This window comes from Durio zibethinus, chromosome 15 (genome assembly GCF_047325235.1).
Source record: "Durio zibethinus cultivar Kanyao isolate XHJ-2024 chromosome 15, ASM4732523v1, whole genome shotgun sequence".
Taxonomy (NCBI): domain Eukaryota; kingdom Viridiplantae; phylum Streptophyta; class Magnoliopsida; order Malvales; family Malvaceae; genus Durio; species Durio zibethinus.
Window position 1 is genome coordinate 22,682,464 of NC_143176.1, and position 68,265 is coordinate 22,750,728.

The 68,265-nt window shown below is 34.0% G+C and overlaps 10 protein-coding genes across 25 annotated transcripts in view; 1 reads left to right on the forward strand and 9 right to left on the reverse strand.

The window, feature by feature from the left end:
• LOC111301463 (protein ENHANCED DISEASE RESISTANCE 2-like) overlaps positions 1–2,052 on the reverse strand; it is a 7,865-nt gene extending 5,813 nt beyond the window's left edge. The window contains exons 1-3 of the mRNA XM_022897131.2: positions 1,686–2,052; positions 258–332; positions 89–142 (exon numbers count right to left, since the gene is read on the reverse strand). Coding sequence (XP_022752866.2) covers positions 89–142; positions 258–332; positions 1,686–1,841 — 285 coding nt within the window. The 5' untranslated portion in view covers positions 1,842–2,052. The remainder of the gene's footprint in view (positions 1–88; positions 143–257; positions 333–1,685) is intronic.
• Positions 2,053–5,973: 3,921 nt separating this feature from the next.
• LOC111302198 (UDP-xylose transporter 1-like) lies at positions 5,974–8,653 on the reverse strand. The gene is made up of 8 exons (XM_022898136.2): positions 8,356–8,653; positions 7,671–7,796; positions 7,367–7,551; positions 7,211–7,278; positions 6,985–7,117; positions 6,566–6,727; positions 6,211–6,477; positions 5,974–6,124 (listed from the first exon to the last, which is right to left on the reverse strand). Exons 2-8 carry the CDS (start codon positions 7,789–7,791, stop codon positions 6,038–6,040), a joined length of 1,023 nt encoding a protein of 340 aa, XP_022753871.1. The 5' UTR covers positions 7,792–7,796; positions 8,356–8,653; the 3' UTR covers positions 5,974–6,037.
• A 1,997-nt stretch (positions 8,654–10,650) lies between these two features.
• LOC111302200 (cytokinin riboside 5'-monophosphate phosphoribohydrolase LOG1-like) lies at positions 10,651–13,670 on the reverse strand. Its single transcript, XM_022898138.2, has 7 exons — positions 13,460–13,670; positions 13,138–13,235; positions 12,983–13,013; positions 12,284–12,383; positions 11,472–11,542; positions 11,165–11,308; positions 10,651–10,942 (listed from the first exon to the last, which is right to left on the reverse strand). The coding sequence occupies exons 1-7, from the start codon at positions 13,577–13,579 to the stop codon at positions 10,850–10,852; spliced, it is 657 nt and encodes a 218-aa protein (XP_022753873.1). The 5' UTR covers positions 13,580–13,670; the 3' UTR covers positions 10,651–10,849.
• An 11,619-nt stretch (positions 13,671–25,289) lies between these two features.
• On the reverse strand, positions 25,290–29,488 carry LOC111301464 (putative cyclic nucleotide-gated ion channel 15). 4 transcript variants are annotated; one of them, XM_089744907.1, is made up of 9 exons: positions 29,217–29,372; positions 28,690–28,822; positions 28,504–28,571; positions 27,793–28,351; positions 27,485–27,697; positions 27,076–27,368; positions 26,781–26,892; positions 26,238–26,474; positions 25,290–26,090 (listed from the first exon to the last, which is right to left on the reverse strand). In XM_089744907.1, the coding sequence occupies exons 3-9, from the start codon at positions 28,530–28,532 to the stop codon at positions 25,416–25,418; spliced, it is 2,118 nt and encodes a 705-aa protein (XP_089601033.1). In that variant the 5' UTR covers positions 28,533–28,571; positions 28,690–28,822; positions 29,217–29,372; the 3' UTR covers positions 25,290–25,415. The 4 variants fall into 4 exon arrangements, with proteins under 4 accessions (XP_089601033.1, XP_089601034.1, XP_089601032.1 ...); XM_089744908.1 differs by having other exon boundaries at positions 28,728–28,822; positions 29,217–29,357; XM_089744906.1 differs by having other exon boundaries at positions 28,504–28,822; positions 29,217–29,488.
• Positions 29,489–31,359: 1,871 nt separating this feature from the next.
• On the reverse strand, positions 31,360–33,513 carry LOC149514783 (uncharacterized). The gene is made up of 6 exons (XM_089744255.1): positions 33,390–33,513; positions 33,138–33,264; positions 32,892–33,037; positions 32,193–32,270; positions 31,900–32,036; positions 31,360–31,792 (listed from the first exon to the last, which is right to left on the reverse strand). Exons 1-5 carry the CDS (start codon positions 33,511–33,513, stop codon positions 32,017–32,019), a joined length of 495 nt encoding a protein of 164 aa, XP_089600381.1. The 3' UTR covers positions 31,360–31,792; positions 31,900–32,016.
• A 796-nt stretch (positions 33,514–34,309) lies between these two features.
• On the reverse strand, positions 34,310–40,656 carry LOC111301465 (receptor-like serine/threonine-protein kinase NCRK). 8 transcript variants are annotated; one of them, XM_089744911.1, is made up of 12 exons: positions 39,922–40,010; positions 39,671–39,774; positions 39,205–39,279; positions 38,635–38,726; positions 38,186–38,305; positions 37,582–37,692; positions 37,004–37,285; positions 36,561–36,802; positions 36,163–36,459; positions 35,691–35,924; positions 35,346–35,573; positions 34,310–35,120 (listed from the first exon to the last, which is right to left on the reverse strand). In XM_089744911.1, exons 4-12 carry the CDS (start codon positions 38,702–38,704, stop codon positions 34,809–34,811), a joined length of 1,896 nt encoding a protein of 631 aa, XP_089601037.1. In that variant the 5' UTR covers positions 38,705–38,726; positions 39,205–39,279; positions 39,671–39,774; positions 39,922–40,010; the 3' UTR covers positions 34,310–34,808. The 8 variants fall into 8 exon arrangements, with proteins under 8 accessions (XP_089601037.1, XP_089601035.1, XP_089601040.1 ...); XM_089744909.1 differs by lacking the exon at positions 39,671–39,774 and having other exon boundaries at positions 39,922–40,656; XM_089744914.1 differs by lacking the exon at positions 39,671–39,774 and having other exon boundaries at positions 37,004–37,153; positions 39,222–39,279; positions 39,922–40,572.
• A 1,234-nt stretch (positions 40,657–41,890) lies between these two features.
• Positions 41,891–46,916, reverse strand: LOC111301467 (E3 ubiquitin-protein ligase WAV3-like). Its single transcript, XM_022897144.2, has 2 exons — positions 46,011–46,916; positions 41,891–44,288 (listed from the first exon to the last, which is right to left on the reverse strand). The coding sequence occupies exons 1-2, from the start codon at positions 46,290–46,292 to the stop codon at positions 42,351–42,353; spliced, it is 2,220 nt and encodes a 739-aa protein (XP_022752879.2). The 5' UTR covers positions 46,293–46,916; the 3' UTR covers positions 41,891–42,350.
• A 1,268-nt stretch (positions 46,917–48,184) lies between these two features.
• Positions 48,185–55,430, reverse strand: LOC111301468 (uncharacterized). Of its 5 annotated transcripts, none has more exons than XM_089744918.1 (6): positions 55,193–55,343; positions 52,452–54,228; positions 49,494–49,885; positions 49,345–49,405; positions 48,851–48,989; positions 48,185–48,745 (listed from the first exon to the last, which is right to left on the reverse strand). In XM_089744918.1, exons 2-6 carry the CDS (start codon positions 54,015–54,017, stop codon positions 48,477–48,479), a joined length of 2,427 nt encoding a protein of 808 aa, XP_089601044.1. In that variant the 5' UTR covers positions 54,018–54,228; positions 55,193–55,343; the 3' UTR covers positions 48,185–48,476. The 5 variants fall into 5 exon arrangements, with proteins under 5 accessions (XP_089601044.1, XP_022752883.2, XP_022752881.2 ...); XM_022897148.2 differs by lacking the exon at positions 55,193–55,343 and adding an exon at positions 54,515–54,926 and having other exon boundaries at positions 48,243–48,745; XM_022897146.2 differs by having other exon boundaries at positions 48,243–48,989; positions 55,193–55,430.
• A 4,966-nt stretch (positions 55,431–60,396) lies between these two features.
• On the reverse strand, positions 60,397–64,824 carry LOC111302201 (uncharacterized). 2 transcript variants are annotated; one of them, XM_022898139.2, is made up of 10 exons: positions 64,489–64,824; positions 64,219–64,269; positions 63,164–63,280; positions 62,417–62,863; positions 61,855–62,294; positions 61,617–61,716; positions 61,355–61,414; positions 61,157–61,246; positions 60,942–61,061; positions 60,397–60,862 (listed from the first exon to the last, which is right to left on the reverse strand). In XM_022898139.2, exons 1-10 carry the CDS (start codon positions 64,810–64,812, stop codon positions 60,554–60,556), a joined length of 2,058 nt encoding a protein of 685 aa, XP_022753874.2. In that variant the 5' UTR covers positions 64,813–64,824; the 3' UTR covers positions 60,397–60,553. The 2 variants fall into 2 exon arrangements, with proteins under 2 accessions (XP_022753874.2, XP_089601045.1); XM_089744919.1 differs by lacking the exons at positions 64,219–64,269; positions 64,489–64,824 and adding an exon at positions 63,843–64,089 and having other exon boundaries at positions 60,398–60,862.
• A 1,926-nt stretch (positions 64,825–66,750) lies between these two features.
• The window catches only part of LOC111302202 (OVARIAN TUMOR DOMAIN-containing deubiquitinating enzyme 12-like), a 4,771-nt gene continuing 3,256 nt past the window's right edge, over positions 66,751–68,265 (forward strand). The window contains exons 1-4 of the mRNA XM_022898140.2: positions 66,751–67,025; positions 67,380–67,758; positions 67,862–68,034; positions 68,121–68,194. Coding sequence (XP_022753875.2) covers positions 67,425–67,758; positions 67,862–68,034; positions 68,121–68,194 — 581 coding nt within the window. The 5' untranslated portion in view covers positions 66,751–67,025; positions 67,380–67,424. The remainder of the gene's footprint in view (positions 67,026–67,379; positions 67,759–67,861; positions 68,035–68,120; positions 68,195–68,265) is intronic.

Sequence of the window (68,265 nt, forward strand, 5' to 3'; positions counted from 1 at the left end):
TATAAAATTTAGATTCCATATCTCATACATGAAGATTTGAGTGTCATACGTATTTACTAACAATCATTTTGCGTAATATTTGCCTCACCTTAAGTTGATCATTGTGATTAGAAGTATTATAAAGGGTGAATATGAAGAATACCTAGAAGTCAAACAAAGAACTGTCATCACAAAGGGTCCAAAGATATGAATCAATCAGTAAACATAAACCAGAAAATTTACCACAGTCCAAGAAAAACATAATATAATTCATGTACTTTTCTGTGAATGCTCTCCCTCCCGTTGTCTGTAACTCGAATGCAGGAATCGATGACTGCACTTTTACCAGGTTCCTGAAAGGCAAATCGGGGTTTAGCTCTTATGCCCAATAAACTTCTCAAACCCATCAAATAAACAGTTTGCAACTGTGAAACTATAAGCAAAAGAACATTAACTCAAAATGAATATGAGCCAAAATACAATCTTAGCATCCCCATTTATGCATTCATCAAATTATAAACGCTATACTTTCACAAAACTGAAAATGAACAGAAACAGCAAGAAACAGAGGTACCAGATAGCCTGATCATTGGGCAATCTTCCCAGGCAGCTAAGCCACTTCCCACTAAAGGGAAGACGCGGCCACATCACCTTTTATAATATAATTATGCTTAAAAAGGAGCTAACGATTTGCTTGGCTTATGATTATAGTCAAATCAACTCAAATTTCAATAAACTAAAGATTAAAGATTGCAAAAACTTTGACAGAAAGTTGACGGTAGAAATCTCCATATTTACCTATAAACAGTTATATCTCTAACCAAAAAAATCAAAGCATCAGCAAAATCTGAACGACTTTTCCATTGAAAGAAACAATTCAAAAAAAAAAGAAAAACAAAAAGGTAAAAAGAGCAAAAACGTCAATCATGTTCTCTCTCTCTCCCTATCAAAGTACTCATACAGTCATACTCTACCTAAAATGATAAAATTTATATGAAATTTTTTAACTGACGTTTTGTAAAAAAAATTTTAAAAAAATAATTTAATAAAAACTTCCATAAAAAATTGAAATCGATATATTAATAAATTTAATGTAAAAATTAATAATATATAAAAATATTATTAAAATTATTATTTATAATTTAAATTTGATCAATAATTATTCAATGATAAAAATTTTACTACTATTTTTACTAAAAATATTTATCTAAAAATATATATAAAATTTTATTAAATTTTTTTCAAATTTTATATATTTATTTATGCACCGAAATCTTTTCATATATCGATTCTGATTTTTAATCTTAAATTTTATTTAATCTTTTCTAATAAGTAATTTCACGAACTCGTCTAAGTCTTTTCCCTACCTGAAAATGCGTTTGGCATGAAATTGTTAAGCATATTCAAATAATCATGATTAAGCAACTAAAATCATTATTAAATAAAAAATAAAAATTATAATAAAAAAATAAAAAATCATTACTGTTAAAAATTAGTTATTCACTTATACAGCAGCGAAACCGATTGATCAAAAACTTAAACAGAAAAAAAAAAAAAAAAAACCAAAAAGACAATGATATTAAATTTTAATGCTATTATTTCTTTAGAATATTCGTTAAATGAGTAACGAAACTTACAAGATAAGCTTCTGAACAAACAAAAAAGAAAAAACGAAATATCACTTAAAAAGAATGTAAGGAAGAGACCTGTGGATTGGAAATGGGCATGGATTTGAAGCTCTTAAGAAGATGATCTTCAAGAACAAAGTAACGTTTCCTTGAGTACTGTAATCCAATCCGATTCGAACGAATTATATGTAACCATCCTTCCATTTTCAGTTCTCCGCTCTGCGAACCAGCCATTTTTCCTTACCTTTTGAAAGGAAAGAGAACAGTTCTTTGCCAAACAGAGACTCAAAAAAACGCTATGGAGATGAGAATCAATATATATATATATATATATATTATTGCTTTTGGAGCGGTGAAATTAGCGAAACTCTTATTCTTTGGAGTTTCAGTTACCAAAAAAAAAAAAAAAACTCTCTCGATTTCTCTCTCTCTTTGGCTCTGCTTTGTTAAAGAAAACTGAAACGGTGGAAGGCTTATAGAGACAAAGATTGCCAGGCGAATATTGAATGGTTAAAATTACTTTATCACCCTTTTGTCCTTTTATTTAAGTTAAAAAAGTACGCAAAACTTATGCAACCAATCATGGACTTCCCCTTTATGTTTTTGTTTATTTAATTATTAAATAAACAATTTTATATTTTATTGAGGAAAATTATCTAATTGTAAGTAAAAAATGAAAAGTTGATTTTTTTTCCTTGTAAAATAAGCAACAACAAAATTCAGAGATCGTTGAGATGCTTGCAACGAACTTTGACTTGAAAATAATCGTATAAGTATGTTTTAAGTATCCCTCCGTAATGTATTGGTATAAGCTTTATATTCCATTCGTCTTAAAATATTTAAATTGTATTAATTTTTATGAAATTAAAAGAAATTTTAATTTTAATATATTTAATATTAAAATTAATTTTTATAATTTTTAATATTAAAAAATTAAAAGAAATCATGAAATATAATTTTAAAATATTCCAAAAAAACATTGATAAAAAAGGAGATAAAAAGAGTATCTAATTATGTAAGCAAATTAACAAGGGCATTAAATTTTACAATGTTTTTTTTTATTGATATAATATATTTAAAATTTTATTTTTGAAATATTCGTAGTAAATATTAAACTTTATAGATAAGAAAAAATTGTCTAAATTATAAAAAAAAAATCTTCCATTTTGCATTTTTTATACATATTTTCAATGAATTAAAAATTAGACTAAATTATTAGATTGATTGAACCGAAAATTTAAAATTTATTTATTTAATTTTCTATCTGATTATTAAAATATTATGTATTTTTTCAATCTGCAAGGTAAATTAAAAAAATATTACTAGTACTTGTAGTACTAGTACTTAAAACATTCTTGATTATTTTTTGAGTTAGGCAAGAGGGAGAGTGAGGAAAAATGGAAGTGTAATACTCAATTTTATATCACGATAATACAAAAATTTATTAGAATATCTATATAGATATAAATTTAAAATTAGTAAATATTTTTTATGAGATAAAATTATAAAATTTTTGAGTTAAAATAAATAATATTTTATAAATTGAGTATGGATCTCGATCAATAATATCAAAGCGATCATCAGTCAAATAAAAGTTAAGTACTATATCGTATGAATTATTTTTAAAATTTTGCTAGAATTAAGTATTATACAATAAGAGTTATTTCTAAAATTTTAATATCTGATATGATTTTATGATTTTTATATGTATTGTGTTAGATTTATTTTACGTTTAGTGTGATTTAATGAATCTATGTATTTTATATTAAGCTTAACGAAAATATTAAATTTTAATAAATGAGTTTATAATATTTTAATCTCATATCAAAATAATTTAAAATATTATTATTATATATATAAAATTAAACTTAAATTTATAAAATATTTTTTGTAAAATAAAATTATAAAATTTTTGAGTTAAAGGAAATAATGGGTGAAGATCTCCACGAGGTGCTTGCAAATGGCAATGGTATGGTAAAGTTAACGGGAGTAGCCTAAAATATAATGTGAATGATAACATAATTAATTACAATTATTTTTGTTAAATATAATTGAAAAAAATTAAAACTAATATCCAAATTTTAAAAAGGGTTCCAAAAATTGAAAATTTAAAACCTTTTATCCTTTTATTATTTTAATTAATCTTCTTCTTGTTTATATGCTTTTAGAAGTACATATGCATTATTTATAAGATGCCCATTTTTTTTATTTTTAATTCAAAAAATGAAATTCAAGAAAAAAGAAAATAAAAGAAAATGTATTAAGCAATATTGACAGGTAACTTGGTGTTGTTCAGGGGAAAGCAACAGAAGGAATTTTTAAATTTGCTTATTTGTTTGACATTTTGTTTTGAATTAAATAGGTTTAAATGGAGAGCTTTTTCAGGTCAATATCTTATAGGGAAACTTTTTTCCTAGCCCCGTTGAATTATTGAATTAGTCCCGGTTGAATTTATTGTTTCGAATGGATTTATTTTATGAGTTTAAATTTGATGTCGTGATATTATTAATAAATCAAATGATATTATTTGATTAATTATTAAATATAAAATTTTAAAATTAATATATAAAATTAAATTTTTAAAATTTTTTTTCATAAGATAATATCATTTTTATTTATTAATAATGTATAAAATTTATGTATTAATAGCATACCAAATATAAATTTTTATTTTTCAACCAATAACACGTTATCTTGTGCACCATCAAAAGAAGAAAAAAATGTTGCTCACCAACAATCTGCCTTGTTGTCAAATTTTAATTTATAGATGTTAATTGAAATTTTATTTTAATTAATAAAATTTAAATGAGATTATTTTTTATTTTAATAAAAATTTAATTATTTATAAATAAATATTAAAAAATTATGATTTATTATAATAAAAAAAATATTTGAATGATTTTTAATTATAATTCAAGTAGTTTATTTTTTATATTTAAGTCAAAAAAATATTATTTATTAATGAAAAATTGAATGCTTTGTGTTACCCACTGGCTGCTGTGTCATACCTAATTATTATTAGGTACTATTAAAACTTTATAAAATTTTAGACGGCTCATGATATTTTATAATACAAATATATTGTATTAGTGTTAATTGCATTTAGTGTAGCATAGAACGTGTTGACGATTCCAACTGGGACTGAGTTATCCTACATCTGGTGAAGGCTCACTAGGGTTATACACTAATTTATTCTCGTCTCATGCCTTTGTCCTGCTAATTCGAACAACAAAGCCTCACTAGTCAATAAAACTAACATCATTATCATTATTGGTATCATCATAATCATCGACGCGCCGATAATTTAGTAGTATTGAATCAATTTTAAAATTATAAATTTCGAGTTTGAATTTAATTATTATTTAAAAAAATATATAAAAACTAATTTTATTAGTCTTTCAAAACACACTCAAGCAGTTAGAATTTTAAGATTTTAGAATTCAAATTTTAGAATAAATGAAATGAAATATGGTAGAAGTCAAGTTTGGCTCCAAAAGCTATTGGATCCTCAACTGCACAAATTTATAGTCCAATATCAATTGTAAATTAAAAAAAAAATAAGTCAATAAAAGTTAGGGTAAGTGGTTAAAATTTAAAATTTAGATGTAAAATATTTAAATTTGAATATTTATGATATTTTATTGATAAATGATTTATAAATTTAAAAAATTATAAAGATATATAAATCTTACTTATGGATTGGTGATAGAAATTTTTAGATTTCACAAAATTAAAAAACACATATAATTATATTTTATTAAAAATTAAAAAAATAAAAAAAATTAATTGAAAAACAGAGAGAAGTATCAGTTTATTAATCATGTTTATTAAGTTAAAATATAAAAAAATCGAGAAATATGAGCAGAAATATTATTTGATACAAGAAAAGCACAGAAATTGATGGTTGCATCACAGTGAGTGAAAAACGACTCCGTATCGTATTTTAGCAAAAAAACCACCACTACCGCTAGTAGTTCCTAACGTGTACGGTAAGTGCTTGTCCTGAACTTCAGAAAGCTACCGTTGACATTGATCTTAGTATAGTATTTGTTTCGTGAAAGTTTCAAATCTTCGTGTAGTCTTTTAAATTGTTATTATAATATATAATTAAAAACTTTAATTTAAATTTATAAAGTATTTTTTTAAAAATAAAATTATGAAAATTTCAAATTAAAGCGAATCTCCACATAATATTTTTTATTTTTTTTTATAATTACATTGAAACTATAATCGCAAAAACTATAATTTCTTAATTTCAATATATATTTCTTCAATTTTTCTACTTTACCTTTTTTTTTTTTTTTAAATAATACGCTTAGAAATATGTCAAGTTTTACTATGAAATGTGAAGAGGGAGATAGATGAATTGGAAATGAATGATACAAAATGTTTTTGAAACGACACCTTGAAATACAAAATCCTGTTTTGCTTTAGACAAGGGAATCCTTATCTGAATTTTTAACTTCATGGCCTTGTTTCTCTAGAGCCGGAAATGGTGTTGCATCTTTTTCTTTCATCTGAAAAACAAGACATAAAAGATTTGTTAAAACAAACCTTTTATTGGGAGATATGGAGAAGGGAAGAGAGGAAAATATAGATATACCTGAGGCCCCAGTGGATCAGCTTGTTTCTTTTTGTTCTCTTGGGTGCAAAAATATGAATACAACCCCATCCCAAAAATGGCTATCAAGATTCCAATGATGTTCCTGCTTGTAAAAGGGTCATGCAGCAATGTATAGCCAAAGGTAAGAATCAGGCAAGTCTTGAGGTGGCCAAGAACTTGATATGTGACTGGGGATGTTTTGCCAATCACCAGAAATGTGCTAAAGTTGACAGATACAGAAATAATGCACGAGAGGATGATAAATGCCTGCAAATGTTCAACAGAAATAAGTTATCAGAAATCTCATTGATAATCTGTGTGATATGCTGAGGAAAGAGAGGTTTTGATTCTGTACCAAGACTATAGGGGAATATTTGAAAGCAAACACATTTTGCTTGGTGAGGAACTGATCAACCAAAGGGCCTGAGACAAAAAGAATAGCTGCTTGAAATGGGGCTGACTGGTACAGCAGCTGGGTTGAAGAGACATTGAGCCTCTTCTGTATGGTGTTTGTCAGCTATATTCATCAAGTCAAGGAAAAAAGAAGTGCTGCTATGCCACCATTTTCAACAATACTGGCATATATAGTCATGCCCTGATCATAAATCTTCAAAACTGAATTTTCAAGATAATTTCAGAAGCACTTGCCAATGCTAAATTTCATTTCCTTGCAGTATTGGCTCTGAAATGTAAATGCTTGATCCGTTGATGCATCCTCAGTTAATTTGTTAACAAACCAATAATAAAAAGAAAGCAATGAGAGTAAAAGGATACAATTTGCCCAACACAGGTTGTTGCGATGGCAAGGAGAGAAAGGATTGTCCCAACAAAATTGAGTTGGAGATCAGTTACAGAGGCAATGCCAACTCCAACAAGTAAAAGGAAGAGGGACAGCTTTATCTTCTGGCTGCACAGAGTAGAACACAAAGTTCTGGTAAGCTTTGAATCTCAAAATGCTAACTATCAGAAGTGTAATGGCTATATAAAAAGAAAAAAAAACCTGAATTGCTTTTTTAGGAAGATAGTTTCCAGCAATACAGTGAATGGTATGATTGCAAGTTTGGTCATCTGTCAAATGAGGCACCAGAAAGAATCAGGACACAAATCTATGGGCTAAAATGGTGATATAGTTATGTTTGTGAAAAATGTAGTCCACCTGGTAGAATCCAATGGAGTTAAATCCAAGACTCAAGTTGAGAAATCCAATAGAAACACCATTGAGGATGCCAAAGAGCATCACAGTCTTCATGTCAATGGATTTATTCTCAAACAGATTGAAGCGTTGCGCCGCATGAAGGGTGCAAAATGTTACCATGAGATGCCAGCTAGTGAGTGTTGTAGCTGCACCAAGGAGCAACAGAAGAAAAAGAGGAGAAAGAAATAAAAAATAGTTTACTTCTCTTTTGATATACTAATGGACAATGCTGTTTCAAATAAGGAAGAAAGAATAGAAAAATTACCAAAAGGGAAGCCAAGATTGCTCATCAAAGCTTTGTTGCAAATGACAATAGAGACAGATGATGCAACTGAAAGAAACAGGGCGCCAATAACACCCAATTGGAAGCTTGACATCTCTCCCATCTTTGCTGAAACAAACAAAAATAGAAATAAATATCAGAAAGACAGCTAGTGGATCTGTTCTCCTGTACTTAATAAATGCAATTTGATTGATACTAATCACTATAGAATGTCAAGCCAATTTGAAAATTATATTGTGAATGCTGGCTGGTTAACTGCCGATTGTTGTACGCCGGTGCATTAATTTCTTTGGCACAAAGCTTAAAAATATGCTGTTTATCATATTAGAAGGCAGACTAATCTCAGAAATGACTTGATTTTACACTACTTTCTAACAGATAAAACTTAGCAAATACCCATCTGAATGAATTTGGTAAACAGTTCAATCTTACAAGTAAAAGTATATAATTTTCACAGGGCATGTGTGTTCATAGAGTAAAAATATAGTAATATACATATTGATGAACTGTATAAATATTCTTCAAGCTTTGCTGCCTTGCATGTTTAAGAACCAACATGTAGTAACAAAACAAAAGATAAGGAACAAAAGAGTCTTATCTTTTGTTTTGGACAAAACAGATATCTATGAAGCAAAGAAAATGCCAATGGAACACATATAAATGTTACCTTGCAAAGAAGTAGATAACTTTGGAATTTTAGGAGCCCTAAAAAGATTCAGAGAAAGAAAACTAAGTTAATAAAAGGAAGGTGACAAGATTATTGACAGAGGGCTCCTACAACTTCATAAAATCACTAGAAAAGCACATCAAGTTATAACAAGCAGCGACCAGACTGTAGGAACAGAGTTGGGAGAGATTTTTGAGCTGCAGATGCTTGGGGAGAGAGAGAGAGAGAGAGAGAGTTGATTGTGGCTTGTATGAGAATGTAGGTTTTCAAGCAGGCCTTTTATGTTAGATTGGTAAGAGGGTTGGTGCCTAACGCTGTTTCAATTTTAAGTACTACTTGTACTGTTTTTGTTCTTCCAGAATGAAGCTAACGATCAATTTAAGCAATGAGACAGTAAAAATTTAAAAGACTGTGGATATGATATATAATAATTAACTTCCTTCTCTATATGTTTTGTCTTTTCCATTTTTTGCTACATGGCCATGGGTTGCTGAGGTCATTTATTTGTTTCACTGCCATTGCTATAACTGATATTGAACTCAATTTCATCAAATTATGGCTGTGATTCTTTGGTTAAATACATTTCACAGTCCAATGGGGTCTTCCAACCCTAAACCAGCTTACCTATTTTCTTAAGCCTTTAGGGAGAAATATTAAATGAGCCTTAGCCCACAAGGTAGGAAGGTGAGATGAACATTTTCTTATATGCAAGTGAGGTACCTGCCAATGCAAGCAAAAAGGCTTGCCATCCTGAAACTCAATTGGAGTTTGGTGAGAAACAAAAAACTTGATTTTCACTCCTGAAGGAGGCCTTTCGTTGGCTTCCTTCAAGCATCACCATAACCAACCTAGGCAAATTAAGAAAAACCTTTCTCACATTAAAAATCCCTTTTAATGTCTCTGGGGTTGGACCAAAATCAACAATGACAAAATTCTGCTGACATTTAGGCACTTATTTAATGAATGAATGTCATTTTCATGATATGGCTCAACTTCCTTCAAAGATGCTTAGGGAAAGCTTCATTTGTTAGCAGCCTGTTACCTTTTATTCTTCTTAGTAATAGTATCAGTACTTTTAACAGTTTGATCAAATTAGAGTCCCTTTTCTTGCACGGTGGGGGAAGTAACTTTCACCGTGCACAGGTGCCTGATTTGGCACTGGACCTTAGTCCTTAAAGCAGAGATCATGTGGATCGATCACGAGGAATTTGCTCAGTTTCAGTATCAGTTTCACTGCTTGCTTATGGGCGTGACATGTAATGGAGTGTTGCTACTCTTTTCCTTCATAAAAAAGAAAATCTTTAGGGTATAAAGGGCAAATGAGGTTCAAATGTCAATGCAGCAGTGGAGGTAAAATCAATAGTTCATCCGTTACATGACAAACATTTTCTTTTCTTTTCTTGTCAAGGGTCAAGAAAATTAAAAAACAAAAACAGTTGCTTCCACTTACCGTTACTTTATCATTTGAATATGATGCAGAAATTAAGTATTGATGAAATCAGCTGAAAGCTCCTCCCCGCCTTAATAAGACCCTACTATAATGTAAGATGATATATATACAATTTACAGCAAAGCCATTTTGGCTTCATTGAAAAACTTTCACCAATCTTTTCCTCATTAATCCTTCTTCCCCTTCCCTTGAATGGAATATCAAATCATGGAAGAAAAAATATTACATTGGTGATTTTTCTGTTTGAAAGAAATAAAGAATAATTAACCAATAACAAACGATTCAATCATAGGACTTTCGAGCATTGTTGTGGCAGGCCTGTCACATGATCAACCATCACAATCTCTGTGGCATTATCGCATCTTAATACATCTTGACCCAACTTGGCTCCGGCTGTCTTGAGCATCTCCTGTGAAACAGATTGGTTTAAAAGGTTTAGTGATGGCAGTTTTCAGGATGGAGGCAGGGCAACTTCCCATTAGGCAACAGGGGCATGTGACTTCAAAGTCTGCCTTGTCATGCCTAAAAACATTTTCCTTTGCACTGATGTGAGCCTCAGGCTCCATATGGTTTGTTGAAAAGCTAGCTTGGTTTGGGGAAGTTGGGGAAAAGGCTCACATAGCCTCTGAGGTACATCATGTCAATGAGAAACTTCTTCCATGAAGCTTGTCAACCATTTGTTGTCAGTTGTTGCTTAAATTAATCCATAATTTCATAATTAAGAAGTTATAGGATCAATAATTCTAGATTGATTTTTGGTGTTATCTAAGTTACTCGGTGAAAATTGAATGAAAAACCCCTGAATTTAACAATAACAAGTTAGTTATACAACACAAGTCCATTCATGGGACAAATTTCTTTTCATTTCATCACCAACTTTGCCACAAAGTTGAGCATTACAGAATCAAATTTCAACTTCAAATGAAAAAAAAAGTCAGTTTCCTGAAATTTCATTTCAATAAAAAATTCTCATTTCAGCAAATCTTGGTCTCCTAAAATTAGTTTCCTGAAACCTGCATTGTTGCCTTGCCATGCCTCAATCTCTCACCTCGAGATTTCGCATTTTGCAGGGTAGGCTAACTGTTCTGTCTCCCAACTTAGCTTCGAAGCAACTCTTTCGTGCTGCGGTTCATACTCCTATTACAGAGAAATGGTCGTTTAATCATTAAAATTGACAATAAAATCCTAGTTTAGATTATCCTTTGAACTATGATAAGAAATAACACAAGCCTTAAACCAAATCTTAGTTTTTTAATTGATAATTTTATTAGGATGTTGAGATTTAAACTTTAAATTTACGGGATGTATATGAACTAAGAATTATGTTTCGAATTAAATAATTGAGAGAAAAATTTAAACCTCCATCTTTTTGACCAACTCTTTTGCAGTGGGAGCAGACACTATTATATGGCGTGCATTTGGACAAATGAAACCTTCCTCCACTGCTTTGTCAATAAATGACAACAAGGAATTGTAGTAACCATCCACATTCAACAATCCCACCTGCAATTCTCAACAGACAAAGATTTTAGTTTTGAAGACAGTTTACTGAAGTGTCTTGATTTTTTGTGTTCATTGTTATTGAATGTTAAAGAAAAAAACAAAATCCCATCATTTATTTTGTTCAAGAAATTGGAAAATTGGAGGGAAGAAAATGGAATATTACCGGTTTATCATGAATTCCAAGTTGGGCCCAGGTTATAACTTCAAGAAGTTCTTCAAGAGTTCCATAGCCACCTTCATGAAAATCATATAGAATTTCCTTTAATTAAATATACAAAATTAATGGGTTTCCATGTTAACCCAATATGAGTTTGATAATAAAGCCCAAGATTGAGCCCATTGATTTTGCCTTGCCCTTCACTCTTGGTCTCTGCTTAGCCCATATTCTGATGTTCTTGGCCAGTTAACCCTGTATTTGCAAGTTTGGGCAGGTCCCTTTGGGTGAATGATAGGGCTTTTCTTTTTTTTATTGAGAACCAAAAGTACAAGCATAGTTACCCTTAGCAGATGTGGTCCAGGAGAAGGCCCCCAGCCACAGGTCCCCCATTGAGAAATTGATCAAAACAGATGCTATCAAACAAAGATTGGTTATGGTACAGAAGCCTCTTATTATTTGATCTGGCAAAGGAGAAAGGACCATGTATGTTCCACAATCCTTTTTTTTTTTTTTTCATAATATCTGGTGAAGGAATGGTACAGTAAGACCGTAGGCTGGGGACTACTGGCGCAGAGGGATAATGCATTCTCACAACGGAAAGTTTTTTAGGCTATCAGTCACCAGTGACCAGGGGAGCCTAATTTTCAGTGTCAGAAGGTGATGATGGTGAAGGGTAGAAATCTAATCATGGGCTTTTTCTTGGGGCTAGTGAGACTAAACTCTGGTAGTTCAACAAGCTGGAAAAAAGTTGCTGTCACTGAGCTACTTATGCCATACATTGCAATGCAACAGTTACAATTTCTAAGGTTGAGACTAACCAGGTAATGCAATGAAGGCATCAGACTGTCTAGCCATCTCTGCCTTTCTTTGGTGCATGTCTGCTACTGCCTTAACTTCCCCCACTGTCTCTCCAGTTATCTGCAAATGTCATTAGCCACCAAGTCAATACAAAGCAATGCCCACATAATAGAAACTTTTAGTGAGAGAAAAAGCTTCTTCACTGAAAAGCAATGATGAGAATAGATGAGGTGGTAGGCTCAGTCCACAAAAAGAAATCAGAATAAAAATACATGCACCATATAAACCTGATACAATACAAAGAATGAGAATCTTTGTGGTGGGCAAATAAAAACCATTGGAGAGGGACACAAATGGTGAAGACCCATATGCCCTCAGGTGGAATTCATTGGCAAAGTTTCATTAAAAAAAGGACCAAAAAATGTGAAAAACAAGGGGGGAAAAGAAAATTTTAGGACCAACCAAAAGTCTAAATTGGAACCTGCTGAGTCCCAAAAGAGACAAGTGTGAAACCCATTTTTAAAAGATAACAAAAGTGAGGTAGAAATTCAAGACGTGGGAGCTACCACTAGAAAAATAAATAATACCTATTTAATATCAACAAAAATAAAGAGAAGCAGATAATGTTCTTCTTCCTTTATTTTTCTTTTTCTTTAGATTATTTGTTGTTTTAATGCATAAAATGCTTGGAAAACACATCATGCAAATAGAAGACATACCTCTCTAGGCATGAGTGTCTTGGGAATTACTCTGCAGACAGTGAACATGAAGAACAAACCAAGACAAGACAATGTTAGAACCAAGTTTTGTTGTCAATCATTTTAAGTTTTGAATCAATTTTAATGAGAAAAAAAAAAGGAAGGAATATGCCTACCCAATGACGTGGCGGCCACCATCAAAAACTACTTGAGAAATCAAGCCCATTAATCCAATACTACCTCCTCCATAAACCAGATCAATATTTCTTGAAACCTTCGTTTGAAAGAGGAAAATTAAATTAACATTTCAATATGTTTGGAATGAACTAGCAAGAAAAAATACGTAAGGAAACAACTTGACTTGGAGGAAGTGAACTAAAAAGCAAGAATAAGGTAGGGAAAGGCTTGGAAAATCAGTTCAAGGAAAATACATAAAACCAAAAGCAAAAACTGAGCAGAAAGAGAGAGAAGCAGAATTAAAGAGGGTAGGCTATGTACCAATTCCATGCCAAGCTCAATAGTAGCTTCTCTGTAACTGCTCTTCTTTCCAGGGCTACTCCCACAAAACACACAAATTCTCTTGAATTTGGATTGATTCATTTCCATCTTCATCTCCATTTCTCACTCTTATTTTTTTTTCTTTTCTTTTGAAAGAAACTAAGTAAATGTTCTATGCTTCAACGAACACAACAAATGAAAAACGCTTGACAATTTAGGAATGGTTTGGTGTGCATATATAATGGTAGCAGAGGCCACAAGGTTGTAGGCTTAGCATGCGTAAATTCATGCTCTAATAGTCCAATGACCCTCTACGAACAAAGAGAGATGATTGCCTCACCCTTTGTTTACCCGGCTGACTCACCCTCCAATCAAATTGCTCTCTTTCTTTTTTTCTTTTCCAAATTTTCACCCTTAGGTAAAAAACCAAAGGTGGTCAAATTTATAATATAATGATATAAGAAGATTTCGAGTTGGAATATCCCTTTCACGAACTATTAAAAAAATGTCATCCTAAATGTTCATATGAGCTTTTTATTTATCTTCTGTTCTCAAGTTGTCTCCTCTCTCTTTTTTCCCTTAGCTTTTTTCTTCATGGAATGAGCTTTTTTTTGTCAAATTTTCAAAGGTATGAACATGTTTCTTCTCTAACAGGATCGATGCTTTGATCCTGTATGTGACAAACATGCTTTGATCGATGCTTATTCTCAGGGGATCTTTAGCAACATTTGGGATGCATCAACTAGTTTTGATAATCTGATATGTTCCTTAACATTTAATCTTATACTTCCATCATCTTCTAAGATTCTAAACTTAGACACATTTGAGATCTTATATTCTGATCACAGTGGCTGGCGGTGCCGGCCATTTCCCTTTCTTTCCCCATCTTTCATTTAACAAAGTCCAAAAGATGCATTTGACCCACCAATTCACTTGCCAATTTCCATGCAAAATTCAGTGTACTATACGACCGTTATTCTTGGTTTGTAAAATTTTTTTTAATATTTAATAAAAATTTTAGTAAAAATCTAAATAAATAAATTGATAGAATTTAATGTGAAAATAATAATATGTAAAAAAATTATTAAAAATATTATTTATAATTTAAATTTGATCAATATTTATTCAACAGTAAAAATTTTATCAATATTTTTATTAAAAATATCTTGTTTAAAAATTATATCAAAATTTATTAAATTTTGTACAATTAATCTATATAATGAAACATTTTAATTTATTGATTTTAATTTAATTATTTTTAATAAAAAATTTTATAAATTTCACTTAAAAAACCTTATCTAAATCGTTTCGTCTAATTTTACCCTCGACCGTCCCCTCCTTGGACATGTAAGATGTATGCATAGGAAATATGTATATTTTTATTACAAGAGAAAACAAATTCTCTCCATTCCTCCCACGTTCTCTGCTGGAACAAACCATGTTGTCCCCCAGCCCCACTCCTTAAGCCTCTTCTCCAAACACACCCCCTTGCATTTTTATTTTTATTATTTTTTATGGTTCTGATTTTTCCATACTTTTTAAAACTTGTTTGACGGTTTTCTTTGTTCATTCACTTCCATAGCATATTTTTAATATGCCAAACAATTGGTAAATCTAAACATGATTTAATTAACTATCATGCCATTTTTCCATTTTCATTCATCTATTGGTAATCATTAAAAGCTTGACTAAGTATAGTTATATATGTAGTGAGACATATGTCATATTAGGCATATATAATTTTTTTTTATAATATGGTTTTAGATTGTAACATTCTTAATCCCATATTGAAAAGATGTGTGAATAAGAAATGATATATATGTGAGCCATAAATCTCATGTCAACTGTGTACTAAGTTGATCTTGGGTTATAAGGATTCACACCCCTTCAATTATGAGGTGCTTTTTGTGGGACGAAACCTTAAAACCTTCAGGTCAAAGCGAATAATACAACTTAGGTTGAGTACGGATCTCCACAAATGGTATCAGAGCGATTATCAGTTAGCGGCTAGTAGGAGTCCCTAAGTGCTACATGGTCCTGTGGATGGTGGATGGACTCGGCTTGACAGGGACATCAAGTATTAAAGGTGGGGAGATTATAACGTCTTTAATCTCACATCGAAAGAATGTGCGGATAAGGAATAATATATATATATATAGCCATGAATCCTACATCGACTGTGTACTAGAGTTGATCTTAGGTTATAAGGGTTCACACCCCTTTAACTTATGAGGTATCTTTTGTGAGACAAAATCGTGAAACCTTCAGGTCAAAGCAGACAATATTTCGCAAGTTTGATGCGTGTCTCTACAAAAATAACTTCAAGATTAATTTATTTTGGATTAATCCTATTTTTGAAACTATTTTAGGGGTATAATCCACTATATTAATATAATACGTTTAAGATTTTACTTCTAAAATATTCTTTAAATCATTTAAATTGATAATTGTTAGGGGTAATAACAGATCGGGTTAGATTTAATTTAATCTTTTCAGATAATACATAATATTATAAATTTTTAAAATCTGATATGAATATGAACTGACTTTCTCTTGGAACAAATTCGATTAAAACTGAATTTTACATGTTCGATTTGGTTTTGTTCATTGGTTTTAAATTTAATTTTTATATTATTTTAATATAATTTTTAACATATTTAACTAGATTTATATATAAAATAATTATTTTTATGTTATACAAATTTAAAATATGTATAAAAACTAATAAAAATATATAATTCGATTCGATTCAATTTTGTTTTGGTTTTTCACATTTTGATTTGAAATTTGAACCAAATTTAATATAAATATTTAATATTATATAAAATAAAAAAAATTGATCTAAACTGAATCAAATATTACGATTTTGAATAATTTTTTATTTCTCAAATTTTTTTCTTACCCCTAACGATTATGGGTTTCAAGCATCATTTTAACCAAGAGGGATTGTCATTTTTTTTGAATAAGTTATTGTTTAATTGTTAAGAGTCAGCATCTCATTACCTTAAAACAACAAGCACAGCCTTTGCTTAATAATTTTTCACAACAAAACTGGTGGCTGCCCTCTTGCTTGTTTATTTGATAGTAACATAACAAGGCAGTGTTTTATTGTAACGAAATATGGCAGTAGGCAATCGGCAATACAAGCTGGGTTATTTGACACTCCCATTATCCAAATTTGTGAAAGAAGCAGATCATAGCATTTTTCTCGTGTGCTGCTACAATGACTTGAGACTCAATTAATTCAACAATCATTGGCATTCATTTCAACAATTCTCTACTGTTCAAATTCTTACCAATAATTAGCAATTTTTTTTTTTTACTAAGAAACTCTTTATCTCTAATCAGTTAAAACGAAATTCAAGTGACTTTTTTTTTGAGCTGTCCTATCTCATTGTTGCAGGTATGTCTCTGAGAGTCTAGATCAAAGGGGTGAGACAGGATTTTAGCTCTACCAACGCCCGACGCCCTTCTTTATTACCTTTTTATTCGCAATGTACCTTCGGCTCTATCACCCCGTAACTCTCTCATTTGAACCGAAACATAACTCAGTTCATGCAATTATATTTAAAAATGGCATTTAGTATATTTGAAATTCAAATTTTAACACATACAATCTTTCTTATTATTACCGATCTTCTTATACCGACACCTAACCTCCTTTATTACCTTTTTCATCGCAATGTAACTTTGGCTCTATTATTCTATAACTCTCTCATTTGAGTCAAAACGTACTTAATTTTGTTCATCCAACCATCTTTAAAAATAACATTTAATATGTTTGATATTTAAATCTCAATACCTGCACTTGGTCTCTTTCACTATCATCATACTATGATCTCCTTGTATCAAAACAATAATTCTCATTTTTCTATGAAAAAAAGGAGTTTCCAATTTTTTATACTCGAAGTATCTTGTCAAGGGATATCCTTGGTTAATTTGTTGATTTCAATGGAACAATTTTATTATAGAGATTATCTTGGTGAAAACTTAGACATCAAAAATTATTATTGGGGTGACAATTTTATTATTGTCAAACTTACCACTCTAAAGCTAACACTTTTTCAAAGCTTTAAGCAATTTGGCTTCTCCAAATTCTGTAAAATTTTGTGCCTATCACATTTTCTCATCTCTTCCCACATAAAAAGTTTTTGAGGTCAAGGTTGAAGAGATTGTGCCAATAAAAGATTGAAATTAAGGCCCCCTCCCCCTAATATGAAAGACATATTTTTGCCTGCCCCCAAAAATAACCCCAACAAAATTTTATGCCTCTTGAGCTGACTCTTTATTCGGTATTTATGAATGAGAAGAATAAGGATTGTTGTCCAATTTTAATTAGATGAGAGGAGATGTTGAGGTCTAAATTGTGGCAAGTGGAACACACCAATCACCTTTTTTTTTTTTTTTTTTTCCTTTTTAGGTGCATAGTTACTTTGTATTTGATATGAAAAGATAGAGAATTTTATAGCCTTATCTCAATATTTGAAATTTTGTAAATTTTTTGCATGAGCTAATATTAATTCATTCAAAAGTCGTTGCACATGTAAATTTGATAATACTTTTAAATATATTTTTAGGAACATATGAATATGTTTAATTATGTGTGATCATAATAAAAAATTGGAAATATGAAAAAGACACAAGATTGTTGAGAAATTTTTATGTACTTTAATGTTAGAACTAAAAATTTAATATTTTATCAACAGATTATATACTTGTTGGTTTGTGTATTTTCATCTTAAAAATTTTTTAATGATAATTGATCAAATTAAAACTTTTGTTTACTCACGCAAGAAAAAAAAATGCAAAAGATGCAAGAGGATGATAGAAAGAAATGGTCAAGCCTATCAATGTTAAAGCAAAAATTAGTCAAAAATGGCTTGCTTAAAACTCCTATCATTTTATTTCTCAAAATTAATAATTATACTTAGTGGAGGGAAGGGTAGCTCTCCCTTTCTCCTTTGGCCTATTTGTTGGAGCTTCCATGAAAATGCACGTTATAATTATTAATTTAAACTCGCAATAAAATTGAGTTCCACTTTAAAAATTTGTGGAATTCCTAGTCGGAGATGACTGATTGATCCCCCACTGCTTTCCTCTCCCCACTTTCCATCATCAATTCATGTTTATGATAAAAAAAAAAAAAAAAAAAAGCCCTTTCGTAGGGTATGTCTTAGGGTCATATGCCCATCGTCTGTTCCACTAACACAACATATGCTAACCCTTGAGATCACATCTTGTCCCCGCTCTTAGGAATTGTAACCCTAATCTCATATGAGAAATTCTGAAAATTAATTATGATATATAAGTAGATATTTAAATTTATTAAATATTTTTTAAAATAAAATCGTAAGATTTTAAAATTAAAACGGATAATACCTTAAACCAATAATACGAATTCTCTTTAAATTAAAAAACCAAAATGGATTTATCAATCCATGAAAGTTGGTTTGCAAGATTTTGACTTTGAAAGCCACATAAGGTCATGGAAATGAGAACTTTGATGATTAACTCCAAAACCAAAGCCTACCCTATTGATAAGTGTAGGTAGAAAGCAAGAAGAACAATCCAAAGCCGCCCAGACTGAGAGCTGAAGTTTTTCTGCTTCCCTCTTTGTCGGGGAATTTCAGATGATGAAGCACCGAAGAAGGGGCATAGACAAAGCTTGATTTATTTCTTGCATCATCGTCAAGGAACACAAATTGGTTAGCCTTCACCTTTTCGGATAAGGCACACTTCTCTTTCTCAACGTTGATTATTACAACATTAAGTTTTTTCTGCCACCTTGCTTCCATCACATCCACTGATTTTTCAGCATTTTTTTCTCCTCCGGGCCACTCCTTTTTGGAGAAGATGGATCACCTAACCAAGGGAGAATTTTAATTAATGTTTCCTACAAGAATTTTCAAACATAAAAGTGATTTTTAAATCTTCGGATAGGCTCTATAATTTTGAGGTTATCGAGTTTTATTAGTTTATGAATTTAATTTAATTTAATGTTAAATTTATATAATTATATTTTAATTTATTTATTTGATTATTTAATTTTTTTATATATAAATATAATATTTGATTATTTTTTAAATTTAAATGAGAAAGTACACCTCATTTCAAAGATAGTACATATCACAAGTCTCAATAAGTACATACATTGAATTTATAAATATTCTATCAATAAATAATATTGACACCAAAAATTAAATCTAAATCTTTCAAGTAAAGTAGTCTGCTTTTACCATCTCAACCAATTAGATCCCTTATTTGAAATAATATTTTAATATCTTTTATTATTATTATTATTTTGTCGTAAAATTAAACCATCTTTATCATTGGTATATGTATTCTTACCAGACTGATAGCCTTGCATTTGCTTTTATTGATATCTATTGATCATGGTTGGTCTAAGGTTTCATATTAATTTTAATTCTTTTTTTCTCAAAAAAAAAAAAAAATTCCTTATCTCACACCGGCATTCAAAAGTACTATTAGAATCTTTGTTGCTTTCTTGACTTTAAACACATCTTACTAAACCATCATATGATGGATACTAATTCTCGATTCTCAAGTCTTAATGATGGGATTTCTTGCTTATTGTAAGCCACCAACAAGCCCACCCCTCTATGCAATATTTATCCATTGATATATCTTGTTTTTCAAGTGCTTACTTACGTGTGCAAGTTGCTTAGGGAGAGATTCTTACATCATTGATCACTTATCATTTCTCAATCAAGCTTAAACATTGTTTAGTTGATTAAGCTAATTTAACTCTTCAATTAGTGATATTGCATTAGTGAAAGTGGCTAAAAAGTTAGTACGTAATCAAGTGTGTATCTTCTTCTTTCCAAGGTTTTGGGTGTCATGTAAGAGATTAGTCAGCAGATGCTCGATTCAATCAATTAATAATAACCAAATTAACGAAATTATTTGGTGATTAGTTATTTTTTTTAACATATAAGAAGTTGCAGCTTGAAAATGAAAAAAAAAGTTATAAATATTAAGATTCGAATTTTAAAATTATTAAATGATATCTTTTAAAAATAATTGTATGATAAAAAAAAGTGAGCAATTACTTGGAAAGGGGAGAGGTCTAGTGGTTTTCAACTTTGACAAACAAGCTCTTTTAATCTGAAAAACAAGGGCGAGGCTGCGACTTCTGATTCGTCGAATGAGAAAAATGGAATGTCACATTGTTTTCCTGAGGCGTCTGGTTATTTTCTTCCCATTTCAACATCATAGAAAAAGAAAAAAGAAAGCTAGGTTTAACCATATAAATCAAAGGTGGAAATGCAGAAAAAATATGGAGAATTAGAGATGCAAATTTATATACGGAATTTGTGTATATAATAGTAATTAAACTGTGTGGCTTAATTATCATCTTTGCATGTGACTCTTCGTTCAAAATTAACATGGCTTTGTTGGCAGCATAAATGGCAACTTGTACATTGGTGAAAAGCCCTTCACAAGACAAACAATGCCGCCCATTTCAAATTCCCTCCCAAAAAGGGAAAAGGAAAAATTGATTTGGATTAGTCATGGATGCTTTTGGCACATTTTGACATTCTTTAACACCCAAAGAATCTAATTAATAAAAAAAACCAAAAATAAAACTTTGAATATTGCATCATATTGATGTCAAGGTAAATCCTTAAAATCGCTTGAAAAAAATTAAATTCAAATAAAATTTAAAAATATCCCTATTAGATAGTAATTTTAAAAAAAAAGTTGAGTTGTTTGAAAAAGAAAATTTGGGTTTTTTTTTTATTAAAATTGTATGTTATTGTGTAAATTTAGCAATTTATGTATTTATATTGTATAAAATATTAAATTTATGTATTCTTATTGTGTTTTATATGAAATTTACATGTCAAAATTCGTATTAATATGAAAATATAAAATATATATTTTTTTGTTTTATTAAATTCATATATAATTATTATAAAAATTTTAAATGATCACTTTTATGTTTTTTTTTCGTATAACATTTGTATTATATCATTATATCATATTTTTAGATTGTCAGGTCTATAATATTACAGGAGAAGTTCCCATCTACAACATGTTAATTACTAATATTTAGCAGATTTATGGCAAAAGGAATCAGCTAGCTAAGTCAATCAACTGATAAACATGAAATTGAATTTTGATTTCATTTAAGATTTGAGAAATTATGGAAATGGAAGAGAGTTACAAACTGCGCAGCCTACCAATTGAAACAGGAAAAATGTGCTTAATATATTTTAAGTGTGATCAATCATTCAAAGTAGTTGAAATATATTTTATTATTCTTTGAACTTGCTTTACCACTTGGCCAAAAAGTTGACCGAGTATGAACTAGTACTAGTCTTTGGTTCCAAATTTCAAATTCCATGAAAGGGAATTGTTTTGGTTTTCTTTTTCTTTGATTTTATCTCCGCTTTGAAATTAAGAAATGGTCAATATCAGAGGAGAATTCGCCGACCATTTTGGATCATTCAAAAAAAAGGACACCCAAACATGCATCAAATGATGAGTTGTTGCTTCGTTATTTTGGTTCTCCCTTAAAACTTAAAAGAGTTTATTTTTATAGAGATTCATATTTAATCCGTAAGATATTATTTATTTTAATGTAAAAATTTTATTATTTTATCTTTTAAAAAATATATCACAAATTTAAATTTAAGTTTTTATTTATATAATAAATTTTCAGAATATTCCGATATGTTACGGAGGTATTATAGTCTGTCTCCAAGGCTACTTATTCAATAACTGACTAAAAATCACACCATTTTCAAATGCCCCCATCATGGAAATCGTAGCTTCATCTAATGGCAGTTCATCGATCATTCAAAAAAAAAAAGGGCAGTTTCATGAATAATGTTACAAACTTGTAATAGTGAACCTACCTGAATAATCTTAAGGCACGTCCTAAAAGGAAATTAATAGGGTATTATGATCTAGGATTATTAACTTGATTTCAACTTTTTTGATACTTGACTTTGAAGTTAACAGATTCTCGAAGCATGCATGGAATAAAAGATGCAATTCATTGGAATGATTAGGGTCAAAACTTCTAACTGATAAAAATTTAAGCATGCAATTTACTGCTGGGGCTTTATACTTATGCCCTCGTTTTAATAATTTCGGTGCTTGGACCGTTGAAATTCTCACATGGTTTTGAGACAGTGTGAGGGTTTTCAAAAGAATTTTGACAACCTTTTGTAACACTTCAATCCTAAATCGGAAGATTCTAAAGATGTAAAGATTTATATCCAATTTGTGCGATATATTATTCATTTTAATGTGAGAATCTTATGATTTTATTTCATAAAAAATACTTCCGTCTTACTATAAGTCACCTTTCAATTGGTTTTTCCGTTTGGTTATATCTAGATCAAAGAAACATAATGAGTAATCAATATCATTGTGAAACAAAGAGAATGTCCGAAGTCTTGTCTTTCAAAACCATCGATCAAGTCACAACCTGTCAAAAATTTGCAGTTTGATGGCATTGCACGACATGCTAGCTAGACAACTCGAGAGTGTGTTTGAAAATATTGCTGAATAGCAAAAGGAAAATGGTGGGGAATTTGGCCAATCCAAGTGCAGTCCTATGGGGAACTGCAACCATTTTTTTGTGGACTCCATATCCATGAACGCCTGTGAAAGTTAAAATGGCTGCATTCGAGTTGAGTCAGAATCCCATGACAACGAAAATTTTCAGCTGCCAACGAAACATTTATGGGATTACCACTTGAGTTTGTTTGCCTGTCACTACAACAACAAATCCAACACTATTATTCTTTGTTGGTAGATAGCTATCTCCATAGTTGTTCCTGTAATTATTTCTTCTTTTGTTGTATATATCTGAGACTCTAAGGAAAAAAAAAAAATAAAAGGGTAAAATTCCCATATCCATTTTTAATTCAAACTTGTTATACAGTCACACAGTCAACACACTTAAACTGTAAATGGAAGAATAAGAATGTGAAAATAGATAGTATAATTGTAATGTAATTTGAATTTGAATGGTTGAAAAGAAGTTTCACACTTTAAAGGGAAAGAACAGTAAGAAATTTGGTTTTTTCACGTTACTAAAAATTTGTTCAACATCGACGGATTAAATCTTCAGCATAAAAAAAAATATTTTAGAGGAGGTTAAGTCAATAACTCTCTTTTTAATATAATTTTTTAGGACTTCCCTCTCTGTTGGGCTGCTCATTTTTCAATGGTCAAAGAACATAATTAAGGGCGCCTAGAGAGAATTGTTCCAATGAATTTGGCTTTAATAACTCATAAACTCAAGTTGTCATTTTTAAGGAACATCAAAGTGACCCGAAAGGTAAAGAATTACTAGTACTTTCTTTGAATCATTGATTTTTCTAGCTACTTTGCTTCATTGGAAAGCTTATGTTTCTAATTCACTTTTGAAATATTCAATTACTTTTGATGCAAAAACTATACTTATTGTTGTGCTTTTTCTAAATTTTGCCTAGACCACTTCAAACTGAAGAAGCTCCAGCCAAGGCCAGTGGTCAAAGTGGGTCCATCTCTAATGACTAAGCCCATATCAAAAGTAATTGCTTGGGGTATGATAAAGGCCATGGGCCCATAAATTCTTCCTATTGGCTTTTGGGTGTTACTGTTGTCAGAGGAATGTGGGACTCTGACCAACTTCTTGGGGGCCAATTCTGTTTCTTTGTTACAGTACTGATAAATGTCCCTCTTTCACAGGTAAATTTATTTTTTTTACTCCATCAATGTGTCTACTTTTATATATATATATATATAAAGTGGAATTCCTAACTGTTGAACAATAGCTTAATATAATGAAGAAATATTTTGAAAGTTTTAAGTTTGAATCTTAGGACTAAGAAGAAAACATTGTTTTTTCGTTTAAATTTAACAGTTTAAAAATAAAAAAATTACAGACATTGAAATTTAAATTTTAAACCGATAAAATGCTGATTATATAAATTAATTATTTAACTTTTGCATTTAGAATTGTTTTGATCATCCCATTCGCCAGGAAAAGAAATTGCTACTTTAAAGGGCTGGGAAAGTTACCCAAGTCAAAGAATATGGGCACCTAAAGTTTGATCATAATTATGGAGCTCACACTTTCATATTTAATTCTGTTTTTTGGTTTGCCTTTTGTTCAGCTAGATCACTTTTACGAATACATATGTCAAGCTAAAGTGTAACTGTGGAATTGAAATGTATGTACTAGGAACTTATTGAACTTTGAAGGAGAAGCGTAGCTTTTTATTAAAGTAGTCAGATTTTTCTGTCATTTTCCTTGCAATTTCTTTGGCTGGCTGCGTTTAGCTTTATACAAATCTATAACATTTCTGTTCACTTTCTCTCCCATTGACTTGTCTGTCCTCCAAAAAAGAAAAGTGTGACCACAGGACTTCCTTTTTATTCCCTTAAAATCCATGGGACCAATTTCGCTAGAAGGAGCTGGATGATCAACTCATGGACTCTGGTGGCCAAATCTAATGATAGTGGCTCCCTTTGAGCTGCATGTGAACCACTTTTGAACCCAATAAAAGTGGTCCTGCTTCCTTGGTCCTAGAAGTTGATGGTTATCGAGTAGCCCACGGGTGAAGGGAAGAAGGTTCACAATGCCCATTGATCATTATTGTCATTAAGGAATACCAGAACACATTATGTTTTTTAAATTTTCCTTGTAGGTACAAGAGAGATCTTTTTAACTGCTACAAGAGAGATCCTTTTAACAGGCAGTCAGGCACTATGTGAGCTAAATGTTGATCACTTAAAATTGCAGCAAATTGAAGGAAGTTTGAAAAACAGAAAATCATCTGCTTCCATCTTCTATCCACAATCCAAATTGGTAAATTGTATATAGATAAATATTGAAAAAATAATCTCAATGTCCACTTTTGTTTACAGCTTAGTGAAGAAATAAACAAATTTAGATACCTACACACTAGATCCCGATTTTGAGTGTTACCATTCATTCCTCATCTACAGAAAAATCTGGCTCTGCTGGTTTCTGCAAGGAGCTGACAACACCAGAATCAGATCCAGAATGCATATTAACACCTCTCCTAGTGCTAACTGCTAGCCTGGCTGCATACATAGCCAAGCCTGAACCAGGTGCGGTTGGTTCAGGCCCAGCAGCCGTGAGGTTCTCCTTAGCTCTAAGTTCAGCTGTTTCCTTTCGTTTTTTAAACCGACGCCATGCTGCTTGTATGAAACAGGCAGCCCATGTTCTCCATTGGTGTGAGTAGAACCGAAATTTGTGTTTGAGTTGTTTACTATGTAGTCTTCTAAACTGTGATGCCACAAACTTGAGGTCTTCCGCTCTAAGAGCAAAGGCCTCTACTTCTGATATTGCTTTGACCGTACGAGTTGAAGATGGGAGGATGACACTAGGACGAGGATCCAAGGCCCATGTCAGCAGTTCCTCACCGCAGAAGTCTCCAGGGCCAATCTGGCATGAATTGAAGAATCCAGTACGACCACCATTCGTAGTGTAAGAATCAAGGTGGCCTCGAATTATGAAGAGCATCTCATTGACAGGATCACCTTCACGGACTAGGAATGTGCCTTCGGTGCACAAGGCAGGTTTAAGCCTTTCACAGATTGCATCTAACATCATTTCATCCATCTGATCAAACAGCGGTACCTGTTGATGTAATAAAGGAAGTCACATATCATCTTTATTGCTAATTGTAGCCAATGAATAGCATGAAGTCTTACCTCAACTACAAGAATGTCATTAGAATGAGTTACTGTGGTAATGTAATTAGAAATGTTGAGTCTGATGACTTACTCGTCGAACAAGGTCAAGACAGAGGTGGCGTTTGATGTCTCTCCGTAGATCCAAGGGAAGGCCTCTGAGTATAGTTTCTTCATCAACTCCTCTTGTAGTTAGCCACTTATACTGATCATATTTTCTGACAGATTGCCTTAGCTCAGGATGAAGCTGCCTATGACGCATCCATTGTTCTGTATCAGTTCTCTTGATTCTCCATTCTTCCAACCTAACAGTTGTCGATTGAAGGTATGTCTGCCAGTGACATATGATATCAGAATTACCAACAATATAAGATGTCAAGTCATGACATCAAATTTTCTAGGGACTCCAAGATGATGTCCAAGATTTGAGTTAGCATAGTGTGAGATATGGCCCTCTTGACTTGGGGTGTGAACCTTAGAAGTTTAGCCTCAAGAATTCTTACTTGAATCTTGTCTCAGGGCATATGATGCAGCCTATGTGCTTAAATTTTAAATTGTCTCAGGGCATATGATGCAGCCTATGTGCTTAAATTTTAAATAAGTGCATAAAGAAGAATGGTTTAGAGACATCTCTTACCTGCATATTCCCGATGAGCAGAGCAAACAGAACCAGCCCGAGAGTCGCAATAATGATGGCAAAATTTATTTCTCCAACATAAGTGCTTGTGCCAAGATTTTGACCCAAAGAACTGCACATAAGACACAGACAGTTAGAATTTAAGCAATCTGTCTTTCTGGTGTTAGCTCTAACATAAAAAAAAATTAATCAGTGAAATCAGGTCAATCTACTGGTGCTTAAAGAATTTTTCTTTTTTAATTAAAAAAAAAGGATAATTTATATGAAAATGAGAATTTCTGGGGAAACAATTTACCTCAAGTTCCTTAAACCCCACCAAAGGCAGTAAAAGTACTTGTTGAAGAATGGTGAGGTTGTGACATCAAATGTCAATGCATCACCATATATACCAAACTGATAGAAGGTGGAACTTGGACTGCATAGGCTAGTAATATTGCTCGACCTGAACCAGGTATCCCTGCCAGGGTCTTTAACCCTATGACAATCAAAATATTTATATTGACAAGATGACTCCTCAAGATCACAAGCACTTCTCCAGCATGCTTCTTGCCTTTCTATTGAAAGAAGGTACCAGCAAGCTCCTAAAACCTTTTTAAGAAAAATACAAATAAGCACAATGAATTTTTTTTTCATGCCACACATTGTTAGGGATTTATTGCTGCTCAGGCATATCAGTGAACAAATTTTTACGGTTAATCACTTACATGGCTTGCCAGCATGTAGAGCATCAGGTTATAAGCAGCACCTGCCCATGCTGTTTCTGTCACAACACCAGTTGCCTCGACAATTTGTGATGAGAGTGGAAAAATAAGAAAGAGTCTTGGAAGGTACTGAAAAACAATTATGAACCGGAGCACGTTTTTGGTGTTTGTCATTGTTGAACCTTTAAGATTGGGAATGATGATCCAAATCAAAACCTGGAATAAATGAAAGTAACTAATGCCTTTTATTTTACGCATTGAATCCATCAAAGTACTATGAAAAGACCAATATCAGTTTCATCATGAGATACCTGAGGAAGTGGGAGGGCAGCAATTAAATCAATCCAGAAACTCTTCTGAAGGTACCTGGAAGCAATCTTCCTGGAATCTATAACAAGCTCTCCTCTCCCAAATACACGAGAAGGAGGTGCAATGTAAGCTGTCCGGAATCGAATGAAAATCTGAATTATATAGAAGGCATCTGCCAATGATCTAAGTATAGTGAAGATAACTTCAAGTGGTATTCCAATATCAATGCAGACTTCCTCCCAAACTACTGGCAAATAAAAGAAAAGAGGATCCACAAACAAAGAAATCAAGCATGCTACTAGAAAAATCTTGTTCCATCGGCGAATAATTGGTCCTCGAGGATCCAAAATTTTCCTCTTCACTCTCTCAAAGTCCTCAGAGAAAACTCTGGCCAGTACTTTAGCTTTCAATGATTTTCCTGCCCTACTACTAGGCAACTCCTTCTTAGCCCTCTTGGTGCTAGACTCCGATTTTTGCGTTCCGTTAATATTGTATTTCAACTTTATCATACCGTCTCCATTGATTGTGGGGAGCTTTGCTGATTCGAGATCATCCTGAAATCTGAAAATATACATGAAGCCACTAATCAATGATTGTTTCATTGCTGGTTTGAACTATTAACTTATATAAAAGCAGAGCTAATGGGAATATATGAAATTGAAATCATATGAGAAATCTTAATAGAGACATTAAAGAACAAAGATGGAACGGACCTTACGGATCTTGAATTACCATACCCCATGGCTTTGCTTCCAATGTTGTTTCAGCTATTAGATTGGATCTGTAATAGGACAAGAGAGAAAGGCAAAGAAGTTTACAACAGGGCCTAAAACAACTGTTTATAGATATCTGGTCATAAATCAACTAATGTTGACTAGGCAAGTCGCAAGAGCTTAAACCACAAGAGCAGAAAAGGCCTTTCAATATTTTCTCGAACCAGGAATCATGTGACTTAATGGCATGAAAGATAATTCAGCTTGATCATGAAGCAACTCTAAAGACCATCCCCCCCCTCCTTTTAGGCGAAAAGAGCTGGTCAAAACATGTGACAATTTGTTAATTTAAAGTCCTCATAATGGGCTCTTTCAGATCATAGAAAAAATGTTAGATTTTCCATAATGTCAGTAATGAGATGAAGCAGGAAAATATATCAAATAGCCATAAACATTCAATCCAAAAAAAAAAAAAAACAAAAACAAAAAAATGGTTTAGAAATTTGGTGAGCAAGATTCTAACAGAAACATGGAAGATAAAAACATTGACCATGACTAGAAAACAACAACCATAGATATTCTTTTCTTAATTTTATTGATTTTAAAGGAAGTCTGAGCCACTTGGAAGAGAATAAAAGTCAATAAAGCAGAGCTAAATGGAATATGATTCTAAACAGACAAAACTTTGATCCTTAATACTGATTCTAACATACAGGGAATAACATTGCCGTTTGCCACCGAAACATAAGGCCAAACAATGTCAAATCCTGAAACTCAGTTTTCTTCTTCTCTTAATTCAGTTTCCAACTGATCTGATGATGATCTCTAAGAATGAAAAGAGCAACCCAAGAAACTTGTTTCTTTCTTTCATAAAAATGATTTAAAATAAGTTCTAATAACCTGGAAATGGAAAGTTTAAACAACACTTTCCAATGTTAGAATAATGAATAGATACCCATCTCGTTATGCTCGCCCGAAATTGACGGGGTTTGTATTAGCAAGTTAGTTAACTTAAAAACCAAAGAATTCTGAGAAAGTGACAGAGTTCCTATGAATTTTTTATCACGAAAGCATTGAAGGAAAAAGACAAAAATAAAATACTGTTTTACTTTGCTGAATTTTATAATAATCAAATTATTAATGAGAAGGACAAGACAAGAGAGACAGAACCATATGAGTTTGTCCAAAGGCTTTAAACAAATGAACCTGAAAACAGAAACCAGAAGAGGGTTCTTTTTACGTTCGTTAGATACGCATGCCCATAGAATCTTCACACGTGTTTGCCGCTGATCCACGGTAAGTTAAAACTGCAAGACGTTGGTCATAGAAGTTTCTTTTTTTCCTTCTTTTTTTTTTACTGTTTCCGACAATAATAATCTTCTTCGTTGAATTAAATTCAAAGTAAAGTATTTTTTTTTATGAAGTGAAATAGTTTTTTCTTAGTTTAATTGATAGTCATATGATTTGTTTCTAAGTTACACAATCACCGGATAAAAACCTGAGGATTGATGGTTTGTCAGCATCTAAAAAACATTGAAAAATGAGGGGAAATAACTCATTAACAAAATTCTCTGAAAGTCTGCATAAGTTACTGAAGAAAAGGTCAAAAAGGAAAAAGAAAGATTGTATTGGGAAAACAAGATTAAGATGTGCATCTTCTTTCCACTATTGTGAAGCAGATGCAGCTTCCTTCAAGCATGACCTCATTACTCTACCAAGCTTATTGCAAGCATCAAGGCAAAGCTGCATTGCCTGTATATAGAAGCAATATTAGAACTGTTACTTACCCCCATAAATATAGCATTTTGCTTTGCAGGACTTAATAGTTTTCATAAAATCTTGATGGAGCTAACATACAAGTCAAAAAGGACAAACATGTACATATCGAAACACATACCTCATTAATATATGCGGTTGACGGTTCTCCTGTAAAAGTTAGTTGAGTGATCTCATAACAAGAAGGCATACATGAAAGCATTAAGCTTCCATCTTGGTAGCTTATGAATCAGCGCAGAAAGTAGTAAGTGAGAAGAGAAGGTTCTTTATAGTAGAAATCACTAAGCATTCTGCATCAGTCTTCAAGGTTAAAAAGGACAAATCCACTCTATCATGGGTGTGGTGAGGAATTTGAAGAATGGCATCATGTTCATGCAAAAAAGGACAAGCTTCTGAATATTGATGCTGCAGCTGCTAATTTTCCAATTTGTAGCAATTCATTATCAATCCCACTTTCTTCTTAAAGAATGTCAACCACCTGCTACATTAAGTATAAGACCGAATTTGTTGGCGTGTAACTCATATATTGGCACTACCACAGCATCAATATTACCAGGTTTGTAATATTTAGTAGTGCAGATAGCAAGGGCAGTGCATAAAAAAGCATCCAACCTGAACTGAAGCAAAGTGAAATGAATGCAAATGTGCAGGAAAGAGTTGCTCAAATTTATACGTGCACAATGATCATAATGCTTAATCCTCGAGTGTAAAACATACACAAAGAAACTTGCCACAAAAACTACAGCAACAAGGTCATATATCATTATCCCTGCATCTGCAAGGGCTAGACTAGCACATGATTTGACAACAGGAAGATCACTTGCAACCCATGTTACGAAGCTTATCAACAAATGGCAATATAAGAGTTTAGGGCATATCCATAGCCCATAAGAATTTTCGTCAGGATTATAAAGATTAAGCTTTCAGCACTCTACAATCATCTAGAGTATTATTAAATATCTATGATAACTTATTCACTAAAATCACCATGATTTGAAACATAACCAGTTGTAAAAAACTGAGAACCAAATTTATAAGAGAGGGCACAAGAAGGATCTAAAAAATAGACAGGTTAAGAAATGTGAGAAAATTTGAGAAATTTGATCAAGAAACTTACAAAAGAGTGTGGATAGAACCTATTGATAAACTAATTCACACAGTATAAAAAACTGAAAATCATCTGCTATGCTAGTGGATCATCATTTACAACCAAGTTTGGAAAATAACAACTGAGCAAAGTATTCTTGCTAATGTCAATATTTGTTTCTAATGAACCACTAGCCACATCCCAGCATAAGGGCTGAAAGAAAGCCACAGAAAAAAGAACCTCTACCAGAACGAATAACAGGCCAACTTGAAGCCTAATTAATAAATATCAATAGGAAGACTTAATGCCCCCAGATTCCAACACCAATGCAAAAACATCCACGGTCGTCTTGGGGAATGTTTCCAACATCATTGCACCTTCCAAAGCTTTATAAAGCATTGATGAAAACTCTTTGTGGTCGGATTCCTAAGGAAAGAGCGATCAAGAAATAGAATCATCTAAATTGGAGAAAAGAATTAAAAAGGAGATAAAAAGATTAGATCAAATATGTTATGGATAAAATCTAATAGCACCTCAAAAAATTCACACTTTTGGTCATCTCACATATCTGTCCTCGATCTGGAGTGGCAATGTTTGTATAGCTGACATTACTATTTAATCACCCAATGTCACTGTACATCATTGCTTTCTTACTTCTCTCGGCCCAAATCTAAAATATTCAAGACCAATTAAATGAGAACATGTAGAATAATCACAAAAAAATCTATCAGTGTTTGAAAGAAAATTTTACTAAAGAAAGCATAGGGATGTAAAATCTCAAAAATAGATATCAAGAAGAATATTTTAACACAGATGATATACTCACATAGACATGATGACCTTGGTCTTTTCGAAAGCCGCATAAGCAGATCAGAAGCAGAATTAACGGCACCTGTCCTGAAAACTGCAATTCACCAACGTTTGAGGATTCATTTCAATTCAGCACATCAAAATCCAAGAAATATCGATGTAAAAGAGGATATGAAGAATGAGCCATAAATTTTCTATAAGAATCCATCTTTCTTAGCTTTAGATGCCTAAATACTGTAAGAAAATCAATATATCGTGGTAGTAACAGGAATTGATGACACCCACTAAGCAACTATGGAAACTTCATTCTCTCTTTTATCATAAAGCATGAACATTCCAATTTTACATAAAAATAAGAAAGGAGCCCCAGAACCAAAGATAGAGAGCATACTGGCACAAGTAATTACAAAACACGAAGAAGAAAAACCACTTAACTACTCATTTTAATGCCCTTTTTCAAGAGTGCAATGAGGAAAACTAGCCTATTTCCAAACATAACACGCAGCTGGACATAACAAAACAGAGAATAAGAACAAAGACAAGCCCTTTAATGATGCAATAATTAAGCATACCCCATGAATGAACCACACTAACAGACAGAGAAACACAAAAGTATAAAGGAAATTTTTTTCTTAAGCATGATTATCAAAGAGTCAAGAGACAACTTACTAACATCTAAATGAAACACAAAGTTTTCAACTTTAAACCCAATTACCTATTACCATGATAAGATTAAACCCGAAAAGGAAAACCCAGAAACAAAAGATAAAAAAGATAATGAACAGAAACGTTTTGCGGCCATGTTTTTTCTTCTTCTTGTTTCTCCTCGACTCCTCTGTTTTAGTTTCAGTCACAGCTCCGCTCCATTTTCAAGTTTTCCAGATTTTATTGTTTCTGTTGCCAGGTCAAGACGCTGCGTTTTGAAGGCGAAAACCAATACTTAGTCCTACTTGTTTATTACTCCTCTAAACGGTGTCGTTGCAGTGATATTTCAGTACCTTTCTTTGATGACGCAATTACCCTTTCATTATCCTTTGTTTGGTTATGGAGAAACTGGGAGAAAAGAAGCCATAGTTTTGATGACGCAACTACAAAAAAGATCGCAGTTTTTGCTTTAGTTGTAACTTTTTATGCCAAGGTGGCTGCATGAACTCGGGTTCACTAAAATTATATTATCATAACTCATAAGGCATATCTTGCTTCAGTTGTTCACGCATGGAAGTGGAATCAAGCCAACAATCTTTGGCTGAGTTGATCTGCTTGAGTGAAAGTCTATTATTCAAGGCATAATTATGAGAAGATACAATTCTTACATTTTGAAATTGTAATCTCAGCATTATAACAATGAGACGAATGACAACAAGAAGAATCAGTTCCAACAAGTTTCAACCCTCATGAATACGCAATTGAAAAGAAAAAAAGAAACCAAGGATGTTTCAAAGTCATGTCAAGTAGCTAAATGAATAGGCAAAACAGAAGGAAAACTTCAATTAACTCTTTTTCTATTCCTTAAAGAAGTGCAGCTCTAAGGAAGAGGAGGCCCAGGCTCAAAGAGTGGAGGGCAGCAGCTTCTAAATACACCGCAACAACATAGGAACCACAAACTGCAAACAGAAAGGGAGCCAAGAAAATAAAGAAAGGAAATGTCAGATTTTACCCTGTTTTGTTTCTTCATGAACTGGAAATTAAGAACAGCTTACCAACATTCCAAAAACCCTCCACCGGGAGGAGCCGGAGCTAGCAGCGGTGCACTTGGAGGTGGAGGTGGATCCATTGCTGACTCTAACAGAAGTGATATAAGAACATGGAAAGAAGGCTTAAATCTGTGATTTTATTATATATGTTGATGAATCATACCATCCTTTCTCAAAGTCATACAACAACTACCGTTCAAAGAGAGATTTCAAGTCTGCAAAAGTAGACACCCAACTAACACATGACTCCTAACTGCTGTGAGACTTGCCAGACGTTCGAAACCTACAGCAGTTGACAAGAACCCATACGAGGAGATTATTGCCGTATTAAGCTGCTACACTGGATCTTCCAGATGGGAATGATTTAAAATGACCTTAAACATGATGCCATTCATGATTATTCTGTCAACTTGTACTGGTTAAGGATTTTTTTTTTTTTGGGTGTAATGGATTGAATGAGACAATTTAGACTTCAATATTGAATGTTTGATGCCAACTAACTGGTTAAAGCTCAAATGATGGAGCAACATAACAGCAACTTGAATTAGAACTGATTCTCCTGCGTGTCGAATTAGAGCATATATTGCTTAGCAACCGGGTAGTCCAACTCATCAACTGCTTTTGTGTGCATTACTGTATTGGCAATTACGTCCATGAGGAAAAAAAAAAGATTGGTGTGCCTATCATGTAGGGACCTCAGTTGATTTGAATTTTCAATTTTGTATAATTTTCTTTACAAACGCATGAAATGGTACTAAAGCAACCTGTTTGTGGCCTATTCTTCAAATACCCCCAACAAATAAAAAGTGGATATTTTCTCAAAAACCTACTCACTTCCTCTACGATGTCCTTTCTTACTAGTACACAGCAGAACAAAACCAAAATGCTAACTTGTGTGGAAAATATGTAAATCCAGTCAGTGGGATATCTAGTTTTTCTTAGGGGGACTTAACGTTTGCCATGTGGAACGATTCAAACCGAGGTTCTGTTAAGTCTACTGCTTCATCATCAGGGACACGCCAACTCCTAGCATTGGAACTCAGAAGAACCAACCTCTCCATACACTCAGCAGGAAGGGTATCTATTTGCTTCCCGACGATCCCAATACTATCCATACCTAATTGCAATGAGCTCTCGGCTGACTTAACAGACGTAGTTGGCATGTGCTCCTCTGTATCATATAAAGCCTTAATTACACTTTGATGTCTTTTTACAAGAGCTTCATTCTTCATGTTATGGGTGGATGACGTCTGCACAGTTAACAAAACAGGCAACATTATTGGGTTCATCTAAAAGGTAAGCAGACATGGGAGGCCCCCATATTATTAGGTTTTTTCCTTTTTATTTCAATGAATGAGACCAGTAGTTTTCATTGAATGGTACTACAGACCATTACTTATTTGAGTGTTGAGATTGATATGTGATAATCATAGACCAAAGGCGAATTAACTTCTAGACGAATTTAAAAACATTACCTGGAAAAAGTTTACAGGAATATTTCTTCTTTTAGATTTATCTGGAGCAATAGTTGAGAGGATTTGCACAACCTCACGCATCGTTGGGCGAGCATCAGGGTCCAACAACAAGCACTCCTTGGCTAGGTAAGCCATTATCTGCATCTCTTCTTCTGGGAAATTCCCTTCTAAACGTGGGTCAGGTAACTCTGAGGTCACTCGCTTACTATCCTTTAGACGAGGGGTAGCCTGAATGGGACAAAGTGTAGACAAATGTTTTACATCATCCATGTGCTTTAGCATTGCATGAAAAAAAAGGAGAAATTAGTAACCGCTGCTTAAATAACATGAAACAAGCTACTTTACCCATATGACAAGACTTTCTTCTTTATTTTTAGATTTAAGGATGGGTTGCCGACCAGTGATCAGTTCCAGGAGCACTACACCAAAACTGAAAACATCTGACATAAGTGAGGCTTTTCCAACAATTGCGTATTCCGGGGCAAAATAGCCAAAGGTGCCCTGCATTCTTGCTGGAGAACTGGAACAGCTGGGAAGTCCATCAGCTCTTAAACGTTTGGCCATACCAAGATCAGTTATCTGAACATGTTCAGTATTTATGTTAGAAATCAAAATGCACACAAATGTTCGAGAAATTAGTGTATGTTATCATTACAGTTTCAAGTTTACTCAATATGAGTTTATTTGTTTACTAATTTTCTCCAGACATTGCATAAAATATATTCTAGTCAATGCTATACTTTGTTCTTTTCCTCTTTCAAATTGAAGCTTAGTATTTGTAACAGGTGCCTATAAGTACTCATCCTTAGTTCCTTACTTTTGCTCTCCAGTTCTTGTCCAGCAGAATATTTGTGGATTTTACATCTCTATGCAAAATTCTTGGAGCAGCTGCTTCATGAAGATATTCCAAGCCCCTTGCAGCACCAATAGCAATTGCAACACGAGTTTCCCAGGTCACATTCTCCCCCAAAATCCCATCCAAACAATCCCTCAAATTACCGTTAGGCATGTATTCAAATACCAGCAGTCTCTCAGCATGTTTCCCACTGAATTCTAAACAGTAGCCTAGCAAGGGCACCACATGACAGTGATGTAGCCTTGACAACAGCTCAACCTAAGCAAAACAACACCGTAAATAACTTATTGTGCTTTTGAGAACAACATAAACATAAAATTTCTTGTTTTAAGAAAAAATGAGGAGAGTTGAGATTGTACCTCTGTTGAAAAGATGGAATCTGCATCAGGGCCTCCATGAGCTTTAAGTCGCTTGACTGCAACAATTCTTCCATCCTTGAGCTGGCCCCGATACACATAGCTATTTCCTCCGAGTCCTATTAGGTTGGAATTGGAGAACTTATTGGTTGCATTTTCCAGTTCAGAGTAGGCGAACTGGCAAATTGTTCCAAGTATAGTCTCTGGTTTGCTCCGACAAAGGAAAGAAGCCTTTTGAAAGCATCCTGGAAATCGACAACACGTCATGATGCCTTACATATCCCAACCAAGTTCAGGATGAAAATGAAGTATGCCAGGTTCACAAAGAAAATAAATCCAGAGAGCTAATAGGGCAAACAGTGGTTGAGAGTGTAATTGAATCACAATTAAAAGCAAATCAAGTTCATCCAAGAAAGGGAAGTTATAACATGTTAAAGCTTACATACCTGCAATCGGTTTAGTAGGAAAGCCAATGTCAACCTTAGTTTCTGACACCAAAGAAGTCTTATGACTTATTAAGTTGGTAGCACTATTGCAGCTAGTTTCTTTGTCTGACGAGAATATTGGCGGTTGGATAGGGCATTTTGGGCACTTGTCTTTACGATAGAAATAGCATGTTAACGAAACAAGAAATGCCAAAGTTGTGAGAATTACACATAGTAATAGAATAATCACAACAACTCTGTTAGCATAATGCTTTCTTGAAGCTGGTGCCTCAGGAAGAGACCCTGTCAAAAAATCCAATCAAGTGCCAGTAAATAAGTTCCCAATCCTTGATCTGAGCACTGGCCAATTTGTTTGAATAACATAGCCATTGTATCACAGATGAAAGAGTAAATATGCATTAATTACTTGCTAAAATAAAAGGAGGGAAAAATTAATGTTCAATAGTCATCTAAAGTTTGTTCTAAAAGCTCCCTCCACCAAAACTGGACAAAATCTGTATAGTTCATGGTATATACAGCAGCTGAACTATTGAATTCTTCAGAAATGCACATTTACATTTGGAGTTGGAAGAAAATACCAGCAGTGCAGTTGCAGGCGGTAAAACAGCTAGTATCATGATTGTCGACTGCTACTTTGGGGAATCCATCAGCAGCACACAAACATGTCCACCTATCTCCTCTTGGTTGAACTGCCAAAGAGGATGCAACAGGATTTGGTGTTTTAATACAAGAAGAAGGTGATAGTTCCATAAAAATGCTGGACATAACATGAAGCATGAAGCATCCTCAACCCAATATCCTCAAAAAATTACGCAATAATTTGGGTAGAATTGCAGCAAAAGGAGAGAAGAGGGTAAGGGGTGGCATATTATACCACAACAAAGTCTATTTGTCTAGCAAAATCCCATTTAAAACATTCTATGAACAGCCCCTATACATCATTTCAAAGGAAAGATTGAGGGATAGTTACTAACTAAATCCTACTTCAGGATCCACAGCCAATCATGAAAAGTGCGAATTTACTCAGGCTTGTTTAACCCATTACCCTTCTATCCTCTGTCAAAATGCTACTGCTTAGGAATTTTCATGAGACTGTCACTTCAACAAAACAAAGAGATATAGCACCTTCTATCAATTCCTAGCACCAGCAGAGTTGTTCTACCAAAAATAATATCAGCATACCTGGACTGCAATCACAGGATCTAGAACAGTTAGATGCAAGAACATAGCTCCGGTTTCCTTGATATAAAGAAGAGCATGTGCATGTCCAGTGGGTTATGCCTGATATATTAGAAATTTCATCTGCCATCAAATGATTACAAGGAAATTCAGCCAAGTAGCAATTATGTAAATAGCAAATAAACAATGAGAAGGATTTACTAGTCTTCAGGTCTGCAATTGCTTAAAAAAGTAGTAAAATTTGGTTGCCAACACATCTCCAAGCAAAAACCTATCAGTTAAGGTAGCCTTGGGCTGGAGGTTGGTAAGCCGGACTTCTAAGTGTAAGATATATCAAGCTAAGGTGCACCAAGAACCCAGTATTTCCAATGGTAATATGATATTATAACCAAAACAAAAGATAAAAGGGGAGAGAGAGAGAGAGATTTAAAGAGAGCTTTGTTCATACTAACCACAAAGACCTTGCCGAATCCAAATCAAGCTAATGACACAAGCAAGAGCAACTTCCACTTCAAGCTTCATTTATTCCAATCTGAACACTAAGCTGGAGAAAAAAATATCTAGTTATCTCTATGTTATAATTCCAGAATGAATGTCAGATACTGCTTCAACGAAGTATAAATTGACAACAGAATGCAAAGCAATGTAACTGAAAACAGAGGGTGGGGTGGGTATATCCGGATTTGAATTCTTAGTAGGAAAACTAAAACCAGAAAAATTGCTTTGCAACAAAGGCATGGGCAGATTCCGTTGTATTTACAAAAACCGTGCTAAAAGCAACAACTTGCTCAAGTTAGTCAAGTCTGTGTGAATCAAATGGTAGACTCCAGCTTCATGAGTCATCATGGTCATTCAAACAATCTAAATTCATGCAAAACCTTGATTTTTGCAGGAATATAATAATCTAACTATCAAATTGGATTCCCTGATGTATCACAGAAGGTATAACTGACATGAAATAATAAAATCAACAGCCAGATAAAACAATGAAAAGAAACAACTCCAGAATCATATCATAATACATTATACATATATAAACCTTCGTTAGGGGCCAGAAGGCAACTGTTCAAACTTCCCTGATATTAAATGCCACCAATCTGTAGAAAACAAATGAGAACCAAAAGTTTGAAAATTGATGTGACAAAGAAGAAGGACAATAATTGAATCAAATGATACCGTAAATTTCTATGGGGCTGGATATCCAAACAGAGATGACAAGTAAAGATGCTTTAGAGATTGAAAGATCATGATATAGCATTGGAATCTCAAACTAAGTAAAAATGGTGCCTCTACATTCATACCCTGACTCTATATGTGATGGCCAGAATATCAAAATTTCAAATAAATATAGCATGATAGGAACTGCTGAATTCATGGTTGGCCAACAAACATGTTAGGCTGCCAATTCTAATACTTTCAACCTTTCCACACAGCAGTCAAGCAAGCAAGTACAGAACAAGTAATACCATGATGAAATACACTCAATACCGGTATTCTCTACCAAAATTCTTTAACAAACTTCACAAAATTCATAAGCATCCATCTACAGTCCCGGAGACAGCAACACTGAAGTGAGGTAATGAAAATGCCGGCTACGCATAAGCGTCCAAATGCAAAAACATACAAGGCCTACCAAATTAGCAGCTGCCATTATAATATAGTTACTTCAAATATTAAATACACGTGGTCTACACTCTACAGAGCACTAATTGATTTTTCAAAATAATGGCATCAGAGACCTTACTCCCCACTCCAGCTGCAACTGCATTGATTGAGTAGAAATGACACCTACATGATTTGTTCCCAGACCTTCCAAACCATGAAACGAACATGCTATCTCATCCAAATTGGTTTTAAATAACCCAAGAAGTGAAAATTAAATTTCTTTTAGATAAAAATAATCACCAAACTAAAGAGAATTTACAAAAACTAGAATAAATAACTGGATGTTTAAGTTCAAGCCTGGTATTAGAAGGCAAAAGCCGAAGCAAAACAAGCGAGTATAACCTCCAGAGAGAAGCTCAAAAGAATGGATAATTGAGTATTCTTAAATGCTACCATACCAATCGAAATTAATAGTAATTAAGTTGAAAACCAAAAAAAAGTAGTGTTTGCAATGAAGAAGAGACATATAACAGCACATAAAAAATGGACAAAGACTGATGAGGTTTTGATAATGTAAAGCATTGAAAAAATAGAATAGAAACAGAAAACAAACCCATCAACCACCTCTCTGAAAGCTACCCATTTGCCAACATGAAAATGATTTCTCAACCATTTCAGGATAAATGGGTTCTTTGAAAAAATGAAAAAAAAAAAATTAGAGCTTTCCAATTCCAAGTTGCTAACGGTTAAAACAAAGAAAAGAACATGGCTTAGCTTCAATGTTCAAAGACATTTACTGGCAATTGCAGACTGCTATAGCATACGTTGGGGACTGTTAAAACGGCACTGTAAAGTTAGAACTTCAGTTCAACGTTGTTGTTTACCGCAATGTCCGACTTTTGTCTACTATCGCTGTCCCGATTTTGAGTCATTTGTGGGGCCTAAGTTGATATGAACCGTTGGATCAAAGAATGCCAATCATTACGATCCGACTGGATTTATAGGTAAACTAAACGGCATTAAATTAATAATACCATCAATTGGAATTACTTAAAAGAAGCAAAAACCAAAAGGTCAAAACAAATCACAAAAATTTGGCACACCTAAAACAATCTGCTTTGAGAATATAATGGCTTTATGTCACTGTTGGTTTCCTTTAGCGACAGAAAAACAAAAACCCACTTTTATTAATTCATGATTTACACATAATACTCTTAATTAAGAGCTTAATGAAACTAATTTTAATGAAATTTAAAGCTTTTTTTCAAACGTTTTACTTTGCTAGAGACAGTGGAAGAGATTTTTGCACTGAATACGAGGTGGCTCGTTTTTTTTGGTAATTTTTTGAATGGTTATTTCGTCACGTGGAAATCACATACAAAAGTGGGGCCATATGATTATTTTTCAGTCTTTTGACTGTTGACCGTAGGATGTAAATCAAAGGGCTGGGACTATATTCTTGATTAAAGGAGATGGTGATTGGTGAATTGTCTAACCTTTTTCTTGTTAACTTGGTATCATTTTTTTTTTTTTTGTATAAATAGAATAAGGAACATTTCATCGGTGATAAAATGATAATCGCCTCCGTTGGCAACTTGGGTATCCATTTTCTTGTCAATTTATTGCATAGGAGTGGATACTGTTTACTTTTTTCTTCTAAAACAGCCTGCAATTTGCATGCTTTTCTGTCTTAATCATGAACAAAATGAAATATTAAAAAGTTGGTTTTGATTTATTGGTGTCCAGCATGGAATTGAGTAGCCATCATTAATTCTGTGGTCCATGGCACCTCCAATTAAAGGAGGAATTTTTTGCACCGTTTTCAAAAGTTGGCTTAATGATTACTTTATTCCTTAATGATATTTTCTTCTTCAACATGGTTCACCATGAATTTTGGCTTTTAGAAATTTGAGAGAAAATCATGTGACCCCAGAGCAGTAACCTTGCAATAATTTGATGATGTTGGTCCTTTTCGAAAAGAATTCAGATTTTGTTAGCAGAAGAACTTGATAAGGAATCGAGTACAGAGTCAGCAATGAGTAGACTTTAGATTGGGACCAGAATTTGGAATCAAACAGAATTAATATTAATGCCAAGTTCATGTAATAATAAAGCATATGCTTTTGTTTTCCAGCAAATTCTCATTATTAGGCAAATTTTGGGAAAAAGAATCAAAAGCAGATATACCATATCATACATTTAAGTGAAGAATTCACCCCAACTATCCCACAATTACATGGCTATACCTTTTTGGAGAGGAAAAAAAAACATTGCTCCCGATGTACAATGCTCCATCATGTCTCAGATTCTCCTTTTTGTCGCCTTCATTTTATCTTCTTTCAAACCATTCATTTCAATTGTCTCCAATTTTTATTAATTTACATATCAGAACAAGAAAATATACCCACCATGTAAAAACACCTAGCCCCGTTTCTTTTACTCCAATTTATACCCCGCTTCCCAAGCCACAAAAATAAGAAACAAATATTTCACAAAACAAAAGGTTTGTGGATATAGAAATTGAATGTAGGGTGAGGAGAATATTTGAAGATTTCGTCAATGATTACCTTGGCTCCGGACGGGCTGGAAATGACTGAGCTTGTCGAAGCTTTCGTTGTGGAGGGTTCCCAAAGAACATGGTCTGAGAACGGGTCACCATGTCTGTCATGGTAGGAGTTTGGTAAGCTTGAACAAGGCTTGTACTATCGGTGGAATCACCTCGTGCAGTTGCTCTCTGCCACGAATGTGAGCTCAAACCAGACAACACGTAAGCCCTTCCAGATGATTCGTATATACAACGGTTTGCCATTCTTTCTTGCATCTCCTTTAGCTCAGCACATAGTGCAACACATAACCTGTCACCAGCCTGTGCACAAATGGTTTCTGATAAAGCCCTGCGACAACTCTCAAGGAGAGAGACAGCACCACTGAGATCACCATGTTCAGCAGCAGCTCTGGCCTCAGCCATAGCCTCTGCAGCGCGGAGCCTGTTTCGCTGCCTGTCTACTTCCATTGACACTACTGGTTGTCCAATTATTATTGTGGGCCTCTGGATCTTTACTTCATTGGCTTCTTCCAAAGACACCATTTCTTTTGATATGGGGTCTCTGTAAATACATCTAACTTTCAGCAATGACATCTCATCACTGGATTCATCAACTGGAACATTGACCGTCACCAAAAAATCTCTTTCTTCTTCAGCATACAAGTCTCCTACATCAATAGAACCTGCTTTTGCACCAGCTGTAATGCTGGTTCGATAACTCCCAGCCTTTATCAAATTAATTAGCAAATTTGGATGCACACACTCAACTTGAACACATGTCTCCTGCACTACCACACTTAAGAGCCCTCCAATGCATTGGGCAAAAGCATCTTGGATCACACCCTCAGCTTCTATGAAAGAATATGTACCCCCAGATATCTCAGAAATTGAATGCATTGAAGCAGCATCATGATCCGCACCAAACCCAAAGGCATGCACAGGGATATGGATACCTGCCCCACCATCTCGCTGAATTGAGATAGGAAGAAGTGATTTATAATCTTTCCTGGAACGAGCTCCACTAGGACTTGTGACAGTATAAGTGTCCTGCCCATCCGATAACAGTACGATGCTTCCAACCGGGTTCTTCCACTTTCGATCTACTATCACCTTGGCACCTTTCCTAAGTCCTTCAGCAATATTTGTCCCACCATTTGAAGTAAGAGAGTTAACAGCCTGCAATGCTTCCTGCCGTCCAGTCTCAGTCATCCGGCAAAGAGGAAAGAGGCGACGGGCTGTGGAGGAGAATGCTATAACAGAAAGCCGGTCAGAGGGCCCAAGATGCTGTATCACAAACCCCATAGCTCGTTTTAGCAACGCAAGCTTGGTACCCGCCATGCTGCCACTAACATCAAGAACAGTGACAAGGTCAACTGGGGCACGAGAATTTTGAGTCGTGGGGGAAAATATCATTTGATTTCTGCTATCTAGCCTTCCACTTGTATGGGGAGCCTTGAGATGGATTAATATGGCAAAGTTATTATGACAGGTAGCTCTTGGAACGGCCGAAACTTCAGGGTATGTTTTAACTTCTATTGCTCCAATAGAATTATTCTTAGAAGCATCCTTGACAAAGATATTTTCTTCCGTACTCTCAACCTGCTGATCTAGGACTTCATCATCATCAAAGGTTCCCGGCTCAGAGGCATGAAAAAGTGAAGAAATCTGCCTAGTCGAATCTAACCGAGAGGAAGCTAGCCTTCTTACGATAGTCATCCATGTATCATCCCGGGGCCAATCTGTTGGGTTGATTCTAGACCTTCCATTGGGAAGATCAGGAGCAGGGCACTGAAAGGGAATTTCCTTCCATTTTGCTCTGCAAACTGGACAAATCTGATTTCCATGTTTTACATTGGAAGTTATACAGTGAAAGTGGAAAGAATGGGAGCATTCTGCCATGAAAATAGCATGGCCTTGGCCTGGTTTCATTGCTGTCAGGCATATTGAACAGGTTCTCTGCAGTTTGGAAGGACAGGCAGGTAAGAAAATAATTCAAACAGGTCTGAAGTATAATACTAATAGGATAGCAACAGCAAAGGTTTAAAGCAATTGTTATATTATAGTATAGATTTTAAAAAAGAAGAAAAGGAGCAGGTTGCAATTCGTGGGCATCGTAGTTGGCATATAGCTTCTAGAAAAATTCTCGAGTCACATTTTCTAGTCTTAACAGATTTAATTACTGTACTTTGGTTCAAAACCATATCAAACACACTTGAAACTAAACATCTGACAATTAACTTTATATAGTATAATATATCTAGTGTTTCTGGAAAAATGTGAAATTTTCAAAGGTCCGTATAGTGCCCACCACTGACTCTTTCTATCACCATATAGAGCTCTACTATTGAGAAGCATGAAAAGAAGAAATAAAATGCAGCCTATTGATTTTAAATAGGGTTAACACAACAGTGAAATTGCTAAGAAACCAGAAAGGTATGTCAATGGTAAATAGTCAAAGAATTGTAAAGGACATATGAGGAATTCATCAAAAACCAAAGTGGCGACTTTAAAAAGTTAAGAATAATCAAACAAACCTCACACACTAATGATGAACCTTTCAACAAAATAACCCAAAAAAGAAGTAACAAAAATATTGCAAAGTTAAATATAAAGAAGAGGAAATGATGGCATTTTTATTTTTATTTTTCCATTTCCCATTATTCCTTTTTTCTTGCTGAAGCTTATTAGAGAAAAGCTCACAATCAACTGAAGCCTTCTGCAAAATTATCATCAAAAGGAGAGAGATGGAAATGTGTGTGGATAGTGCAGTTATACTGACCAGACAAAGCACTTTTCCATCAAGGTGAAATGTCTTAGGCCAAACAATCTTAAAAAAAACATCAAGGGATCGAATCCCAATTTTTCCCCCTCCCCTAGGCTCTGTCGCTTGAATGACAAAAAACAAAAAAAAAAAGAAAGAAAAGGAGTGAGAGAGAGTACAGCGTACAGTAGGATACTGTTATTCCTTTTCTAATAAGCCGAAGGACAATGGTCCCTGGGGGAAGTCCAGTTCATCCCCCCGTAAGGCCTCATGGGAGAGTTGAAAACAACACAACAACAAATACCCATCTTCAGAAATTTCAGAATCAGCACACTATCACATGGTCCCGCCCCCCCCCTACCCCACATGATAAGAAGAAGCCTTCAAAGTTGAAATCAGGTAAGAGTCAATAAAATAAATAGAAACTTGACAACATTAATAGTATTAGTTCTTCATATTAAATATTTTATGCCCACACTAACCTTCATAGTTCATACATTGAATCCAATTATTCAAAGATCAAGATTACATCAAAAGGCAAAAAATTAGGCAGGGAAGACAATTAACATTAACAGTAATTTTTTGTATAAAATAGTGAAAAAATAGAACCCTTTCACACAAATCCCACTATTATTCATTCAAGATGAACAAAAAAAATGAAGGGCTAGGTTAGTGAATTAAGAAAACCAAATAAGCTAATCACTGTTCACTGACGACCAGAATCTCCTCTAAGATCCAGCAAGGGAAAAAAAATTAGACCACCACAAAACCGATAATTGCAAATAAAAATAAAAATAACCAATTTGCAGCAGAACCAACTTCAGAAAATCTACAAAGGACAGGAGAAAATCCCAACTTTATCCTCATTCAGAAGTAAAAAAAAAAGGAGTTTGGTAAGAAAATGGAAAAAGGCAGACCTTGGAAGATTTTGGGCTAGATTTGGACACCCGGAGCTCGGAAGAGGAAGGGGTCGGAGTTGTGGGGCGGCACTCGTTGCCTGGAGGAGAAACTGGAGACAGAGGAACAGAATCTGAAGAAAACCTTGAAGGAACATTAGCAGCGGCATCATGATGATGCTTAATGAATGATGTTGTTGATGATGATGAAGGCAATGAATCTTCAAGCTTTTGATGAGGCACATACAAACACATGTTCAGGCCAAGAGCCAGCTTTGCTTTCCTCCATTTACTTGCCATCATAAAAAATAAAAAAAAAACACTTTGGATTTGGTTTCTTCAGCTTCAAGATCTATCCTTTGTAGTAAAAGCCAGTTCTTTTAGTTTTTCAGGATGTTGAAAAACCAGACATGTTAGGCAAGGGCAGCATTTTGATTGAAGACTAGTAAATCGATTGTTGCTGTAAGAAGGCAAAGGAAGGAAACATCTCTTTGAGGTTGTGAGCTGTAAATTCAAAAGGTCTGGAGTTAATGAATTTCAAGCGAGGTTAATTGAGCAAGAGAGAGAGGAAGCCAAGGGAAAGGAAGCTTTTGACCTTCAGAAATGCAATGGAGCTGTTAAAAAATAAGCCATTTTTGAAGTTCTGTTTTTGAGAATTTGCCCTTAACTTTTACTTTGTTTTCATCATTGCCACTGATGAGTAATGTCGGCCAGTTCATGCATCAATTTACCCCAAAAGAATGCTGCTTTGTCTTGGTTACTTTGAAGACAGATGATTAGTCAAAATCAAAACACATGCTCAGCCATCTCAAACTGTGTTTTGACCAATTGGTTCATTTCTGGAAAGCCAAACCCAACACTTCTCCTTGTCCAATGGTAGTGTTTTGTTTTTGTTGGTACAGTAGCACCAAGATGCAAAAATCGAGGCTTCCAATTCATCCATGCTTTTGACTTTGAAAATCAATTAAAATGCCTCGACATTCTTAATTTGAGTTTTATTATATACTAGATAGATAAATCAGATTTTCTTATAATTCCAAGAAAGTTCTATTTACATAATTTATGTGAATCTCAAGGAATACCAAAAACCATTAATATTTTTCTTTGCCTGTGTTTTGTATCAAGTATTTTTTTGCACTAAATTTTGTGAAAATTTCTTTTATAATGACACATTAATTGTTCTTAATTGAATTTTGTTTAGGGCATTTTTAGACTTTATAGAGTTTAATTTTCTCAATGCGTCAATTTATTTTACTCTTAAAATTCTCCTTACGAAGGGAAACGATTGATAAGAAAAAAAAAAAAAACTCTTTTTAATTGAATTATTATGACAAAAAAGTTATAATAAAAAAAAAACTAACTACGAGAAAGAATTTTTTTTTTTATATAATTACATTGAATAATTATAAAATTATAATAAAAAGAATCATTATTTATATGAATATACATTTTTCCAAGTAATCTAAGGCTAACCGACTCAATAATAGTTGGTAAGACGGACGGGAAGATGAAAGTCTTACCTAATAAATTTTCATCTTTTAAATACATTTAAAGTGGGTATAGATTTGGTCATCCTACTATTTAGACTAGACTTAGATTTGATCATTCTATTATTTATTTTGAATTTGATATGATTAGTATACTTTTATCATATAAAATATTAAAATATTTTTATTTTTATTATATTTTACATAAAAATTATATATTAAAATTTATGTTAATATAAAAATATAAAATATATATTTTTAATTTTATTAAATTTATATATAAATATTATTAAAATTTTAAATTATATTATTTTTATATTTATATCTTATTGATACCAAATATATTAACCCAAGCATTTTATTTGGCTAAAAAACTTGACCTTGTTACCTTCCTCATGTCCACCATAAAAACCCTTACTCCATTTTCTGTGTACCAAGAGGATTTGAACTAATATCTCATTTTTCGATCATAAAAGGCATGAAAATTAAGGAGTTAGGCCCTTAGTGTAACAATAATTTAACGAAATGACCAAATGTGTATCGAAAAGGCCATGAAAGAGATTTAAGGCTGGTTTCTTAATCGTTTTCATGCTTTGGGTTAGCCTGGCCTTAACACGTTCATGGGCTGACAATACATTACCTGGATCTTTTTGCACAATCAAGAACTTCGATTATGGGTCATTTTAATATAAGCGAACCTGCATATTTGGGCATTGAAGCACAACAGCCCAGATATATATGTTGCATTATTATGTTTGAATTTTTTGTCACCATCAATTATTAGATAGACGATGTGGATTTCAAGCGCAATAAACGGCCCAAGTAATGCATGTTGCCATCTGCTACATTTTAACATTTAGCATGACCAACCAAAACTGTCAAGGTCACCTGCTAACATGTATCAGCAGGATTTTTTTTTGCCAAATTTAGGAAAATTGTGACAAGGAACAGCTAGCTCATCGCTTACTCATTTCAGCTTTACTGTAAGACCAATATAAGCTCATCCGGCAAAGTCATGAATCATTTGACCTCCAAATTGCTGCCGAAGTTGATCGTCCTGCGGTTGGTATTGTTGCTGATGCTGTTGTGCAGTTTCTACACCATGCCTAAGTCCCAAAGTCAGTGACACATTTCCAAGCCCTCCCATCTCAATTCTGCTTTGCTGATACGGTGAAAAACCCATCAATGAACCCTCCATGCTTGTTGGGATGCGGAAATCCATCCTTGAATGTTTCTGATGATTCCAGTGTTCTACATCATGTACATCTCCTGCAATGCCAGCGACAAGCATATTAGAGCAAGCCAATTGCTTGTCAGACATTGCGTTTATACATGGCCTGTTGATAGATTGGTCTTCATTAGGCCGACTGGTACCTCCTTCACTAGTAGATTTTCCATCAGTTTTGCCCAAGTTCTGATTGCCTTCTGCCAAGCCTTTGCTTTCAAGCATGTGTATTTCTTCCACCATTGGTTTCCAAACCCTAACTCGTGCATTTATAAACCAGTTAGACACCTGCATTAACAAATCAAATTGTTGAGATCAGGAGAAGAGATCATTTTCGCAATAAATCATTGCAACTTAGTCATTTGCGAATTCTTGTCCAAATTAACAAGCATTATCATGCCACAGCATAAGATTGGAATTTGGAATCGTGCAGTTCCAGCTTTTAAATTGAACTTCAGGACTTTGGCGATCTTAAAATTAAAACAAGTTCCAAGGACAGATAATTCAACTCAAACAACTCAAAAAAATGTATAAAACATGGTCTACAAGCCATATCAACAGCCTAACGGTGCTACATTCTAATTCAATAACCCGAACAGTCTAAGACTAAATAATTAGACAACATACAGGAAGCATAGCCCACCTGATTTCGAGAAAGACCAGTTTGAGTGGCCAACATGTGCTTATCTGTGTCCGTGGGGTACCTATAAGAAAAGCAGATATAGAGAAATTCACACCAAATTACATATTTGAGAGGGAATACAAAAATAAAAAGAAGACTAAGAGACTTACGGATGAAGAAAATGCTCAAAGAGCCAAGCTCTGAGAATAGCCACTGATCGTTCTGGTAGTCCTCTCTGGGGCCTCCAGCCATGTTGTTGGGGTTCAAGGAAGCCCATGTTAACCCCACCAGATTTCTGACCCACATACTTTAGCCTAGACATATTTATATCACCTTTGCCACTGCTAGTACCGGTAGTTGGGGACAATAAGTCCTCCCCCAGGGCTCTAGATACGTGCCTGATCTGGTTTGTGATAGCATTCCTTAGGCACCGGAAGTTTCTTGCTACTGTCTTGAGAGCCAAGGAAATGTAGGGGGTGGCAGTGCTAAGACCAGCTACGGATTCAAAAGAAGAAACCACCATTTGCATCTGCTGATGATATAGCTTGTATCTTCTGCAAACCTTTCAATGGCACAGCACAGTCAGGTTCTCATAATAGTAAAATTATGCTAGCATTACTTAACAGTAAAATGATTAAATAAAATCAAAGGACAAAGAATAAAACACACACAGGCTCCTTTATGAAAATTGGGAAGATTCTACACAAAATTAATTTATCATGATGAGCATTGATGCTAATAGGATTAAGTCCAAGAACAATAATTAATGATTCAGAACAAAGAAAACATGATGGAAGTTATTGGAGAACAGCAGTTTCACAGTAGTATTCATTTTCTGATCAAACACATTGGCCAAGTTAGGAAAATCAATAGTAAAGCAGATCTAAATAACCTATTATTTAAACCTATGATGGGGCCTTCAGTCAATGCAAGAGGACAACTTATTGGGGTTAAACATTTTAATAAAGTAGCTTTGAAAGAGTGGTCTAAACTGTTAATTGAAATATAATTTGATTTGAAGGTATACAGAGATGAAGACTGCATTGATATCCAGCTATTAATTATTGCTTCAAAATTAGGAAGACATCCTTGGCATTTAGCGGCAAGCCTAAATCACAAAATGGGCCCTCTGGTTGCTGTTGTGTACTTTCTCTCAGCTAAACTCCAACTTGAAAGTTATTCAACGCTGGCTTACTTTAGTTGTTAATTTGATCCTTATAATGCAGTCTAACACAAGTAACAACAGTAGCACCAATCCCTAGATTAAACTGTTGGATATCAGATAAATTTCACTCATCATCAGTTCTTGAAGAACTTAATTTCCTATAGGAAAAGGTCATCGTAACTGAAAAAAAAAGACTAATTATCTTGCTAGAAAACACCCCAAAAATGAAAAACGAGTACAAAAAGTAATGTAGAACACATAAATACAATTCAAGGACAAGTATGAGGGTGTATCAAATCAATAATTCAGAGTTCTAATTCAACGAAGAATCACCAAAATTTCCCACAAACTGTAGTAGCTTTTCTTCCTCCTATTCTACTACCTGTCTTATCATTTTCCAAATACCAATTCTTATTGGTAAGTAGAAGCATGGCCGGATAACCCTTATAATGGCAGACATGAATATAACATGTTTGTTATTACAACTTTCAAAGTCATTACACATTTCTTTTTTGTACAGACATTGACACAGGTATAACCAAGCATGTATTTTGTACTGTATCCCTTCATATGAAAAATACATATCTAGCCGTGCTAATAATTTTGTGGCAAAAAAAAAAACAACCATGCTAATGATTTATTTGCTTAAACAAGATACACATGACTAAACATTAGTTATAAATAATAAAGATAATTGCTGAAACTTCAAAGTCATAAAACCCCACAACAATGCAAATCCATAGCCAGTACCAACAAAAAGTTCCATAACCAAACTGCATTGCTTGGGAGGTGGGGATCAAAATATATGTAATATGAGTAACTTTTACTGTAAAGGCCACATGCTATGCACAACCCTATCTGTATATGAAAAGACCATGCCTTGCTAGACAAAGTTTATAACCAATCCCAAGATGTAACTTGCTTGACTGGTAAAAAAGAGGAAAGAGAATTTTTTTTTTTTTATCACATCTCTGAAGAATGTGAATGCAATACAATTAAAAGAAAATAACTCATGCATTTGATAAAGTTTGAATAAAGGTGCATGTATGATATGAGGGAAGAACTTGGATGGGCTGGTTTTCTTTTCGGTGGCAAATGGTAATGCAGGTTGCATAGATGATAAATGGAACAAAAGAGATTCAAATTTCATAATAAAGAAAATTAGAAATCAAACAAATATGATAGGAAGAGACAAAATTTCATAATCTTAATGCCAGTGGGGTAGTCTCCACCAATAAATGGACTTCATAACTTGTCTCCAACAAATTGAAAGAGAGTATACATGCTGTTTACACAAATAATTAAAATTGTCACAAATGATTAATTTGGCTATTTTTGTGACCCATCCATAGAAATGAAATTAATCCTTCACCCAATTTCGGCTCCCTAAAATTCGATCCATTGCAATCTCTGCTCTTCACTACACCAATCCAAAACACGAGTATAATTTCAATTTCAATTACTAGTCAATGAAATTCTTTTCAGCCAGTCATCTAGGCTATTAAAGGATAATGATTTATTTGTGTTGATTTAGTTACCTCCATCTATCATTTCATTTGGCTTGTAAAATATTCAACCATGCTTTAAGGTTTCACCAATTTTTTACCTTTTTTATGAAAATTTTTGGACTCTAAAAAGAGACAAAAATAATCTAAGACTACTCCATTAGATTATCAGTTAAGTAATACTTTTTAGTTTCACTTTTGCATTCAAACACAAATAACACGCACACAGAACATAATTTTCAGTGGCCTATATAGGCATTACGATCAATAAAGACAAAGCTGTAAGGCCTTAATTAATGTTAAATGACTTCAAATAAAAATTAATGTTCATTGAAATGAGTTAATCTTTATTGAAAATTAATGCATATATGGTCCTTCATTAATGTTCATTGAAAATACACAAAAAAACTAAACGCATGATAATCTATAAATAAGAGGAGAGAAATAATGTAACCAACCTCCTCCTGCAGATATAAAAGCTTGGCCTTCTTTTGTTGGTACTCAGGCCTACAAGGTTCACCAGAGCAGCTCCCAATGCCAACATCAACTCTAATTTCGTTAGAACTGTAAAAGGTAGAGGACGGGGCCCCTGAATTATTTCCCTTATTAGCTCCAGCTTCCATATCAACTGCATTGGCAGCATCAGCTGAGGCTGAAGCACTGACCTCTCCGGAGATCCCTTCGGATGTTTCACAAACTTTAACAAGCTTTGAGTTGTTCATATGACAGAATTCATCCAATAGTTCTTGTGCTGGCTTCAAAAATCTTGAATTCTTTAGAATAGTTGCATATCCAGTAAATGGGCCAAGGGGGCCTGTATGTCGCTGAAGGTAAGTTGAAGTTCCACCCGAGTCTTGAAGGGGTTTTCCACTACTTTTACTAGTTACAGATGGTTTCTGCATCGAATAAAAATAACCAGGCTTTAAAGTTTTTGAATCTTGAGGTTCCTTAAATTCTCCAGGCTTAGAGTGAAAATCATCAGAACCATATTGATCCTCAGTGAATTGAGCTGCACCACAAATTTTTGGAGTGGGATTCGATGAAAGAGATAAAGATAGGCCTTGAGCAGTAGCATCACTCGCACCAGCCCTCAGTTCTTGGCTACTCTTGACTGCCAAAAACCCCAATTCACCACCCCACTGTTGACAATGCTCCACTAGTGGCTTATTCATCCAAGCACCAGTGTTATCAAAATGCAAAGAACTTGCTTGATTCCCACGGTAATCAATCAATGAACCACGGGAAGCTTCTCTGACATTTTGCTGTGCAAGAGAACCCACTTCCAGTCCCTGAGTGCCGATAGAAGCTGTAGTAACATCCTGGACAGCATTCTGATAAAGTGAAGGTGAAACAAAATGCAAATCCCCATAATGCTTTTTGTTCTCTTGGCTAGAAATTTCACTCCCTGGATTGGATAGAGTAGATAGAACATCTTGGTAGGCACTGTAATCAGACTTCAGATATTGAGTGGCTGCCGATACGTTGCTTTCCCTTGCATTATTTGACAAGACTTCCCCAACAAACATAGAGTTCTGATTGCTTTCCCTACCAGTCAATCCACTTGCATAACCCACCATCCAATCACAACTATGCTGTGAATCAAGACTCTTCCAGTTACCACAACCTTCTAGGTCACCGGAGACCCTAGATGAAGCATTGAGTTTGGATAAAATTGACAAGGACGTACCGGAAAACGAGGATTCCTCGGCAGGCATTTGCCTGTTTTGTTGAGCTGTTTGTAATTCTTCATGCAGCATTGCATCTCTTTGAGGTGGTAAAACATTAGAGCTTGTTGAGACATGGATGATTCCGGAAGAAATAAGAGATGGATCATATTGCAAATTAGCATTTCGAACTTGAACAAGATCTGGGTTTAGCCCCACATGGACAGAAGACCCTTGTTCCAAACTGTTTGGGAAGTCCTCCAAATGTTGAACCAGATTTGAGCTTTGCTGAACCCTCAGCTTATCTCGACGGCTTTGCTGTGCAACATGCGATTCAGGTCTAAACTTGCTCATATCCATAACCAAGATGACAGTTACTTCGATTTAACTAAGATAACACGGATCGCTTTGAGGAAGCTCTCAAGTCACTAGACAAGTTGATGAGGCCTTGCCTTGTACCCTTGCCAAAGATTTGCCTACCCCTTGAGTACCCATGCAACGCTTGCTTTCGAGAAGAAAACGACCCATTAATTCATCACGCTTAATATTCCATTCCAAGTTCAATATTGATCTGCGATAAAATCACAAGAAGAACGTGACATAGATACACCATATACTATAACAATTATCTACGGAGAGAGTCACATTTCAGACAAAAAACTAAGCTACCCAAGGAGGAGGAGAGAGAGAGCTTTGATGCACGACAAGAAGTACGCTCAAAATGAACAGAAATTCATGTGAAATTGAAAAAAATAGTGCAGACAAAGTTTTACGGACGAAGCAAAAACAATAAAAAAAAAGGACAAGGAAAGAGAAATCTATAGCTATAGAGCGAGCAAATTTACTTCACTTCTCACCCAATGTAATAGAACAACTTCACTTCTTGAAACACATGACTGCTGGTATTTCTTCACATGGAACCAACCAACCAAACAAAAACCTTAGCCTTCCCCAAATAGGAGAAAAAACAAGAAAACAAAGCAAACCCAGAGACCAGATCCAAGACGGAGGAGTTTAAGAAAAGCACAGTGATGAAAGCCAGCTATATTTGTTTTTCACAAAACGAGCTGAAGCCTACACCGCCAAACGTACATGTATATAGCAATCATAAGCTTCACGTACAACCTCTGAAAACCCTAATTTCTCAAAGCTGACGAACACTGGTTTCCCGTCAGTTTCAAGCTACTAAAAACACCAACTTTTTTAAAGCTTAGATCTAATAAAATAAGATCAAAATAAAGCTTTCTACTTTTTTATATCAAGTAACGTAATTTTTTTGTATGATTTTTGTAGAAATGCTTTATATGGAGCATTAAGAAAAAGGTTAAGGAATACTAATAATAATTTTTATATAAAAAAGAGAAATTCCTCAGGTGCCATGTTTCAGTGGAGGCCAGAAACTTAAAAAGGCTAAATCGACATCCACCAAGAAAAAAAAAAAAAAACAACAGCTAGCCTAACTTCATAGCAACTAAATTCTCTATAATATTTTATAACCAAAAAAACTATAATTTTTTATTCATAAAGTACGTTACCTCTTGAAAAAAACTCTTTTCTTTTTGCTCAAAAATGAAGGGAAATTTTCTCAGAGGTGGGGAATTTTCCGGCAAGAAATTGTTGAGTTGGATAAACGAGAAACCTTTAGAGAGGGACAATAATTGAGAAAAAAAATAGTGATAAATGGCCGTTAGCTTTGACGTTTAAGCACGGTTTTAAGCTTTGGAAAGTTGCAAGGGGACGTTGGATTTTAACGGCGGGAGGGTTGGAAAGGTCAAGCTCATCAATCTTCAAGAATTTAATTCTTATGTCCCCTCGTTGGGTCTCTTTGAACCTAATTTTTCCTGCGTGGGGGCAGGTTTAGAAGAAACAGCCTTGCTTAATCAGCTTATTTACCCAAAGTAATCATTGTTTTTGGAGTAGGATTTCACCTGCATACATATTTTTATTTTTTTTATTTTTATTAATGGAAATTTTTTGATTGAGTAACCTATTAGTATTATGATTATATACCTTGAGGGTTTTTACCGGAAAGCAAATAATAATGATTAATTAATTAATTAGGGATAAAAAAACTTGCATCCATGCAAGGCAAAACTCGAGTTGATATAAAAAGATGAAGAGGGTTAAAAGGAACAGCTTGTCACTAATCATTGAATGAGGAATATTGGACAAAGCTGCACTGTTCGGCAACTGCAGATTGCATCACCGATTTGTACATTTATATATATACACTCTAGAAATCTAACCCCCAAGGGAACATATATTAACCCTACTCATTTTGCTTAGAGGCTGGTAGAAATTAATAACAAATCCTGAGCCAGAACAGAACGTGGAAAAATAAAGTTAAAACTAAAGAGAAATTGCGAAAATTGAAAAAAGTAAGATACAAAGATATATATAACAAGGAAATTAACCATATACTCTAGCTGAATACTGATTAGTAGAAATTTCAACTTTCAACTATTTCTTTATATATATATATATATGTATATATTATATATTTAAAATGGAAGAAGAATAAAATTCATAATAGAAGTATATTAAAAATGGTAAAATAAAATTCATAATTGAATAAATCATAGATTAGTATATCAAAAATTTTCAATTCAATATTTTTCATCTCTCTATATATTCTTGCATGCATTTTAATTTCGTAGTTTTTCCTTTTGAAAAGTACGGACTTTATTCTTGTTAATCAAATCTTATATATGATACATAGATAAATTTAATAATTTAAAATATGATATATAATAGATCAAGAATATGATAAAAATAAAATATAAAAATAATATAATTTTAAATTTTAATAAAAATTATATATAAATTTATTAAAATTAAAAATATATTTTTTATATTAATATATTATAATACATAACTTTTACATAAAATATAATATAAAAATATAAATTTTAATATTTTATAAAAATAAATGTACGAACGATCATATTTATAAAAAATATAAATGTAAAAGAGCAAACTTTTTTTTTTATTAGTATTAATATCCGCTAAATAAAAGGGGAAAAAAAAAAAGGGTGAGCCACCTTTGGTAAGAAACAAAGATTTTTGTCTGAAATGGAAGCCATTGACTGGATAGGAATTCATTGGAGACAGTTCCCAAGCTGTACGGCAACTGAAGATGACATCAGCAACCGGTTTCTCCTAGAAACTGCCGCCACTGTCCCCCCCCCCCCCCCCGTCCCGCTTTGAGTGCCGACCGCCACACAAATCTTTTGCTTATAAACTCTTCTCTCTTACCGATTACCGATAAAACAATTTGTAATAATAAAAAGAAAAGCCGGTCACCACCTCCCCCTCCTTGTACGGCATAAAGATAGCCCCTCTCGGTCTCGGTTATACATACATCATCATTCAAACAAGATTGTACAGGCCATCTGCGCCGTCTGATTTTAATACAAAGATAGTTTGGGAAGGCATTGACGGTAATGATCATTGTTTATCGAAGTTGGCGCCCCACTGCTTTTCCCTGGGGTAACGGTCCAATCAAAGATTAATAGGAGTGCTATTTTGGGGTTTTGCAGAGGGGGAAGGGGAGCCTGTGACTGTGAGGGTGAAGACTGAAGACTCAAGAGGGAAAGAGGAGAGAGGTGTGAGCTGACCCCACGTGGTCAAGGGCCCTGGCTGCCATTTCTGATGGTGGGATGGAGAATATATTAATCAGACGGCAGAGGTCAGTCGATCGAGCTGGCTTCGTTCCAGGTTTTATGAGAAGATATGGAAGCTACTTCTTTCATCTTCACCTTGCATTCCTTTGCCTTTGCCTTTGCCTTTGCCTTTCATGGTTGTTCCTTTCTTTTCTTTTCTATTCAAGACAAGATTTCTTCATATTTTTTAGCTAGGGTTCAATTATAAAAATTGGAATTCATTAGAACATCAAGTAAAAAAAGTCATCCGAATGTATGTTATTTTAATAATATTATTATAATAATCAACGAGTAACAAGGTTGTACAGATAAATCCATCCAAAAAAGACATTGAATTTATTGATATCTTGTCAAAATAAGTAGTATTTCCCGATACAAAAGATTTGAAACACAACCATCAAAGTGATTTTGATTTATAATTAAATCCCAATCAAATCCTTCTGCCTTTTCTGTCTGATTTTTGCATACATAAACCGGCAGGATAGCCATAAAAAATTAAAACTCCCATCAGAGCCGGGACCCCCTGGCCCTGTATATATAGTAGAGGTTCACAATTGGAGCCAGTCAGTACAATCCCCAGAAAATCCAAAACCCAAAATAGAAGAAAAATCTTTCTCCCACAGACGGCAACCGTGAGCTAAGGCTCATTTCTTTATTAATATATAAAATACACATTTAAAATATTTTTTTACTTGATGAATAAAATATACTAATATAGTAAGGTTAGGGGAAGAGCAACTGCAAAAGGAACAATCGGCAGCTTGACGATAGCCCTAAGTGTGACATCAGCCTGGCCTGCCTCAGCGCTCAGAAACTGGTTTTTAGGGTCCCTAGGTTTTTTTTTTTTTAACTTTCTTTTTTCTGTTGTAGGGGTTGTCTCCTCCTCATTCATGGTGGTCACATCTTTCTGATGCCCCTATAACTTTTCTTTTATCTTGGGGGAAATAACGTAGCTGCCCTGCCCTTTGCCTGTTCTTTCAGTTGCGCACTATTTTCTTGTAATGGGTCAATTGACTGAACTGCCCTCTACGTGGAGATCTGCCCTTTCATGGAAACCATTGGACTTGAAATGTTTTGCCCCCTGTGATGTGGCTCGTGTCCAAATACCATTCATGGGATGCAAGTAAAAACAACATATCAAGATTTGTTTCTACTACTGCTGCCTGTTTTACCTAGATGAAGTTTCATTTATAAGTTGTCAAATGTAGCTAAAACTTCAGCTACATTGGACAATGGTGGTTAGTTTTTTTTTTTATTTATTTACGGTTGAATGATAGTTAGGTTGATTTTTTACTGTGATATATTGTGATGATTGTAATACCTTGGACAATCATAATTGTCCTTGAGGAGTATCTGCTGATCATGAAGGTTTTGGTTTTTCATTGTATTGGTATGGGAACCAATACTATTCTGATTCAAGCATTGTGTTACTGTGTATTCAACTTTTTACAGGTTTTCCCACAAAAAGAAGTAGAATTGATTCCATAACCACATGCTCCGATCTGCTAACTTTATAGCTAAAACTTTATGTGCCACTCGAATTTATAACTCAAACTTTATGTGCCACTATTAAATCAGACTTTGATATACTATATATTTAGCAACAATATTGATTTTAAATTACTCAATTAAAAAAAAAAGAGATAATTGAAGGTTTAATTATACTATATACATATATATATATATACGAAGGAATGTAACAATGTAATTTCACATTCAATTATAGGGATTCATAGGTCACTGTATGTAGCATTTGTGGAAATTTAAAAAAAAAGAGAGAAATAAAATACGTTTAGTTTTCACAAGTCAGATTGACCTTTCATGTGCTCGATGATATGAAAGCATGGAACAGAAATGATGGGGTACCTTCTTTAGCCCTTTGATACAGAATTTGCCTAACACATGAAAATTGACAACCACACACTAAATTCCCGATAGTCATCATATAAATCCAAGAGCAATAAGGTGAGTGATAGTGACAAATACCCACGTTTTGGTAAAAAGAAAAGGAAAAGAAAATTAAGGTATTCACCTCTTCCACTTCTGCCTCGTGGGGAACAAGGTGGACAAATCAACCATATAATCAAAGGCAATTGCATTTGCACGCTCCAAATGAAAGGAAAGGGGGTAGGCACTACCCCACAGTAATCCCTTTTAGTGGAATGACAAAATTATGAAGGTCCTGTGTTGTGGGTCATGGGTGCAAAGCAAAGGGGTTAGGCTGGCAGGCGTGAAGTGAAATAGGTTAGCCGGAGAATTATTATGTGCCCCTAATGGAAAAAAAAAGAATACTAGAAGAAGGAAATGAAGAATCTAATAATTCATATTATTTGATATTGCATTGATCAGAATGAGTTGCATGGGTTGGAGAAAATGATGGGTAATTGTACTAAAAACACAAAAGGAAAAAATAGGTTAATTACAGCATCAAATCCTTATTATATTTTTATGATTAGAAGTCATATGTTACCAAATCCATATATATACACGTATATAAAAAGTCTATTGAAGTTATTGGTAAACTTTAACAATCTAAAATATGATAAAATGATAAAGCACAAACATGAAATTAAAATAATTTAAAATTTTTAAAAATAATTATATATGAATCTAACAAAATTAAAAAACATATTTCATATTTTTATATTAACATGAATTATAACACATAATTTTCATATAAAATATGATAAATATATTAATTTTGATATTTTGTACTATATAAATACATAAATTAATCGTATCTTTGATACCAATACCATGAACATAAATTCTCTAAGCAATTTTGGATCAGAAAACCAACTCGTTTAGTAGCTAGCTACTTAGCCCAGGTAATCTCTAATATCTGATGGGTTTGGGCTGTTTTTATTCTGGACAGGTTCGAAATTTTTATTTATATATATATTGCCATTGATCAAAGCCCACAAATCTTCGAGTTTTAATTGAATCCAAAACTCAATTAGGATTTCATAGACCTTGCATGTTTGTAACATCCACGACATGTCCCCGTGGCTTTGAGTCTATTCATTGTCGTGTTCAAGCTCAACTTGTAATTTATTTGAATAGTTTAAGTTTGACTTGATAAATTTGATTTGGTTCGGTATAATTATAAACATAGACATTAAATATTATATTTTCGTCATTTATTTATACATTATTTAAGAAGTTTGATAATTTTCTCTTCTTAAATTCGTATTTCTTTCGTCCCAAACAAAGGAAACTTGGAAAACAATTTGTTTACATTGCTAGCAGGTATTGGAATTCGAAGTCATATGATATTTTCTCAACAGTGATGGATATCTTGCCACTGTTATGGCTCCTGAAGCAGTCCACCATTGATTTCCTGAGTGAGCCTGATGTTGGTAACTGCTGGCAAACCCACTGGACCAATGAGTTTATATCCATTGCAAAATCAAACATGTTTCTAAGCAAAAGCTCAGGGAATGCAATCTTTTTTGTGTTGGTCACCACAACTGAAGCTTGCAGGTACTCTAGTTTTGATTTCTCCAGCTCAGCTGCAACTCCATCAGCGGTGTATATTCTCACCTGTCAATGAAATTTATTCAGAGGAAACTTAATCAGTTCCCATGGATGGGTTCCAAACTAATTAATGAACTAAACTTACCGCTGGAGAAGATCGAGTTCCGCAGCACAGAGCAAATGTGACATTCGGATCCGTTAACTCAAGTCCGTAAAGTTTGCGGACAATTGCTTCTTGGTCTTCCTTGTCACCCTTTGGATAAGCCTTAGAGAAATCATGTTTTAGGATAATGTTGGAAAAATTCTCAAACCAGAAACTTAACAGTATCTCTGTGTAGCGTAGGGACAGTAAAAATGTACCTCTTTTATGTTTGAAGGTGCTGGTTTCCTCAAAATATAGTGCTCCATTGCTCGAGCACTTATTGTGTTGCCTCCGACATTGAGAGTAGCCTGAATTCGATGTAATATTACTATTTTGCCAAGATGAAGCCAAAATCTGATATCCATGGACTTTCAAATTCCATACAGAAACACTCGGGTAACTAATTCAGGATGTACCTTGTTCATCAGTGCCAAAAACTTTTCAGGGGTGTTAGGCACACCATATTGGAGATATCCCTGTAACAGTAAAACGACTAGATATATAATGAGGGGTTTAAATAAAAAGAAAGAAGAAGAACGTTAATACTATCCTGAATCATCCTAGCTTACTCATACAAGCTCTGGATTCAGTGTAAGATTTAGCACAAATCGAGCAAAGACCTGTCTCTAAATGACAAAAACATAAAAGGAAAAAATAGCATTCTTTTCCATACTATACATGCATGATACAGGCATTGTACATGTTGATCCAGAAAGCTAATTTCTGCTGGCAAGTCAAGGCTCTCAGATCCACTTTCTGGAGATTGCTCGTCAGGACCCTGCAGATGGAAAACAGAGAAATGATCAGAATTTGTCTCTTCCTTGTTCTCTTGCTTTGGGGGGAATAAAGCAATTCTGAAAATAGCATATTAATGTACATCAGAACTAGATAGATATATCCTGTTTATGCAGCATACCTTAGCTTTTTAAGTAAAGGAATAGAACTTGAACTTGAAATGCATTTTGGGTCCATAGAGCTTGATGTAAATATGACCAGGTTCTTGTAAGGGCCAACGTCCCTTGGAATACTCTCTTCCATATCGAAGATACCATATGGGTCTTGTTGCCTCGATTCCTTCTGTAACGCAAGACTTGACTTTGGATTCAGAGTATTTTCCACCCTAAAGCTTCTTGAGCTTGTGGGAGTGTTCATAGACCTGGTAATAGGGCCTGACTTCTCCAGCTCCATTGCTCTTGATGTTCTAAGTAGCCTGACAAATATGAAGTTTAAACACTTCATGATATTCTCAGAAAGCTTGTTCGGATGCCAATTCTGGCTGTTTTCTTCTAAAAGAAGTGTAGTAGATAGAGATTTTGGTGGGAGGTCCCAGTTGGACTCTGGAATACGATCCCTTGGCTGAAAAAAGTTCAGTATATAGTATTCACAAACTCATAATTAGAAATCTTCCTTAACATCATCCATTGCTATACTAAATTTAGCAGAATCTAAGGGGCCAGACAAAATAACTGGGGCCTTACCTTGGGTGATGGATGTCGAGGGTCTCGCAAGGGTGAAGGTGCCTTCAATAAACCACTTTTCCTTGGAATCCTCTCCTGAAATTTAATCTCTCCTTGGTACTGGTTTTCTTTCTGATCAGAAAGTACTCTCGAGTTTCCCATTCTATCATTTAGACTGAAGTCACTAAGAGTATAATCCCCTTTAATGGCTTTGCTAATAAAATGCAAAGCCTTGGTCTCAAAAGCCATCCTTTCTTGGCCACCTTGCTTTATGGGGCTTTGGTTAGATGTCCTGGATGGAAGGCCTTGAAGCTTACTCATTAGACTCCCAGGTTGCGATTGTTTTGATTTTGTTTCCTTGGTGACTTCCTGTTCCTGCTTCAGACCAAGTTGAAGTTGGCTTATTTGGTTTTCTAGACGAGCTATCTCCCCTTCAACCATAGCCAACTCTGCTAAGATTTCCTTCATCTGCGAATTTCAACCGAATCAGCGGTTAGTCAATGTTTCCTTCGTCAAAAGTATCTTCTTGTATATATATGTTCATTCATTGAAATAGCAAGAATATTACATATATATCCAATTATTTTACTTTGTACTATAATTTGTTTGCATACACACGCACATACATACATACATACAGACATATATATGTATATACATATATACACATATATGTATATATACATATATACATATATATGTGTACATGTATATACATACATATATATATATATATATATATAAGGACAAGGGAAAGAAAAGCCTTACCTTTGGAGGGAGGAAGTTTGGGATAGAGATGGAAGAACCATCCTCTTGATGATGTACTCGTGTCAGAATCTCATGCATCTTCTCTTCTTGATTTAGCATTTTCTGAAGCATGGAGACCTATAAAATGGAAAATCATCAACAACATCATTATTCATTCATATTTTCTTCCCAGCTGCCAACCTAAAGAAAGCTTGACAGAAACGAAAAAGATTCTAAACATCTTTAAATCATAACATGTCATAATTTGCGTAACAAACATAAACTACTAATAATTACTAGATATATTGAATTCTTTCCCGAGCTTGAAAGTAATTGAAAATACCATTTCTTAGCAAGCTGATTCAAATTGTAGTTAAAACTCTACGGTCTAAATTATAAAATATCTTCAAAATTTATAGACTCCATAAGAAAGGGGATAAAAGAGGTATAGAATAGATGGTCCTCATTTACTGCTGCTCCTTTTGGGACAAGAAACAAGGCCATTGACTTGCGTAGTAATTGCTATGCAGATGTTGGTAAATGGGTTTGGCTGATATAGCTATTCTGGGAGGCCAACCTCCAAATTGTCTAGTGTCTAATCTTCTTAATCAAGTAAAAGCCTAATTCCAAAAAAAAAAAAAAAAAATCCATAGGGACTAATATTGCTTTTAGGAGAAAGAAATGATATTACCCACAATACCTTTGAGTATTTAACAAGAAACTCATCATATGGTTCCAGGGGAAAACTAGAAGTTCCAAAGTGAAAAATTAATAAACCATGATGTTCAGACATGCTTAAACACTGATCAATGAGTTCTTAAATCATATATAATAGCTGTAAGCTGTTTATTTAGAGACCTGATCTCTCCCCTCCACAATCAATTTATTTAGAGAGCTCTTAAATCATAAATGATCAATTTATTGCACGATTGCACGCAAACATGCATTTATGGAGACCCATCACCTTTGGATGTCTGTATTTAGTCATAGGCTCATATGTATGCATTTGTATCTTCCAAATGCATGGTTCTCATGGATTACAATAGAAGAGAATGACAGATGATTCATTCCCATACCTCTCTTTCAAGTGCCTCTCTCTTTTGCAGTCCACTCAGCTTCTTTTTCCTCTGGAATTACATGATCAACCATAGATTAAGGAGCAGGCAAAAGAAAGAATAAAAAGAAAAAAGCATAGCCAAAAACCAGACCCTTAAAAAAAGTAAGACGTAGAAGGAGGAGGTAAAAAAAAAGTTATTCGACGTTCTTTTTTTGCTTTAATTTTCAACATTAATTCAAGAAGCTTATATACACACACACACGCCAAAACATTGAAACATTAAACTTACAATCTCCAACGATATGTTATTAACAGACAAGTCGCCTTGGCTGGCCATTAATACCTTCAACCCACCCCACCAATGCCTGGATGAAACGTTAAAACAAGAAGGCCGGATGACCAGGTTTTGATCAAGCTGTGGGTTGGGGGAAGACGAAAGCTTAGACCCAAAGGAAAAGTGGCCGGTTGTTGGTTTTGTTGCTGTTGACGTATTATCATTTGAATGATCAGAAAAAGTATGGAAATTTAGAGTAGGAGGAGATGAGGAGGAGCTTTCAGGGTGAGGTTGGTTCAGAAATTGGGCTAACCATCTCAGTTGTGAGTGGGACATCATGTATAGAAAAAAAAAAAGAAGTTAGAATTTTTCTTGCTTTGACGTAGCTTGCAATTGTAGTCTTTTTGAGGATTACTTTGCAGTTATGCCTTCTATTTTTATTTGGAAAAAAAATCATGATGAATTAATCATACCATCGCCAAATTGAATTCTAATCCCATTTTGTTTATTAAAACTTTTGAATTTAAGAATTATGACGTCAAAGTCAAAGGTTTAAGTGTTGTCTAGAGAACTTGTAAAATAAAGTTCAAAGCTTTTCATGGTTTAGATTTAAAATAATTTTATATTGTGATATTAAGTGATTATAGATTCGAAAATATTTATATGTATGATAATTTTTTTAATTAAATAGTAATAAGATAAAAAATTTTAAAGGTAAATTAAAAATTAAAAAAAAAACTTTGTAACATTGTGAGAATTTATTTTCATTGAATTATGCAAATGAATTAAATTAATTTAATAAAAATTTTGGGACTAATATGTTTTTTTTTTTCTTTCTTTCTCTTCAGCTATTGCATTCATTAATTGTGGGCTTAAAATTTTGTGTTGTTTTTAGGACACAAGTACATGTCCAGGCCCCGCTCTGTTCTATTTAACCTAGGACCATTAAAGACGACGGTTGTTTGTTTTCATTTTCCTTTTTCCATTAATAAAGAATGAAATTAAAAATAAACTCATTTTGACACGTGGGTTTGGCTTATGACGTGGCGTCTCTCCTCCGCAACATCAGTTCATCACTCTTTTTTTATTACCTATTTTCAGTTCTGAAGATGTTATGTCGTTGTTTTCGCTCCAGTTCTGTCTCGTTACATGTCCAAACCTCAAAAAGCAAAGCAAAGTGAAAAAGCATTCCTTTTCATAGAATCACAACAAGTTTGAGTTCTGTTTCAACTCTAGCAATCCTAAGCGCCATCATCTACCTTGCGACCAAGATCCTCCCCTGAGACTAGATGAAAATCCCAGGTTTTTGGGGCGAGATTGAGTAGATTTTTTTTGACTAAAGAGTTAGTAGAATAATACCACGCCTCAATTTCATAGTTTTAGACAAGAAAAATACAAAATGCGGTCAAACAAGCTGATGCTGATGCAAGCCAAATAGCTAATAGCCTATGGATCACACACTGGGCTATTGGCAAATTCAAGAGTCAGTATTTGACCATTGTGTCAGGATATAATTTATAAATGCAAAACGCAAAAATTAATATATATATATATATATATAATATGCATTTTTGGCTACTACTTCAGTGAAGAAATTAGCCACTAATCTTAAGAAAACATTCAGAAAGAGCACATGAACTTTGCAATTTGATTTTAAAGAATGATATGTTCCAATGAATGAAAATGCCTCGTTGTTTTATAATCGAAAGGTAAGCTGCCCACTCACAAGAAGCAGGAGGCCATACGCAGTGAAATTTTTTATTTACTGACGTTGGATTACAAGTAGCTAACCCAAAATCACCCTGAAAAGTTCAATTGAAAAAAGATTATCAACATGTGATAATATGTAATTTTCGTATAAAATATGATACAATTACAAAAATTGTTAATGTTATATGCACACAAATTAGCAAGCTTCCAAGAATCTGGCTCTCTTAGGAACATATATCAGAGAGTATAGTTTCATCATATTGATCATGAAGATTTGAGTAAATTTCAGTGAAAAACATGTAATAAGAGAAAACAAACTCCATTGTTGTGCCTTATGCTACCAAGTAGCAATCTCCCATTGATTAGGCACAGACACAGGTTCCTGCATTGCCATTTTTAGAATGAGAATACTCGTATCTATTTATGGAAACAATATCATTTGTGAAGTAACAAGACTCGGTTTTGCAGTAAAGTTTTTGAGGAACAAAAGCCTGCTCCTGTAGTAATGTCTGACACAAACAAACAAGTAATGCCCTGAAGAAGATGCCATAGCCGTCACTTAACGTTGACTGTCGGTCTCTTTCTCGCAATTCTCTCTATCAACTGACGGGAGCAAAGCGTACACTAGAAAACCTCGTGACGTCCGTCACTTCCCCTCCTTTTGTTTTATTTTCTTTCCATTTTTAACTAAATATTTTCTCTTCAATAAAACTGTTCTCACCGTCCACTCTTCTCATCTCTGCGGCGTCTCGACCCCGCATTTCCTTCTTAATAGCTTTTGCTGTTATTTTCACGGATAATTATCTTAATTAATTTCCTTCTAATACTATTTAACTTCTGTGGTATGTTGGAACTCATTCTCTTTTCTTTTACTGAATTAAGTGTTTGCTTTTGTTGTATTTTTAATTCTTGTTAGTGTTACACAATGCCATTGTTTAATCGGACGAGTTGGGTTTTCTAATCTGATCATTTTGCTGTTATTCATTGTTTATTTTGATGCCATTGTAATTTTATTTGATTTTTTTGGGGTAAAGTCATGCTGATCTACTTGACTTTTTGTCTGCAAATGTTAGTTAAAACAAAAAAAGTTAATTAAAGTACAAAAATTTAGCTATTATTGAATCTGGGTTTTGCATTTTGTTGCTAAATAACTAAACTTTATTATCATTTCTTTGTTCTATGATTGTTTGTTTCAGGAGGAAGCACATTTTGGGTTAGGAGATTTTTCTACATTTGAGAAAATGATTACATATGAGCAAGAACATGATTTTGTTAACTGGGGTTTGCAACTTTTCAATAGTGATCCTTATCTTAACTGTGGATATGGCGGTGTGATAACTCAAGAAGACGAGTGGTATTATCCTGGAAATTATTTCAAGGAGGATCATTATGACGCGGGAAAATGTTGCAATGTAGAAAATGATGAGGCTATTGCTCATACTCTTCAACTTCAAGAACTGTCACAACTTGCGGTGGTGGGATCTCCAAACCAAGTAGAGGAAGAAGAATTGGAATTGCAAGTGTCTGGTTATCCACAAGATTGTGTTGATCAGTCTGTTGGGGACTTTGGTTCTGGTATAAGCAAAATTTTTAATTATGAGTTTCCAGTTCAATGTTTAAAGTTGCTGATATGTCTTTAATGTGTTTCATTGCTGTGTTTATATTTTGTGATTTGTAGGGCAAGATTGTGGTGAGGAAGAGCAAGATGATACAGTGCCTTCCAGTTCATGTTCTAGCTCTGAAGAAATGTTGCTCTCTGAGGAGGATTGGTCATATTCATTGGAGTTAACAGATGAGTATGCTCTTGATGGTGAAGTGGGGAAAAGGCTGAACCGGATGGTTCCTGTTCCTGTAAGTATGACTATAAGCTTTAGATTCTTGATTAGGACATTTCAAGTAGAGCTGTACTTTATGCTTTTAGGTTTCTCTGTGTGTAGCATGTTCCAAGAATCAATGGTGAAATACCCTCAGTTGATGAAGCAACTTTAGATCATCAAAGGCTACTGGAAAGGTTTTCTTTTTTGTTTCCTGGAACTGCAACTTCCCGTGAATTCTTTATCTTCTCTTTTTTTTTTCCTTTTC

Excerpts from the sequence above, each read along its gene's own strand:
- LOC111302198 (XM_022898136.2), bottom strand. The coding sequence starts at position 7,791 with ATGGGAGAGATGTCAAGCTTCCAATTGGGTGTTATTGGCGCCCTGTTT. Across the intron at positions 6,478-6,565 it reads AATATTCCCCTATAGTCTTG|GCATTTATCATCCTCTCGTG; the intron begins GTACAGAATCAA and ends GAACATTTGCAG. Across the intron at positions 6,125-6,210 it reads CTGATCCACTGGGGCCTCAG|ATGAAAGAAAAAGATGCAAC; the intron begins GTATATCTATAT and ends CTTGTTTTTCAG.
- LOC111302200 (XM_022898138.2), bottom strand. The coding sequence starts at position 13,579 with ATGGAGATGAAGATGGAAATGAATCAATCCAAATTCAAGAGAATTTGT. Across the intron at positions 13,236-13,459 it reads TTGAGCTTGGCATGGAATTG|GTTTCAAGAAATATTGATCT; the intron begins GTACATAGCCTA and ends TTTCAAACGAAG. Across the intron at positions 12,384-12,982 it reads AGACACTCATGCCTAGAGAG|ATAACTGGAGAGACAGTGGG; the intron begins GTATGTCTTCTA and ends TGACATTTGCAG.
- LOC111301464 (XM_089744906.1), bottom strand. The coding sequence starts at position 28,532 with ATGGGGTATGGTAATTCAAGATCCGTAAG. Across the intron at positions 27,369-27,484 it reads TCTACATGCTGGCAAGCCAT|GTTTTAGGAGCTTGCTGGTA; the intron begins GTAAGTGATTAA and ends TTTCTTAAAAAG. Across the intron at positions 26,475-26,780 it reads TGCTCATCGGGAATATGCAG|ACATACCTTCAATCGACAAC; the intron begins GTAAGAGATGTC and ends TGTCACTGGCAG.
- LOC149514783 (XM_089744255.1), bottom strand. The coding sequence starts at position 33,513 with ATGCTGAGATTACAATTTCAAAATGTAAGAATTGTATCTTCTCATAAT. Across the intron at positions 33,265-33,389 it reads GCTTGATTCCACTTCCATGC|TTGCGTCATCAAAACTATGG; the intron begins GTGAACAACTGA and ends TCTTTTTTGTAG. Across the intron at positions 33,038-33,137 it reads CAACGACACCGTTTAGAGGA|CGGAGCTGTGACTGAAACTA; the intron begins GTAATAAACAAG and ends TTGAAAATGGAG.
- LOC111301465 (XM_089744909.1), bottom strand. The coding sequence starts at position 38,704 with ATGAAGCTTGAAGTGGAAGTTGCTCTTGCTTGTGTCATTAGCTTGATT. Across the intron at positions 37,693-38,185 it reads ATCCTGTGATTGCAGTCCAG|TTCAACCAAGAGGAGATAGG; the intron begins GTATGCTGATAT and ends CCTCTTTGGCAG. Across the intron at positions 37,286-37,581 it reads CGCCTGCAACTGCACTGCTG|GGTCTCTTCCTGAGGCACCA; the intron begins GTATTTTCTTCC and ends ATTTTTTGACAG.
- LOC111301467 (XM_022897144.2), bottom strand. The coding sequence starts at position 46,292 with ATGATGGCAAGTAAATGGAGGAAAGCAAAGCTGGCTCTTGGCCTGAAC. Across the intron at positions 44,289-46,010 it reads CTAGCCCAAAATCTTCCAAG|AGAACCTGTTCAATATGCCT; the intron begins GTCTGCCTTTTT and ends TCCAAACTGCAG.
- LOC111301468 (XM_022897146.2), bottom strand. The coding sequence starts at position 54,017 with ATGGATATGAGCAAGTTTAGACCTGAATCGCATGTTGCACAGCAAAGC. Across the intron at positions 49,406-49,493 it reads TTTGAGCATTTTCTTCATCC|GTACCCCACGGACACAGATA; the intron begins GTAAGTCTCTTA and ends CTTTTCTTATAG. Across the intron at positions 48,990-49,344 it reads CTGGTCTTTCTCGAAATCAG|GTGTCTAACTGGTTTATAAA; the intron begins GTGGGCTATGCT and ends TTGTTAATGCAG.
- LOC111302201 (XM_022898139.2), bottom strand. The coding sequence starts at position 64,812 with ATGATGTCCCACTCACAACTGAGATGGTTAGCCCAATTTCTGAACCAA. Across the intron at positions 62,864-63,163 it reads CAAACTTCCTCCCTCCAAAG|ATGAAGGAAATCTTAGCAGA; the intron begins GTAAGGCTTTTC and ends TGAAATTCGCAG. Across the intron at positions 61,062-61,156 it reads CACCTTCAAACATAAAAGAG|GCTTATCCAAAGGGTGACAA; the intron begins GTACATTTTTAC and ends GATTTCTCTAAG.